Below are 72089 nucleotides of genomic sequence, written 5' to 3' on the forward strand. Positions count from 1 at the left end.
AAAGAGATTCAATGGTAGTAGTAACATTTGCTCTAGAATTTACCCTTCCTTTGTTATTTCTCTTGTGAAATTTTATGTACTTTTCTATATTCTCTGTATCCCCCAGTTTTTTTTCTTTTTAACACATATCGATAGCTGAAGGGTACAAGAGAATGTTTGGTCATAGCATTTCATTTGTTTGCTTAAATTACAAATAATGGAAGACAGCAGATTTTTGGTTATCAAAAGGAAGCACTGGCATCAATTAAAATAGAATCTGAGCATATGTCACATCATATTGTAAACTTTATCTATTTATCCAGCACTAGCCCATGGGCTGTTATGCTGTGTTAGAAAATATGATTATTTTTAACATTTATCCTCAGCCTATGGTTATTGGTTGATTCTCAACAGTATTGTAAATGAACTGAATCTTTCTTTTTTATTTTCTAAATAAAAGCCTATTTAAGGGAGTCAGGCGGTAGAGCAGTGGGTTAAGCGCACATGGTGCAAAGCACAAGGACCAGTGTAAGGATCCCATGGGAGCCCTAGGTTCCCCACCTGCAGGGGAGATGCTTCACAGGTTGTGAAGCAGGTCTTCAGGTGTCTGTCTTTCTCTCCCCCTCTCTGTCTTCCCCTCCTCTCTCCATTTCTCTCTGTCCTATCCAACAACGATGACATAAATAACAACAATAATAACTACAACAACAATAAATACAAGGGCAACAAAAGGGAAAATAAATAAATATAAAAAGGAGTTTTAAAAAAGCCTATTTAAAAACGCAAGACTAGTTTGCTTATGTGAAGTATAGAATGAAAACAGAAAACAGAATGGAACTTTAATCCTAGGAAGTTCCTTATCTTGTATTTTTCTTTCATTTATATTTATAGAGTAATAGATATTTTTGTAACTACAAAGTTTAAAAAAAATACTGAAAATTTTTTAATAATTAATTTTACTCACCACAGTTCATCAGTAAAATCAGCTATGGAGAATTATGTCACATTAGTATAGTTGGAAGTAACAGTGCTTTGAGATATCAACTACATGTCATATTAGAGCAGAGGCAGACAGATAAAGTATTTATTGAATAAGCTGTCACTATTGACAATCTGAGAGGGAGGAAGGCATTCAAGAAATGTCATTTTAATTTTCAAAGAAATCTTTTTTTGACCTTTATTACTAGTATTTCAGAAATGAGGTTTTTAAATAAATCACTTATTGAGAAGGTATTAGTTTGAACCATAAGAAATTGCTTACATAGATTTAAAAGATACTGGCAAGTCCATATCTCATCAAATCATCTTCATCCTTTCCTCTTCTTGTTGATGTTTGTTTAGAGGTCAGTGGGAGTTGCAGAAAGCAATTCAATGTGCCTCCAGGTCCACCTATAGCACACATGAATATAGGAAGTCAAGATATGTCTTAGGCAAAAGAAATCCTTCTTTTATTTTGTGTATTTTTGTTTTTCCCCTGAGCCTGAAATCTGATATGCCACTGGATCTAAGTTGTTGTCTGGGAAGATGATGTCATGGTTGGAAAAAAATTAAAAAAAAAAAAAACTAGTATAGCCACAGGTCCTTTGGAATATAACTAAAATAGGCCTACTAGCTATCTACAAAATGAAGGACCCCCACCCCAACTCTTCATCTGCACTATTCCAGCCTTAGGTGCATGATTGGTCAACAATTTGTTTGGCTTTATATGTTCACTCTCTTTTCAGCTACCAGGTTCCAGACGCTAGCATGTTGCCGACCAGATTTCCCTAGACAGACAACCCCACCAATGTGTCCTAGAGCTCCTCTTCCCCAGAGCCCTTTCCCACTAGAGAAAGAGATAGAGAGGCTGGGAGTATGGATCAACCTGTTAATGCTCACGTTCAGCAGGGAAGCAATTACAGAAGCCAGACCTTCCATCTTCAGCATCCACAATGAACGTGGGTCCAAACTCCCAGAAGGTTAAAGAATAGGAAAGCTACCAGGGGAGGAGATGGGATACAGAGTTCTGGTGGTGGGAATTGTGTGACATTGTACCCCTCTTAACCTATAGTTTATTCAATGTTTCCTTTTTATAAATAAGAAATAAAAAAGAATAAGAAAGCTAACAGGGGATGGGATGGGATACAGAGTTCTGGTGGTAAAAATTATGTGAAGTTGTACCCCTCTTATCCTATGTTTATTCAATGTTTCCTTTTTATAAATAAAAAATTAGAAATGAATAAAATATATATCTGTCTAAGTGTGAGAGTGGTGTATCGAGGTCTCCCATTATTATTGTGTTACTATTGAGGTATTTTTGTAGTTCTTTCAGTAGGCGTTTTATCTATTTATAAGGTCCCTCATTGGGTGCATAGATGTTAATAATTGTTATATCTTTTTGGTTGATTGATCCTCTAATCATTATTTAATGGTCTTTCCTATCTTTTATTACTTTATTTAATTTAAAGTCTATGGTGTTGGAGATGAGAATGGCTGTTCCTGCCTTTTTTGTAGTCCATTAGCCTGTATGTTAGTTTTATATCCTTTCCCTTTAAGTCTGTATTTCTTTTGTTGGGTAAGGTGGATTTCTTGCAAGCAGCATATGGCTGGGTTGAACTTTTTTACCCATCCTCCCACTCTGTGCCTTTTAATGGGTAAGTTTATGCCATTGCCACTTATTGATCTTATGGATTTAATGTGCCATTACTCAATATTTTTCTGTTTTTTCTGATATATGGCAAGTATTATGGTGATGTTCTTATATATAAGAGGTCTTTTAGAACCTCTTTCAGGGCAGGCTTGGTGATAGTTGCCTCCTTTGTTTTCTGTCTGAGAAGGTTTTGATCCCTCCATCTAGTTTGAATAAAAGTCTAGCAGGATATTATCCTTGGTTGAAACCCTTTTTCATTCAGGGCTCAACAGATATCTTGCCATCCTCTTCTTGCTTTTAGAGTTGGGGTAGGGAAGTCTGATGATAGTCTTATAGGTTTTACCCTGTGTGTGACTTTTTGTTTTTCTCTGGCAGCCTTTAGGATCATTTCTTTTTCCTTAGTTCTTTTCATTGTAACTATGATATGTCTTGGTGTCTTCAGGTCTGGGTTGATTCTGTTTGGGACTCTCTGTGCCTCTTGAATCTTAATGTCCTTTCTATTGTTTAGGTCTGGGAAGTTTTCTTCTATTATTAACTACAGAATGGTTACTTCCCCTTCCTCTCTTTCTTCCTCTTATGGGTCAATTATGTGAGTACTACTTCTTTTGAGATCATCCCATATGTCTCTGTTGTTGTTTCCAGTGTCTTTCAATCTCTTTTTTTAGCTCTTTTACCTCTTTATTAGTTTTCTCTAGCTCATCCTCTGTCCGGTAATTCTATTTTCTGCTTCTGTTAATCTGCTTTCCCTTCCCTCAGCTTCTTTCTTCAGTTCAGTTATAATATTAGCTTGTTCTGCCAATTGGCCTATTAGCTCAGCTATTTCATCTTTCAGTTCTCTAATTACCTCAAGGTAGCTAGTATTTTCCTTTAGGGTCTCATCTGTTGTTTCCCTAATTCTGATAGCCCTTTCCTCCATAGTTGCCTTCATTTCTATGATTATTAGGTTTATTATTACTTGCATACTTTTGTTATCTATGGTTACTTCTGAGTGATTTGGAGTTTCTTCCTGGTTCCTGTCGTGATTAATTGTTGTAGCAATTTTATTTGCTCTTTATTTTAGCCATTTTTTATTATGTGGTTTTTATTTTAATGTTCTGTCATTCTTCAGTTGTTGTGTTTTGAGTACAAGCCACACTATACTAAAGCCCTTTCACAAATGCAGTCAGAATCCTCAGAAATTACAATATCAACATAGCACCACCAGTCCAAGAAAAAAATAGCAACCAAAACCAAAAGAAAAAGAAAGAGAAAGTAAAAAATGGAGAGCAAGAATAGACAATTATGCAAAGCTAATTGCACTGTAAACTCTAGGGATAGCAAGAGGAGAAATGGAAGTAGAAAGGATATATATGCACACACAGAGAGAGTCGACTCTTAGTCAGAATTCTTCCACAAAAGAATTCCCAAAGGAGTATCAGTGAATTCAGAAAACAAAAGAACAAAGAAAATAAAAAGAAGAAAAGGAGCAGTGAAAGAGTTATTTATTTATTTATTTTAATTAGCTAGGAGGACATAAAAAGGAAAGGGGAGGGAAGAGGGAGAGAAATAAGTTCCTCTCACAATGTTTAGGTCACCCAGTCACCTATCAATTGAGAAAAAACATCAGTTAATTTTGGTCAACCTGAGGATGGAGTAGGGAAAAGGGACCCGTGTATATAGTAATATGAATAATAAAATAGAGTAAAAAAGCAAACATCCTTTTGCTTGGACTCACCCTTTTGCTTGGACTGCTCCAGATTGGCTGCAGGTAGCCTGAGCAAAGACAGCCAATTATAAGAAGTACCCCCCCAAAAAAAAGAAAAAGAAACTGCAAGTAGATTTTCTCAGACAGGTTTGAGGCTCTGATGGTCAAGTATTTTGTCACTCAAATAGAGCTCCAGCCACCTAAAATAAAGAGGGAAAAAAAGAAAGAAAGAAAGAAAAAGGCTGGAATGACACCCCTTCTTCTTCTTCTAGCGTTTGCCCTTCTTCCGTAGCCAGTCAACAGCATCAGGTTGATCCTGATGTAAAGTTTCGAGACCTCCTTTGAATCTGGAGAGGTGGCAGTCGTTGACTATGTGGGTCATAGTTTGTCTGTAGCCACGGGGCGGTTCGGGTCGTCTCTGGCTCCCCAGCGATGGAACATAGCAGCGCACCAGCCATGGCCTGTTCGATAGCGATTGAGGAGAGCTCAATCATAACGTGCTAGGTCAAAGCCGGGTTGACGCTTGCAGGGGTCTCTGATGAGGTGTTTGTTCTTTACCTCAGCTGACTGCCAGCTCTGTTTCCAAGAGACTGGAACAGAGAAGTTCAGTGTAGGTGTAGGGGACCAGATTGGGTGACGAGACATCAAGCGTTGGACAGGGTGGGCGAAGATATCCACGTATATTGGCAGGTCCGGTCGAGTGTAGACGTGGGAAATGAACTTAGATGATGCCGCATCCCGACGAATATCTGGCGGGGCGATGTTGCTAAGAACTGGCAGCCATGGAACTGGGGTGGAACGGATGGTTCCAGAAATTATCCTCATGGAGGAATATAATTTGGAATCGACCAAGTGGACATGGGGGCTACGGAACCATACTGGGGCACAGTATTCTGCAGTGGAATAGCATAATGCCAGAGAGGATGATCGTAGTGTGGAAGCGCTCGCGCCCCATGAGGAGCTGGCCAGTCTAGCAATGATGTTATTCCTCGCGCCCACCTTTGCTGCAGTTTTTATGAGATGTTTGTGAAATGACAGAGTGCGATCGAGAGTAACGCCAAGATAGACTGGCTGGGCTTCATGCCGGATTCTAGTATCGCCAAGCTGCACATTAAGCGAGGCCGAGGCATGGTGTAGATGGAAAACAGATGATACCGTTTTTGCAGTGCAAGGGATTAGTCGCCATTTTTTACAGTAATCAGATATCAGAGACATGTTTTTCGTGAGTGTTTCCTCGAGCATGTCGAACTTGGATGCCTGAGTTGCACAGCAGATGTCATCGGCGTAGATGAACTTCCTTGAAGAAGTTTCTGGGAGGTCATTGACACCCCTGATGAGCCAGGAATCTTGGTAAAGAAAATAGCTCAGCAGGAAGCCTGCTAGGAGAGGCTTCCCAGCCCCTGTGTGCTATTTCTGGAGTGTGGGGGAGGGGTGAGTTCAGAAATAATCAAGTGAAAAACATTTTCCTTTGTCATTTTGGCCTCTGCCAGCCCAAGAGTGAGTTAAAGGACTCTATTTTGGTGTTACCCTAACCACCCCTATTCACCCTCCTATATACAGCCCAGTATCCTACCCTATCCAGATAATTCCAGGTTGTAAGCTGCTTCTGTTTGGATCTCACAGCAACTGTTGTTTCCAAGTTGCCATTTTGGCTCTGCCTCCCAATTGGTATTTATGCATGGTGTTATTTGGTGGTCCAATTCCATTCATTTTAATATTTCAGTCCAACTTTCCCGTCATTTGTAGATGTGACATCCTATTTTTCACTTTTCATTTCATTTTCATTTTTTCACTTGGGATTTTTTTGTCAAAAATTTACTGTCCATGGTAGTAAGGGGTTATTTCTGGGTTTCAGGTCTATTCCACTGATCTGTGTGTCTATGTTCTAATATCAGACAGTTTTGATTACAGTAGTTCTGTAGTATAGTTTGAAGTCAGGAAATGGGATATATCCAGACTTTTTTTTTCTAAAGATAAAGATTACTTTGGCAATTCTAAGGACTTTTTGGTAGCTTTTGTTCTATTCCTCTAAAGATATGTGGTGATACTTTGACCAGGATAGTATTAAATCTGTATATAGTTCTAGGATAGTTATTTTGTTAGGGTTAATTTTTAATATCCAAGCATGACATATGTTACAAATTTCTTTGTATCTTTTTTTCTACTTCCTTAAAAATGACTCATAATGCATGGAGCCAAGATTGACACTTGGAGAAAATACCTGGTGTGAGCAATGCAATACCCAAACCTATGGACATCTACTTTTTTTTATAAAGGGACCCAAACTATTAAATGGAGGAAGGAGGCTCTCTTCAATAAATGGTGCTAGGAAAACTGGTTTGGAACATGCAGAAGAATGCAATTGAACCACTTTATCTCACTGGAAGAAAAGTCAATTCCAAATGGGTCAAGAACCTGGATGTTAGACCAGAAACTATCAAATACTTAGAGGGAAACACTGAATGAACACTTTCGTATCTAAATGTCAAGGACATCTTTGATTATACAAACACAACTGAAAGGAAAACTAAAAAAAAAAAAAAAAATGGTGGAAATACATCAAATTGAAAGGCTTCTGCACAGTAAAATAAACCATCACCCAAACAAAGAGACCCCTCATAGAATCAGAGAAGCTGGTCACACACCATACATAAGATAAGAGTTTAATAACCAAAATGCACAAAGAACTCAGCAAACATAGGTACAATAAAAGCAAATGACCCCATCCAAAAATGGGCAGAGGATATGAACAGAATATGACTACAGAAGAGATACAAAAGGCTAATAAACACATGAAAAATGGCTTCAGGTAACTGTCAGAGAAATGCAAATAAAGACAACATTGAGATACCACCTCACCCCTGTGAGAATTTCATACATTAAAAAATGACAGCATTAAAAAAAATTCTGGAGAGGTTGTGGGGACAAAGGAAACCTCCTACACTGCTTGTGGGAATGTAAATTGGTCCAAACTCTGTGAAAAGCAGTCTGAAGAACTCTCACAAAGCTAGAAATAGACCTCTTATATCTGTATCTTATAAAGTAATGCCACCAGTTGCTTCTGTTCTCCCTAGTATAAAATTTTGGGAGACAACATTTCAAAGAACAAGTCATTATTAGAAATGCATTAACAACTGAGCAAAATGTTAAAATTCAATCTTATTACCAATTTGAAGTCTTAGGTGCATAGATTGAAGGGACATTTATTCAGCCTATAGTCTATGCATCAAAAATTAGGAATGTCAATTGGTCTAACCTCTGTGAAAAGCAGTCCAGAGAACCCTCACAAGGTTAGAAATAGACCTCCCATATGGTCCAATAATTCTCCTAGCGATATATCCTAAGGACTCCATAACACCCAACCAAACAGATACGTGTACATCTATGTTTATAGCAGCACAATTTGTGATAGCTAAAACCTGGGATCAAGCCAGGTACCCAGCAAAAGATGAATGGCTGAGAAAACTGTGGTATATATACACAATGGAATACTACACAGCTATGAAGAACAATGAACCCACCTTTTCTGACTCAAGTTGGATGGAGCTAAAAGGAATTATGTTAAGTGAGCTAAGTCAGAAAGATAAAGATGAGTAGGGGATGATCCCACTCACAAACAGAATTTGAGAAAGAACAGAAATAGAACCTCAAAGCAGAATCTGAGTTTGGAGTAGGGCACCAAAATAAAAATATCTGGGTAGAGGGTGAGTGTCGAGCTGCACCGCAGAGAAGAGAGAGAGGAGATCTGGAGCAAAGAGGGAACACAAATCTTTATTTTGGGGTCAGATGGGTGGTTCAGGCCACGTGGAGTCAGCCAAAAATGGCCGTCCCAGCTACCTCACCACCGAGCAAGAAAGAGAGAGAGTGCAGAAGTGGGAGGGATTTATAGGGCAACAACCAGGAGTGACGTGTCAGGACAGGACTGGTTGAAAAGGGCACTGCGAGAATATCACAGGAAGTGGCAAGACCTGAGGGCAAAGACTGCATCTGTATAATTCCCCAACAGGTGAGGGTAGATGTTCAGCTTCACTGGGGGGGGGGGTGGCACAGACCTTTGGTGGTTGTGTTAATATACAATCCTTTTAACTTACAATCTAACAAATAACTAATATGAGAGGGGAAAAATTGATTGAATGTCTCAACAATTTTGATGCACAGACAATAGGCTGAGTATATGTTCCTTTAATCTAAGCACTTAAAACTTCAAATTGGTAATCAGATTGAATTTTAACAGTGGTCTCAAATTGTTAATACATTTCTAATATTAAAATGTTCTTTGAAATATTAAATCTCAGGGGCCAGGTGGTGGCACACTTGGTTGAGTGCATGTATTACAATGCTCAAGGATGCAGGTTTGAGCCCCTGGTCCCCACCTGCAGGGGGAAAGCTTTTTAAGTGGTGAAGCAGTGCTACAAGTCTCTCTCTCTCTCTCTCTCTCTCTCTCTCTCCCTCTCAATCACCCCCTTCCCTCTTGATTTCTGGCTGTCTTTATCCAATAAATAAAGATTTTTTAAAAAAATTTTAAAAAGAGAAACATTAAATCTCCTAAAACTCTGACTAGGGAGAACAGAATCAACAGGTGGCATTACCTTATAAGACACAGCTATATATAAATAGCAAAAAAGGACATAAATTATGGTGAGGTCTTGTATGCTACAGAAAATCATAACAATGGGATTTTCAAAGTTAACCCATTTACCAAATAATTTGATTATAGCTATAACTGCATATTGCCTTCTTAATCCTTTAGATAGCAGGAATCTTCCCCTTTATATTTAAAGCCCATATGTCTCCTAGGACTGGGACCTCTAGGGTATGGCTTACTTTCCTGCAGGCTTCTCTCAATTCATAGCAACTGATACTGTATCTGCTGATCCCAGTCTAAGCAAAGCAACCAGTACCACCTTGGCATGTTTCACTTCGGCCCATGTCCTCCAATGTCAGGTGTGGAATATCAGTCCTTCAGCTTCATTACTCTGGTGAGACATTTCCTTAATTCCATTTTGAGTGGTACACTTCTTAACGGAATCTCAAAACTTAGATATAGACCAGGGCCCATGAGATAGGGCTTATGTACACATGTATCCATAAATTAAAGCAAAATATATACCTTAAATAAAAAGTTCACAAAAGTTTTCAGAGAGTCAATAAATGAAGCAAACAAGTAGAATAACCCCAAAGACACCATAAAGTACCTAATGAAGTTGTTTCTACTTACACATAGTTTCTACTGAATCCCTCTCACCTACTTCCTTATTGTACTTCTCTCAATCACTTTAAAGCAAACCTTGTCAGGCAAAGTAAGGACTACAAATCTGAAGAAGGGCAAGAGACTGGCAAACTTTTAATCATGACTCTTTAGTCACTACCAAGCCACCCTACCACCTGGGGCCCTAGTCAGGCAGTTCTGGGATTCCCACACAGACATGAAAAAGAAAGGTCTGGAGTTGTCTTTCACTCTCCCTCAGTATATCTTCCTCCCTTTCAATTTCTCTCTGTCTTACATAAAACGAAAAAAAAAAAAAATGGCCACCAGGAGCAATGGGTTCATAGTGCTGGCACCAAGCCCCAGTGTTAACACTGGAGGCAAAATTAATTAATTAATTAAAAGTAAACCTATGTTATTGCAGTTAAAAAAAGACAACCTGATCAAGATTTTCTACACAATCTTAACTACCTTAACCGCCATGTAATAATGACTAAGAAACTGAATCTATTCAAAAGTGAATCTACTTCAAGTAGAAACATAGTTCCAAACAAGAGGATGCAAGTAGTTCAGTTTGGCAAATGAAACTCAGATGCATGAATATAACTTTATTTTAGCTTATATAGTCAGAATTTATTTGATAATTTTAACTTCATGCTAATTCATAAAATGATGAGAAAATGAGTCAGGTCTTGATTTTTTAGCAGTAATTTTTCTGACAAAATTGTATGATCAAATAAAATGAAATCCTTCACTTTGCGTTTAACTTTCATATCATGATTAGGAGGAAGGTAATTTTTGTAAAAATATTTGAGAGATTCATCATTTTCCCCAAAGGTTTCTCCTAATCCTTTGATATTCAAATATTTCTCTTTTGAAGTTTCTAATCATCTTTCTTGTTGATTTTCTTTTTCTCAATTGTTAATTGGTCTAACTCATTCTGAGTTCTCATTTGCCAGTGGCTCCAAATGTGATTCCAGGGAAATTTAGCAACACTTTCATCAACTTCATGAAACTGTGCTTCTTTCACGAGACTGAAATTTCTTCTTGCAAGTGATAAGCACTGTATTCTCATGAATTGGGTACGGAAAATATTTATAAAGTCAGAAACACTTAGACAACAAAAAAGATTAGTTTGATAAGGTGTGGAAGCAACAGGGCACACACCCTAGTAGAGTACACTTTTTACAACACTTAGTTTTCCAAAATTACTATTTTTTTCAGTGATGTTAACCATTTATATGACAATTTAACTATGTTATCCTTACAAGGCTTGCAGAATGGACTTGCTTGGTAAAGGTGAAATGTGCTCCAGAAGACTATGAAACTGGAATAGGGTGTTCTTGATTAACGTTCCAAAGAAAGTCTGAGCAGTGACTTTCAAAGTTGGTCTATCGCAGAAAGCTATCATCTAGAATTCATATCAAATTGATGGGGTTTACAGTCAACAATGTTTGTATACCATTCCCATATTTGGGAGCTACTCTCTTCCCTGGTCCAGCTTTCTGGTCTTTTTTCCAGCCATAATATCATCTCCCCAGACAATAACTTTGATGCACCTGCATATCAGATTTCAGGCTCAGGGGCAAAAAGAAAAAAAAATACTAGTATAACCACAGGCCCTTTGAAATATAATTAAAACATGCCTACTATCTATCTACAAAACAGAGGCCCACCCCCAACTCTTCAACTGCACTATTCCAGCCTTTAGGTTCATGATTAGTCAACAATTTGTTTGGATTTATGTTAACTTTCTTTTCAGCCACCGGGTTCTAGATGCTAGCATAATGCCAACCAGACTTCTCTGGGTAGACAACCCCATCAATGTGTCCTGGAGCTCCGCTTCCCCAGAGCCCCACCCCACTAGGGAAAGAGATAGGCTGGGAGTATGGATCGGCCTGTCAATGCCCATGTTCAGTAGAGAAGAAATTACAGAAGCCAGACCTTCTACCTTCTGCATCCCACAATGACCTTGGGCCCATACTCCTAGAGGGTTAAAGAATAGGAAAGCTATCAGGGGAGGGAATGGGATACGAAGTTCTGGTGGTGGGAATTGTGTGGAGTTGTACCCCTCTTTTCCTATGCTGTTGTCATGTTGGGAAATTGTGCAGATGTGGTCAAGCTTGGCAGGACCCACAAATCACCCTATTTCCACGCTAGTATGGACTGTTCCTTTATCCACATACCAATCTTCTGCTTTCTCTTATAAATGATTAAAGATCTCCCTCCTAGTCCCCACAGGGTATTTGCTAATTCCTGCCAACTGAATGCCTGGCAATGGTTGCTAGGGAAGCCTCTACCATTTCCAGCCCCTCACACTTATGGTATTATAAAAGCCACTTCTGTTTCTACTTTCTGTCTCCTCTGTGTCCCGACCTAGAGGAGGTCAGGCGTGCAGACTTGGAGGGGGGACGATGGCCATTGTGGCAGGCTCCACATGGCTTAACCGCTGCACTCACGCCCAACTCTGGGGCTCCCACATGAATAAAGATTTGTATTGCTACCACCACTAGCTTGATTCCTGAGTAATCTATCTCCCGTGTTGCTGAGTGAGTAGCAGCCCAGGCTGAGTCCGGTCGAGTTCTCTCCAACCCAGAGAACATGCACCCGGGGAAGAAGCACCCCTACTATATCCCAGCATTGTAAATTTTTTCTTTCTATAAATAACATAAAATGAAAATAAAAATAGATTCAAGAAAAAACTAGATGAAGTTTATATATTAATTTTCCATCTTTTGTAAAGTGATGTTTTATGTAAAAAATAGCAAACTAAGAAAACAAAACTAAAACTTAAAACTAAAACCTGCAATATGATTTCTACTATTTTCAATCCCCTCAGTCCAATTACAAGGGGTCATGTGTAAGGAATTATATTTTAAAAATTAAAAAGTGAAAAGAGGCCAGGGAGTTGCATAAAAGGTTAAATACACATAGTCTAAAGCAAAAGGACTGACACAAGGATCCCAGTTCAAACCTCCAGTTCCCCACATACACAGGGGTCATTTCCCAAGTGGTGCAACAGGTCTGCAGATGTCTGTCTTTCCCCCTCTCTATCTTCACCTCCTCTCTCAATTTCTCTCTGTCCTATCCAACAGCAATAGCAAAAAATAAAAATGGAAAAAAAATGGCTGCTAGGAGCAGTGGATTCTTGGTGGATGCACTGAGCCACAGAGCAACCCTGGAGGAGAAAAAAAAAAAAAAGGAATTACAGGGTAATATGGAATGTCCATGTGTATCCTTGTGAGGGTTCTCCAGACTGCTCTCCACAGAGGTTGGACCAATTTACATTCCCACCAGTAGTGCAGAAGTGTTCATTGTCCCCAAGTCCTCTCCATCATTTGCTGCTGCTGTCCTTTTTGATGTTTGCCATCCTCACAGGGGTAAGGTGGTATCTCAATGTTGTCTTTATTTGAATTTCTCCTTTTGGATCTCTTCTGTAGTGAATGTTCTATTCATATCCTCTGCCCATTTATGGATGGGGTCATTTGCTTTTTTTGTTATTGAATTTGCTAAGCTCTTTGTATATTTTGGTGATTAGTCTCTTGTCTGATGTATGACATGTGGATATCTTCTCCCATTCTGTGAGGGCTCTCATTTTTGTGTGTGATAGTTTATTTGATGGTGCAGAAGCTTTTCAATTTTACCATAAGACCCAAGATTCCTCCCCTAGAGATATACCCCAAGGACTCCATAACACCCAACCAAAAAGATCTGTGTACACATATGTTCTAGCAGCACAATTCATAATAGCTAAAACCTGGAAGCAACCCAGGTGCCCAACAACAGATGAGTGGCTGAGAAAGTTGTGGTATATATACACAATGGAATACTACACAGCTATTAAGAACAATGAATCCACCTTCTCTGACTCATCTTGGATGGAGCTAGAAAGAATTATGTTAATTGAGCTAAGTCAGAAAGGTAAAGATGAGCATGGGATGATCCCATTAATAAACACAAGTTGAGAAAGAACAGAAAGGGAGACTAAAAGCAGGATTTGACTGAATTTGGAGTAGAGCACCAAAATAAAACCCTGGGTTGAGGGTAAAGATAGATGTTAGGTTTCATTGGGCTGGGGGTGGGGGGAGGATGGGATGGGACACAGTCCTTTGGTGGTGGGAACGGTGTTTATATACACTCCTGTTAATTTGTATTCATATAAATAGTTATTTAATTAATATGAGAGGGGGAAAATTGATTGAATTCTCAAACGTTTTAATGCACAGACCGTAGGCTGAGTCTCTGATATGTTGACTCTCTTAAAAGCTTAGATCAGGGAGAACAGAAGCAACTGGTGGCACAGCTATATACAAATAATGCCAAAGGATATAAATTATGGTAGTGTTGTGTATGATACAGCAAATCCTAACAAAGAGCTATTTCAGAGTTAACCCAATTGCCAAATAATGTGGTTATAGCAATAACTATCTTTTGTCTTCTTAAACCCTAAGACAGCAGGAATCTCATACTTCCTCTATACAGCCTAGATTTCTCCCAGTCTTGGAACCTCTAGAGTAGGGCTCAATTTCCTGCATGCTTCTCTCAATTCATAACAAACTATGTTGCATTTTCCAATTCCAACCTAATCAAGGCAATGAGTACCACCTCAGCATGCTTCACTGCAGACTGTGTCCAGAGACATCAGGTATGGAATGTCAACCCTTCAGCCTCATTACTCAGGTGAGACATTTCCTTTCATAGTATTCTCTAATTCCATTCCTGGTGGTTCACTTCCTATCAAAGTCCCATAACCTAGATATAGACCAGCTCCCTTGAGGTAGAACATCTGTTCACATGTATCCGTAAACTAGGACAAAATATATACCTTCAGGTTGGATCCACCTGCCTATCAGATTTCAGGATCTGGGGGAAAAAAAACTAGTATAGCCACAGGCCCTTTGGAATAGAACTAAAACATGCCTAGTAGCTATCTACAAAATGGAGACCCTCCCAATTCTTCACCTGCACTATTCCAGCCTTTAGGTTCTTTATTAGTCAACAATTTATTTGTATTTATATGTTAACTCTCTTTTCAACCACCAGGTTCCAGATGCTAAGATGATGCTAAACCAGACTTCCCTAGAAAAACAAGCCCAAAAATGTGCCCTGGGGCTCGACTTCCCCAGAGTCCCACCCCACTAGAAAAAGAGAGAGGCAGGCTGGGAGTATGGATCTGTCAATGCCCATGTTCAGTGGGCAAGCAAATACAGAAGCCAAACCTTCCACCTTCTGGACCCCACAATGGTCTTGGGTCTGTACTCCCAGAGAGCTAAACAATAGGAAATCTATCAGGGAAGAGATGGGATATGGAGTTCTGATGGTGGGAAATGTGTGGAGCTGAATAAGAGCAAGAGCCTGGCATACTTTAATGATGACTCTTTAGTGACTATCAAAACACAACAATTGTAGAACAATAGATCACAACAAACCACATAAAAAATGGTTAAATCAAGAGAAAATAAAATTGCTACCACAATGAATCAGGATAGGAGCCAGGAAGAAACTCCAAATCACTCAGAAGTAACCATAGATAACAAAAGTATGCAAGCAATAATAATCACAGAAATGAAGACAACTATGGAGGAAAGGGCTATCAGAAATAGGGAAACAACAGATGAGACCCTAAAGGAAACTACTAGCTACCACAAAGTAACTAGAGAACTGAAAGCTGAAATAGCTGAGCTAAAAGGCCAATTATGAGAACAAGCTAATACCATAACTGAACTGAAAAAGGAAGCTGAGGGAAGGAAAAGCAGATTAGCAGAAGCAGAAAATAGAATTAGCTAGAGAGAGAATGAGCTAAAGAAAACAAAAAATGAGGTAAAAGAGATTAAAAAAAAGATTTAGTGACAATAAAAGCAACAACAGAGACATATGAGATGATCTCAAAAAAAAGTAACATCCATATGGCCTACCAGAGGAAGAAAGAAGGAAAAGTAAACATCTTAGAGGAAATGATAGAAGAAAACTTCCCAGACCTAAACAACAGAAAGGACATTAAGGCCTTAAATTATTCTTTACCCAAACATCTGTATAGAGTAATAGAATGAGTGGTTTTAATAACCTACAGCAGTGTTGAGACGCTATGATATTATTACATCATATTAATTGCTACTTTATAGCACATACATCCTGGAGTGTGCCAAGAATCGATCTGGAGGATAATAAGTATTTCAAAGACTATATCAAAACAAAAATGGATGAATCATTGATTTTAATATCACATTTTATGAAATGTCACCATAAATTATAAACTTTAAAACATTTTTCTGTGTCTTGATTTTATTTTGAGTCACACTTTCCTAGGATTTTATTGCTTATTCTCTTTAGGTTTTGGGGGGGTTCAGTAGTAGTGCACCTGGTTGAGTACATGTTACAATGTGCAAGGACCTGAGTTCAAGCCTCCAATCTTTATATGAAAGGAGAAGGCTTTGAGAGTAGTAAAGTATGGCTGCAGATGTCTCTCTGTCTCTCTCCCTTTCTAACACCCCCTTCCCTCTAGATTTCTGGCTGTCTCTATGCAATAAATAAATAAATAAATAAATAAATAAATAAATACTCTTACAAGGACAGAGGTTCTGGGGTGTTCATCAAGTTCTCAGAGATGATGAACTGCCATCAGTTCAGTACCATTTCTCACATACAGAACACAATGGAACATTTTGGATTCAGATATAATATTCCTTGTAGCTCGGAATACTAACCATCCTCTATGGAAATTATTAATTATCAGGCTATGTTTTTCAGGGGAGATCATGTCTTCTCTTCATTCATCAAAGTCTTGAAACAGTTTTATCTGCACAGCCAAATGGTTCATCAACTGTATGCAGATCATTTAGTCAATCAATCCATTCAGAGGACAGGTCAAACAATCTTCCTAGCATAAAACCATTACTTAACCAGTTCTTTGACCCAGAGTAGAGCATTCTTTTCTTGGATCTTCAGTCTCTCTATTGATCAGCATAAATAGCACAAACTACCCATGATAAGTGAGATCATCCCATATTCATCTTTTTATTTCTGGATTATTTTACTTAACATGATTCATTTAAGTTCCATCCAAGATGAGGTGAAGAGTGTTTTCCAGACACTTATGATGGTGAGGTGAGAAATGTTACCATGTGCCAAAAACTATACTGCAAACCACTAACCCCTCAATATGGGAGGAAAAGGAGTGAGGAAAGGTAAGTAGAGGAAAGGAGATGAGAGGGCAGGGGAGGGGAGAGGAGGAGAGAGGAAGGGAGTGGAGGGAAAGGAAAGGAAAGGAAAGGAAAGGAAAGGAAAGGAAAGGAAGGGAAGGGAAGGGAAGGGAAGGGAAGGGAAGGGAAGGGAAGGGAAGGGAAGGGAAGGGAAGGGAAGGGAAGGGAAGGGAAGGGAAGGGAAGGGAAGGGAAGGGAAGGGAAGGGAAGGGAAGGGAAGGGAAGGGAAGAGAAGGGTGGTGCTAACTGATCATATCCAATTTTAACTGCTCTGGTTTGTGAATAGAAACTCAGAGCTAAGATATTTCAAGCACTTGGCACTGCCCTTGAAGTGAATGTCCTATTCCTTTCCTTTGCTTACTTTAAAATAACTTAACATCTGCTGGCACCTCTGAAATAAGCTAGACCTTCAATTTCATAGTAACCCCTGCAGGCTAATATTTTGGCTGTTTAATTTCTCTGAATAAATAGCAGAGGTGAGCAACTGCATAAGAGCAGCATCCCAAGTAGGATGAAGTATGGTATATATATATAAACAATAAGCTAGGGCTGTCTGTGCCATAACCAGCCAGTGCTGACATATTGAAAGGTTAGTCATAATGCAATAGAGAAGTGTAGCAAGTGGAGAAAACTCATGTCCTAGACGTTTTTTTTTTCTTCCTATGGTTAAGCAGCTTAGATAAACCAGTTTAGTCTAAACAAAACGCAAAGGCTAACTTCCTTGATTTTTCAAGACTCTTCATAACCTAGTTTTATTACACTCACCAGTCTTTCCCTCTCCTGCTTCTGAATGTACTTCCCTCTTTTTGAGGAAAGTTCCCTGCCTTCACACATCTTCAGAAACTGTTTTCCCTAAGTCTAATACCTAAAGCACTTCCCCCCCAACTTGGTAAATTCCCTCTTCATCCTTCATGATTCAGAATAATTTAGCCTGAGCTTTGGAGACTCAGAAATCTGGGTTTGGATTCTTATATTCTAATAGGTGTGTGGCTTAGGTAAACTACCTCTGAGTTTTTGATTGAGTACAATCATAATTATTATGTTATATAATTGCTGTGATTAGAACACTAAATAGAGTTTTTCAGGTTATTAGTAACATGCTTATCACATAGTGACACTTGGTTATTTTTGCTAGTATTAATTGCATTTTTACTGGATTGAGAAAAATATCTCATTCCTAATTCATTTTAATTATTATTCAATAATAACATTTTCATTATTTCAAACCAGGGATTTGCAAACTTTTTAAGAAGTATAAAGTAGTAAGTAATCTAGACTTTCTGGGGTAAAATATCTTTGTTAACTCTGCTATCATAGTTAATCAGTCATACATAATAAGAAAAATATTGGCATAGGGAATTTTAATCTGTGATATCAATTTTTTGTTTGTTTGTTTGCATCCAGGGTTATTGCTGGGGCTTGGTGCCTACACTACGAATCCACTGCTCCTGGAGGCTGTGTTTCCCATTTTGTTGCCCTTGTGCTTGTTGTAGTTGTTATTGTTGTTGTAGCTGTTGTTGTTGTTGGATAGGACAGAGAGAAATGGAGAGAGGAAGGGAAGACGGAGAGGAGGAAAGACTGACACCTGCAGACCTGCTTCACAGCTTCCGAAGCGACCTCCTGCAGGTGGGGAGCCGGGGGCTTGAACTGGAATCCTTAAGCCGGCCCTTGTGCTTTGCACCATGTGCGCTTAACCTACAATGCTACCACCTGACTCCTGGTATCAAACTGCTTTTAAACTGTACTACCCAACATCTAGCTTCGGAGTCTTCAAGTCTTCAAGCTATGGCCCATGGGTCATATCTAGTCTTCTGATGGTTTTAAAAATAAAAAGTTTAAAAAATATTTAAAGTTTAAATTATAGAAATTAAAGCCATTCCCATTGAATTATATATTGTGGAAATACTGACTTTCTGTTTGTTGTTGTTGTTGTTGTTGTTTTTAGGGAATACCCTCTCACCTAGTTAAGTTCAGTGTTTGGTACCTTTTTGTAGAATAAATGAAGATTGATCAAAAATTGCCTAAATCAACAAACTGGCCTTAGGACCTTGCAAACTTGAATGAAAACATATGGAAGGAAATAGGGATCATAAATCTGGTATGATTTTAAAGAGAACTAGCAACAGTGGTCAAGGAGTAGAATTATGGACCTTTATATGAGGAGTAGGATTTTTTTTTTTTTTTTGGTAACAGTTTTCTATATATTTCAGAGGCTTGCAAAATCTAGAGGGGGGAAATTGAGAGTCAGCTCTGAGAACAATATGCAAATATCAGGTGCACTACTAGGGTTGTACTAGATTGCAATTCAAAACCTTGTGAGTGACAATGGCACTTTATGGGGAAATAGATTGAACTGTTTGGATCCCCTCAAAGTGGATTGTCACAATAGCATATGCAATGTCCTGAAATACCTTTTTTTTTTTTAATTTGTCCGTCAGCATCTTCCTGACCTATGATTCAAGATAATCAGCTTAATGGTGTGCTTATTTTTGTAATGACTATACATAAATTTTTAAAAACACATTAAAGCATTTCACAGTTGAGCAAGGCTCTGACTGATGAGGCATGAAATTCTTGTTCAACCATTTGGACAGCATTTTTTTCTACCTTGAATATCTTTTTTTAACGTTCATTTTACTAGACAGAGGTAACATGATCGTTAATTTTAAAGAGATTTCATTTTATTTAAACATACTATCTTTAGTCTCCAAAATTGCCATGATACTAAAGGTATCAATAAAAGGAGTCATTATTTTTTTCTTTTTAATTTATTTTTAATTGGGGGGCAATAGTTTACAGTTTTATTGATCACATATGGGTAAGAATTATTTTTTATTTGCAAGATTAGTGGTTTACAATAAATACAGTTATTAGTACATGTGTAGAATTTCTCAGTTTTCTACAAAACACTCTCACCCCTCACCCAGCCTAGGTCCTCCTTCTCCATCATGTATCAGGACTTAAACCCCCAACCCCACACCCAAGTCCTTTGCTTTGGTGCTAGTCCTGCTTTTTGATTCCCCTTTCTGCTCTTATTTCTCAACTTTTATCCTTGAGTGAGATCATCCTTCTTCCTTCTATTTCTGCCTTATCTTACTTAACATGACTTTTTTCAAGTTCTATCCAAGTTGAGGTAAAGAAGGTGACTAAATCATTCTTAATAGCTAAGTAGTATTCCATTGTGTATATATACCACAAATTTTTTAGCTACTCATCTGTTGTTGGACACCTAGATTGCTTCCAAGTTTGGAGTATTACAAATGGTGCTCCTAGAACATAGTATATACATGGATATTTTTTAATGAATGTGCTTGGTTCCTGGAGATATATTTCCAGGAAAGAAATTTCCAGGTCATATGGCAGGTCCGTTTTTAAACTTCTGAGAATTCTCCAGACTATTCTCCACACGTGTTAGATTAATTTAAATACTATATCAGAAGAAAAAAATCCATAAATTTAACTCATTTACTATAACACTAAAACAATAAAATATCTGGGAATAAACCTAACAAAGGAAGTTAAAGTTTGTATATTGAAAATTATGAGTTACTATCCAAGGAAATAGATACAGATGCAAATAAATAGGAAGAAAGCTCATCTTCATGGATTGGAAGAATTAACATCATCAAAATGACTACTCTAATCAGAGCCATATACAAATTTAATGCAATCTCCATCAAGGTTCTATCATTTTAAGAGAATAATAAAAAAAAAGCTACAAAAGTTTATATGTAACAAGAAAATACATAGAGTTGCCAAAGAAATCGAGGGGAAAAAATGAACTGGAGGTATCATATACTGTAATCTCAAATTTTATTATAGGTCCACTGTAATCAAAACTGTCTGGTACTAGAACAAAAATAGACACAGTGACCAGTAGAACAGAACTGAGAGCACATATAGTCCCATACACCTATGGACATTTAATTTTTAACAAGGAGGCTCAAACTATTAAATAGAAAAAGGAGAGTCTCCTTAACAAACAGTACTCGGAAAATTGAATGGAAACATCCAGAAGAATGAAATTGAACCACTACATTTCACTACACAAAAGTAAACTCTAACTGGATCAAGGACTTGGATGTTAGGTCAGAAAGTGTCAAGTACTTAGAAGAAAATACTGGTGAAATTATTCCATATAAACTTTATAGGCATCTTCAATGATTCTAATCTAGTTTCAAGGAAAACTAAAACAAAAATAAATCAATGGGATTACATCAAATTGAAAATTGTTTGCATAGAAAAAGAAACCACCACCCAAACAAAGACACCCCATTGATAATGGGAAATCTTTACATGCCATACATAAGACAAAGGCTAAACCAAAATATATAAGTAGCTCACCAAACTCTACAACAACAACAAAAAATGACACTATTCAAAATGGGAAGAGGATATTAACAAAGAATTCACCAAAGAAGAGATCCAAAAGGCCAAAAGAAACACACACACACACACACACACACACACACACTGCTCCAGACCATTGATTATCAGAGAAATGAAAACAAACAAACAAAAAATGAGATACCATGATCTTTTTCCTTGTCCAAAAATGATGCATAAACATCCTGGTGATATAAGTCCATGAAATACTGTTTAGGAAGCTAATCAGGTTATTAAAGACCATACTACTACGACCCTAAGTGATTCTAACAAGGCGGTGATGATCAGCACCTCCACGTTTTATTTTTATTTATTTATTTTTTTTACTGATCAGTTGCCTAGAAATGAAAACAAAAGGTTTATTAATTCAATTCACTCTGATATAAATATAAAATATAAATGAAAGATCTGGTCCCAAACTGGGATATCTACTGGCTTTGCAGATGGAAAAGGGAGAGGAGAGGGGAGGGGAGGGGAGGAGAGAAGGGAGGGGAGGCCAAATAAAAATATGTATTTGAGTTTGTTATTTTAACTGCCATATCCTTATAAGAATTTATAACTAAGAAAATAATATCTAAGTCAAGCCATTATGTGGCAAGTGGTTTAAGTATTCTCCTATTCAATCTTTAGAGAAGCCTGTGCTTTCACTTCTATTTAACAGATGGTGGGATTGAGAGCAAGAGAAAAGAAAGCCTTATGAATTCTTTATGGAAGTGGGCCCAGATCTTAATGCTTTTTTTTTGCCCCACCCCACCCCAAGGACTACCTCGTTCTTTAACTCAGATTCTCATATAAATCATAGCCTCCACAACCTTCAACTAATAAAGCCATTTCTTTCTGAGAGAAATAATTATTCATTTTCCCCCATAATTATAAAATCTTAGTTTAGGAAAATACCATATGGAGTTTGTCCAGTCTGATCTGAGAAAAATATGCACTGATGTTGGGTTTCTGTATAACTTGGTTTACTTTCTACCTTAATATCTTGCATTATATCTATCTTTTCGTGAAATCAGTATCTTAGGTTAAAAAGAAGTCACCAAAGATGTAGTGTCACCTTATAATATCATGGTCACCATAGGAACAGCTGTGACTTAGCAACATATTACCTATAGCTAGTCATCATGGCAATGAGTTAACAAAGTATGGCAGATTCATATGCTGATATGCACAGGAAGGGAATTTGTAGGAAAAAGGGACCAGGTGTGCTATTTTTCTTGCCAACATTCCTTAGACCTGAGATGAGGTGGGAGTGAGCATATGACTAACCCTTAAGGAATAAAAATAAATGTTTTTGATCATATAGCCAATAAAGCGAAGGCAGTAGAAGAAAAGTAGGATCTCAATATTCTATGTCTAAATGTCACTGTCTTGAAAGTTATAACCTTGAGTTTCACAGCATATCAGAAATAACATGGAATTAAATAGTTCTAGGTGGAAATGTTAATTGTAGAATTATATATTTTTTCATACCTCTAAAATTTTCCCTATAGGTCTACAATAGAGATGAGACACAGGTCTCCTGAACATTCTGAAAGAATCAAGAACATTGAAGGGTAATGTATGTTATCTGACATGAGAGGCCATCCTTAGTTTACTGGGTTTGTTTGTTTATTTAAATAAGTGTTTACATTTTTTACTTACAAGTATGATAGTCTGTGTGGGTACCTCGAGGACCACTGTATTATCTTCAATGCTTTTCTACAATTTTGATCTGTGTCACAATTGTTTAATTTCTTTTTTTTTTAATTTTTTATTTAAGAAAGGATTAACGAACAAAACCATAAGGTAGGAGGGGTACAACTCCACACAATTCCCACCACCCAATCTCCTTAACCCACCCCCTCCCATGATAGCTTTCCCATTCTCTAGCCCTCTGGGAGCATGGACCCAGGGTCATTGAGGGTTGCAGAAGGTAGAAGGTCTGGCTTCTGTAATTGCTTCCCCGCTGAACATGGGCGTTGACTGGTCGGTCCATACTCCCAGTCTGCCTCTCTCTTTCCCTAGTAAGGTGTGTCTCTGGGGAAGCTGAGCTCCAGGACATATTGGTGGGGTCTTCAATCCAGGGAAGCCTGGCCAGCATCCTGGTGGCATCTGGAACCTGGTGATTGAAAAGAGAGTTAACATACGAAGCCAAACAAATTGTTGAGCAATCATGGATCCCAAGATTGGAATAGTGGAGAGGAAGTGTTAGGGAGGTACTCACTGCAAACTCTAGTGTACTTCTGCTTTCAGGTATATATTTTGCATATATTTTTGTATATATTTTCAGGTATATATTTTGCAGTAGTTTATGGATACGTGTGAACATAAGCTCTCTCTCACAGAAACTGGTGTATATCTAGGTTATGGGACTTTGTTAGAAGGTGAACCACCTGAGATGAAATTAGAAGGAAAGGTCTCACCGAGTAATGAAGCTGAAGGGTTGTCATTCCACACGTGAAGTCTCTGGACACAGTCTGAGGTGAAGCATGTTGAGGTGGCAATCGTTGCGTTGGTTAGGTTATGATCGGCGGATGCAATATTATTTGGTATGGATTGGGAGACGCACACGGGAAAGTGGGCCCTATTCAAGGGTTCCAGGACTGGGGGAAGTAGGGGCTCTATAGTGGAGATGTGAGGTTCCTGCTGTCTTAGGGTTTAAAAAGACAATCGATAGTTAATGTTATCATCACATTATTTGTTAATTGGGTTAACTTTGAAAAGTCCTTTTGTTATGGTTTGCTGTACAGTATCCAGTATCTTGTATATAGCTGTGCTATTGGATGCTTCTACAATTTTTTAATTTCTAAACAGAACCTTTATTTTACTTTGTGCTCTTGATCAAACCCCATCTATTTCTTGGATTCATGAAACTGTATAAGAAATAGTATCTGTGCTTTTAGTGGTCTTTGCTGTATACATCACAGTTTGATATTATTTAGTTGTTCCACATACCTTTCTTTATTATTATTATTTATGAAAAGGAAAAATTTACAAAACCATAGGATAAGAGGGGTACAACTCCATACAATTCCCACCACCAGAACTCCATATCTCAAACCCTCCCTTGATAGCTTTCCTATTCCTTAACACTCTGGGAGTATGGACCCAAGGTCATTGTGGGAAGCAGAAGGTGGAAGATCTGGCTTCTATAATTGCTTCTCCACTGAACATGGGCATTGACAGGTCGATCCATAGTCCCAGCCTGTCTCTCTTTTGCCTAGTAGGGTGGGACTCTGTGGAATCAGAGTTCCAGGACATATTGGTGGGGTTGTCTGTCCAGAGAAGTCTGGTTGGCATCATGCTAGCATCTGGAACCAGGTGGCTGAAAAGAGAGTTAACATAGAAAGCCAAATAAATTGTTGACTAATCATGAATCTAAAGGCTGGAATAGTGCACATGAAGAGTTGGGGGGGGGGGGTTTCCTCTGTTTTGTAGATAGCTAGTAGGCATATTTTAGTTAGATCCCAAAGGACATGTGGTTATACTAGTTTTTGTTGTTTTTTTCCCCCTGAGCCTGAAATCTGAAATGCAGATGAATCCTAGTTATTGTCTGGGGAGATGATGTCATTGCTGGAAAAAGGACCAAAAGTAAGGACTGCAAAAGCAGAATAAGGGCAAAAGACTGGCATACTTTAATGATTACTCTTTAGTCATTATCAGGCCACCCCATCAGCTGGAGCCCTATTCGGAGAGTCCTGAGATTCCCAAACAGAAAAGATAGGCCTAGGCCTCAAATAAATCCCTCTCTCCATTGTTATTGGTCATCGCTATCACGAACAACACAGTAGACCCCTCTGTGGAACCCCATAGGACCTTACCCTCAACATGGATCAACAATGGTTGAGAATGTTCTATCCTCTGAAGGGAGGCTGGACAACATACTCTACACTACACCTGAGGAAGATGGGTCGCTATTGGGAGCTTGGAATGTTCATACTCATGACCACAGAAAATGAGTTCAGATCTACAGGGTTACAGAGGTCACATAGGCTCCTAAGCTGAATATAGGCCCCAGATCACATCAAATTGATGGAGTTTACAGTCAACAATATCTATACACCTTTCCCATATTTGGGAGCTACTCTTTTCCATATACCTTTTTATACACTATGATGTATCTATCATTATAGCTACATCATTAAAATTGAATTTCTTTTCTTCTTTGTTCATGAATGTCTTTCTAATTAGACTTCAGGTAAATTTTCCTGTGTCTTATTGTAGCACTAGTTTCTAAGCCTTTAAGTAGAGAAAATGTTCAATATATGTATTTGGTGAGCAAACAGACATCATTATTTGAGACAAATCTTCAAAATGACTGATGTATATCATTGAATACCTCTGAAATTCCACTCACTAATATAACCAAATATGCTCTTCTGACTCTGTCTACATCATGCCTTTTTTGTCTTTAAGTCTCAGCTAAAGCTGTTTTACCTTTTCTTTTCTTTTCTCTCTAAACACACACACATAATTTTTTTTAATCTTTGTCTTTTGAAATGTCCTTCCTTCTCTTCTAGGCTAAGTCTTCTTTTCCGTATTCCCTGCTCTTTATATCTTCCCATGGGACTCTCCTGCCAGCATCATTTCATGTGAGTTACATTCATTTGCAAAACCTTTCACTACATGAACATGTTCTACTTAATTAGTAAAAGTTCATTTTTTTCTGTTCCCGACAGATCATCGTATATCTCCAAGTCCAGGGAGTCATTAACTATGAAATTAATCAGAAAAAAGCATGAAATCAGCATCAAGACATTGAAGTTACAGCTGGTTTTATTTTCCTCAAAATTAAGTTTTGCAGATGCAAAACTTTTGTGTTGACATAATAGCAAAATAAAACATCTGACTTCTAGTTATCCACATTCTAGCCCCAATCTCACGTGTTAAGAAGCTATAATGTGGCAAGGAGAACATTGCTTATATTGTTTGTCTATCATTACATCTACCTGTGAGTTTCAGTTACTACATATATGAAAAAAAGACAGTGAACATTTCTTATAATGCTAAACCATACAAAGATAATAAAATCATGGGCATCTACCTGTCTGAAAACATTATAAGCTATATTTTCATGATTGCTTCAATATAGGTGTATAATAATTACAGAATGGATATAATATAGTGTGATATTGTCTAATCATTTTTTTCTCTTCTCTTCTGTATCTTCACATCAACTTTTTTCCATGGCATATTTTGCATAAGAAACATTTACTAAGTACCACATGCTAGTAGTTTACACATATTATCTCTCATACTTCACTAAACAACTCCTTCCAAATTAGGTATCATCTCCATTACACAATAAAGAAAAAAAGAGTTTCTTTTTCTTTTTCTTTCTTTCTTTTTTTTTTTTTTTTTTGACACCTGCAGACCTGCTTCACTGCTTGTGAAGCGACTTCCCTGCAGGTGGGGAGTCAGGGGCTGGAACCGGATCCTTACACCGGTCTTTGTGCTTTGCACCACATGTGCACTTAAATGCCAGACTCCCAAGAAGTTTCTTATAGTTTTTCATGAGCCAGGATCCAAGATCAAGATCAATGGACTCTGAAGCTAGAACTCATTTCCTTCCATCCCACTGATTCTCAACAGTCTTTCTGCAGGAACTGTGGAAATCTGTAAAGCTATACTTTGATGCCTCAGTATGAGGAATGGGAAAATCTGAGGCAAGGTTGAATTTACAAGCAGTCACTTATATGTTTGATTACTATCTTGGTCTTTCAAGGGCAACACAGCATGCAATACAGTAAGAGACTAGAGTCTGGAAACTAGTTAACTGTAGTGAACCTGTACAAAACCTTTCATCAGGAGAAATTTGAGGACTGCATTATAATTTATTAAACTTTATAGTATCTTACTTCTTTAAGGTCAGGACTGTACCAATTGGGTTACTTCTGAGACTCCTGTCAGCATGAGGAAGCTGCCATTACAAGAGGTTTCTCCTCCTCCTGCACCTCCTCCTTCTTTTTTTCTTCTTTTTGATAGAGACAAGGAAATTGAGAGGGAAGTGTAAATAAGAACAAAGAGAGATGCATACAGCACTGCTTTACCAGTAGTGAATCTTGCTCCCTTCTGGTGAGATGGCTTGAATCCAGGTACTTGAATCAACTCTGTAATGTGTACACTCAACCAGATGTGCCACTGTTCAGCCCCTAAAACAGTGTTGAAAAGAGAAAGACTGAGGTGATAATGATTCTCATAAAGAACACAAAAAATAAGAATCACTTGTCAGGATTGCCTCTAAAGCAAATGGCAGAAGTTCAGTATCTAAGTAAATTTATATAATCATTAAGTAAACATGCCAAACATGCACCATCTGTGAAAACAATAGATATCCCAGTTTGGGACCAAATCTTTCTTTTCTTTTCTTTTCTTTTTTATTTTAATCAGAGTGAATTGAGTCATTAAATATTTTGTTTTTGTTCTCCAGGCAACTGACCAGTAAAATAAAGGGGATGATGATCACTGTTGTTAAAGTTCAGAGGCTCCAGCAGGCCAGGCTAGCTTCACAGCGGAAGACAGAGACAGAAACTCGAGGACACACAGCTGGGCTGATAAGCTGCAGTTTAGTCTTTATTCACGAATGGACAAATCACCACACCATGTGCTTCTTCATCATTCTTTCTCCGCTGCTGCTGCTGGGACTCTGGACGTCCTTAGCATACAGGGTGGGGAGAAAGAGGGGTGCAAAACTAGCAAGGGCCAAACCAATTCTCTCAGAGTTGGGGGGAAGGGGACAAACCAATATGAAACATAGCAACAATTCCCCCTTCTATTTTTAACTAAATGACCACAGTATCAGGGGTGTGGGGTGAACAGAAACCTATATCGTACAGGCATTTTCAAAAAAGAAACTGGCACAAACATGGAGAAACATGTAAGCGAGTAATAAGAACCAGTGTGCTGCCAAGGGAAGGCCTGAGGGGCCATTTTTTGCCTCTGGGCAAAACTTTATCAGCTTAAAAAAAAACATTTCCTGCCTCTGGGGGGCGTACTTGCCTCAACGGGCATTTTTTAGCATGGGAGGAGGGTGAGGCCTAGAGTCCCAAGGCATGGCTGCAGTCAGTCTTTGAGAAACCCAGCAGCATAAGGGGAAGCTGCTAGTTTTGTGCAAAGTGTCCGAGGTGTACCAGTGAGTCCAATAGAAGTTCAAAGCAGATGTCCACCGAAGAATTGCCAGGGGGTGAATTGTTGTAAGTCTGTCTTGATGGGGAATGTCAGCCATCAGAATTCTGCTTTTCTGTAGAGAACTTGACAGCTGCAATTCACTTACTTATGAAACAAAACTTGTAGTAGGTTAGAAGTTTACCACAATTGATAACTCTATTACAATTAGAAGTCTTTTTTAGAATGATTTTAAGATTGTTTAAAGTTTAAACAATAGAATGTGAAAAGGTAGACATAAGAATCAAGGAAAGAAAACCTCAGGCATGAGAATCATTAGCATAGCCATTGTGTAATACACCATTTCTAATAGAGAAGGTAATCGAGAGTTTTACATATCAACAAGTCTATTTAACCTTTTGTTACACCCATTCAAGATGGAGACACACCCTAGGTGTGCGCAGGTTTTGTTTAGACCAACTTGGTTAAAATATATTGATTTTTAACTAATTTTTTACCTCAGAATTTAATTGTAATTTAATTTTATCTTTATGAGAATTACATTGAAAACCTTTTTCATCTAACTTTGTCTGGTAAGAATATAATCTTAAAGTTACATTGTGAACCTTAAAGTTAATGTTACCAAACTTTAAACACACACATACACATGGTCTTTAATACACAAGGAGAGAAACCTTTGTTACGAAGACATGTCATTTTAAACATGAATTTAGATCTATACTGTCTTAGCCGTTCGGGGAGTGCGTTGTCCAGCGGTGGCCTCTTGGGCAACTTCACTTCTAGGAATTTCAGGTTGCGATCTCTGGATGAATCTCTGTGTATTCTAGCTTGTCTGCCTTCAGACACAAGCTGGAGATCTTGGGCAGGGGGCCCAGTTTTGGCAGGGAGGCTGCGGTTTCCAGGTGGTCCGGGATCTGTCCAGACTTCATAGCATGAGGGCGGGCGGGCCAGCTGTGCAGAAGGCGTGGGCCAAGGTGCCCCAGGGTGGCAGCCAGGATAGTCCACCGTGGCCCTGCACCATGGCCCTGCCATGTCTGCTTCCCTGCTCCCAGAGGCCAAGCATCATGGAGGGAGCCAGCGCCCAACGCCCCGCGCCACACGGCGGAAAGCCGGCTCATGCAGGCTGGCGTTGGGCGGAAACCAAAGAGTGGTCCAAAGATAAATGTTCCAGAAATAGCAAAACAGTCTAGTGAAGAAAGGGCAGAGGCCCTTGGAGATCTCTTCACAAGCAGAAGAGAAGGCCATAGTACATAGGTAGCCAAATTGTCTTCACTTATCTGAGAGATGCGCAGGTCAGGTCCACGTGGGCGCCATTTGTTGTTAAAGTTTGGGGGCTCCAGCAGGCCGGGCTAGCGTTGCAGTGGTAGACAGAGACAGAGACAGAGACTCGGGGACACAAGGCTGGGCTGAGAAGCTGCAGTTTAATCTTTATTCATGAACGGACAAATCGCCACACCATCATTTTCTCCACTGCTGCTGCTGGGACTCTGGACATCCTTAGCATATGGGGCGGGGAGAAAGAGGGGTGCGAAACTAGCAAGGGCCAAACCAATTCTCTCAGAGTTGGGGGGAAGGGGAACAAACCAATATGAAACATAGCAACACACTGCCTTACATGGAATCACTTAGGCTCATGGTAAGATGGTCCTTAATAATGTGGTTAACTTTGTTAACAGTATTTCATAAACTTATAGATGTCTTGCCTAGATGTTTCAGAATCATTTGGGGCCTAAAAGAAGGATCATAGTGTTTTGCAATTTTGTCAAAGAAAGAGGATTCTTAGTGAGTCTCATTTAATGGGTCTGAGGTGGAACTCTAAAATGAAAGGTTTTTAAACACTTCTCAGATCATTTAGGTGCAGCCAGATTTGGGATTTCCACAAAGTCAACAGTCATTCTGAATTTTGCACTTCCCAGGTTATAGTGACAATTCCTGTTCCTAAACCATTTAAGCACTCTTCATATCTTCCTCCCATCTCAATTACTGACCCAGTTTTTTTCTTGAAGATAGACATTCTCTGTTAGTTTTCAATAATAACTGAAAATATGATCATAGTAAAGTAAACTATAGGCAATCTGTTTACAGTTATATTCGAGAATAGATTCACAGTAAATTTTCCTTCTATAATAGCCTATCTTTTTAAACACTTAACTATATCCCAATAACTGTTCATTATTTCTACAGGTATAACAATTCAATATCAGTTAACTTGGCCATTAGAATAACCCATTATGTAATTCATATGGTTATAGGGGAAGGCGGGGGAGGGGGGCAGACAGGAAGGCTGATGCTTGCTTCTCCTAATTCCCAAAGTCCTCACACATTTTTCTCAACAAAGAATTGAAACAAGAGCATGATTACTCAGGTAAATTAAACTTCTGTTAGGAAGCATGTTAGGGTGTGTGTGTGTGTGAGAGAGAGAAAGGACTTATAGTCTAGATGGTCATAAGGTGGTCACTGGAAAAAGAAAGCTAATGCCCTCAGTTTCTTTTTTTATAAACTCAAAACTCTGCCTACACCTTCCAAGTCACACCTATAACCACTCCTATCTCTGGGTGGCACCTAGTCCCACCAGCACAACTCTAACCACTCCCACTTCTGGGTGGTGCCTTTTGGTAACTTCTCAGTCAACAATATTATTATTTTTTTTCTTTTAGTATTAACAAAAGCACTGCTCAGCTCATGGTGGTGTTGAACCTGGGAGCTTAGAGGCTCAGCCATGAAAGTCTTTCTCATTATTACTAAGCCATCTCCTTGGATTCATTATTATGCTTGTTCTCTAGGAAATGACACAGAGAGGTTAAGTAATGAATGGATCCAGAGGTATATAGCACACTAGAACTAGCATTTGAAGTCATATGGTATAACTCTAGGATCTTCCTCATAAAATTCTGATTATAGCTTCTCAAGTATTGCAACAAAATGAAATTGGATTCTAACAACACACTGTCAAGCACTTAACCATACTGAAACCTTTGAGACTGGTATAATCCACAAAAGCCTTATCCTGAACATCATGGTTATGACTTTAAAAGACAACATACTTTTCTTATGAATTTGGGAGAAATTATAATGATAGTACAGTTAAGTACAAAGTTGATTTTAATAGTCTGAGCATTCAGAGTTTGTTTGCTTGTTTGATTTTGAAGAGTTAGATTTCATAAAAGAGAAGTGAGCTAACCAGTGCATATGTGCTCAAATGACTGAATGATGATCAATTCACAGAGTGTTATAAGTGGATTTTTTTCTACAGCAGATAATTATGAAATTCCCTCAAACATGATAAAAGACATGAGCTTATAAGTTTTGAGTAAGTGAGCCCCCAAAAGGATAAAAAAAAAAAAAATTTAAAAAACTAGGTGTGGGAGGTGGGCAGTGGTACACCTGGTTGAATGCACATATTACAATGCACAAAGACCAGGGTTCAAGTCCCCATTCCCCACCTGTTAGGGGGAAACTTCATGAGTGGTAAAGCAGGTCTACAAAGGTGTTACTCTCTTCCTCACTATCTCCCCCTTCCCCTATCAATTTTTCTCTATCCTATCAAATAAAATAAAAGGGGGGAGGAAAAAAGGAAAAATTGGCCACTGGTAATGGTGGATTTGTCTTGCTATATCCCAGCCCCAGTGATAACTATGGCGACAATTAAAATAATAATAAACGCTATAGTCTAACAGTCAACGTAAAAAGTAAATATAGAAAGAACTAAAAGGAAATGACACATTTGACACAATAAACCAAGATATAAATGATAACTGAATTCTCATAGAAATCCATGAAAAAAAGAACATAATTTAATGACATCTTCCTAGATCTATAGAATGGCATTAGGGAAGGGGGGCTCACACTCAATCTGACAGTCAAAGTCCTACAAAATAATTATTCAAAAAAGGCAAAACTATGACGATTCTAGATGACTAAAAATTGAAATTTGTCTACAAAGACAAAAATTCCAGAAAATGATAAAAGTTTATCATGATAAAGGTCTGCACGTCTGCAGAATGGAAATTACATGTACCAGGATCTGTCGTTTGTTTAATAGCCAACATAAAAGAAAAATAAAAGGCATAGTTTAATATAGCTAAATACGGAAGTGGGTGATGGTGCACCTGATAGAGCAGCACATGTTACAGTGAAAAGACCCAGGTTAAACCTCCTGGTACCTAAATGAAGGGGAGAAAGTAAAGATTAGTGAAACAGCTTCAGGTGTCTGTCTCTCCCCCCATCTCTCTCTCCCCTCTGAATTTCTCTCTATATCTAGTGAGAGAGAAAGAGAGGGAGAGAGAAGAAAGAAAAAGAGGCCAGAAAAATGGAAACAGTTAAATATATTTTAAGTTCAAAGCTTTAAATGCTACATATATATATCGCAGAGATGAAACATCTGACATAAAATAACGGATGATAAATAGAATTGTTTTGTAATTTAATTTTACATTACTAGAAGTAGTAACATTAACTCTAAGTAAACCATGATAAGTTAGGAATGCATATTAAAATTCCTAAGTCAATCATTTTTGTTTAATTTAAGAGATATAGCTGAAAAACCTATATAGCAATTAAAAGTAAGAGCTAGAAATTGGTTATATATTCACAAACTCTTATCACAGATGAGAAATTGTGCCCTTGTGCTAACAACTGTACTGTAAGTCATCAATCCAAACCCCCAATATATTAATGTGAAAGAAAAAAATATTTGTATAGCCCAAAGGAAGACAGGACAAATAGCAGATTAATAAGAATGTTATAGACCTAAGTTCAATGACATAAGTGATAATGCTAAATTTAAATGAATTCAACATTACAATTAAAAAGTAGATTTTTTTACAGCTTGGGAGGTTGGTTGTACATTATTAGGTAGAAGACCCAACGTTCTAGGGAGTCGGGCTGTAGCGCATCAAGTTAAGTGCAGGTGGTGCAAAGCACAAGGACCGGCATAAGGATTCCGCTTTGAACCCCGGCTCCCCACCTGCAGGGGAGTCGCTTCACAGGCGGTGAAGCAGGTCTGCAGGTGTCTATCTTTCTCTCCTCCTCTCTGTCTTCCCCTCCTCCCTCCATTTCTCTCTGTCCTATCCAACAATGACAACAACAATAATAACTACAACAATAAAACAACAAGGGCAACAAAAGGGAATAAATAAATAAAATAAATATTAAAAAAAATTAAAAAAAAAAAAGAAGACCCAACGTTCAAGCATGAGGTTTAAGTTCATATCCTGGTATCTCATATGGCAGAATAATGTTCTGGTTCTATCATTTCTCTCCTCTCCTACTCAAATTAATAGATAAGCAAATAAATTATTATCAAATAACTTGAATTTTGTCAATAGTAGCTTACCTATAAAATATTAAGAAGAGAGGAGTTCCTGGAAGATGGTGGACTGAGAGGCTGCTAGTGGCTGAGCTCTGACTACATCTCCTGGAAACGGTAGGATTTTCTGCCTTTAGAAGGCCAGCCAATAAGGGGTCCTAGCGGTGACACCAAGGAGGTGACTATAACTTAATTTGGGTTAAGAATTAGAGTAGGAAAAAAGGGGGGAAATTTTTTTTCTTCCTATTAATTTCTAAGCATACCTACTTCCCGCCCCCCCCATAACCAGTCCTTTTTCTTTACCAAATTACTGTCCCACCAGGGAGTATGATTAATTCTAAGTCTATACCCTTATGAAACTTCTGGCCTTTTTTCTTTCTAAGTAGCCAACCCCCCCCACCTCACCCCACATAGCTAATTAAATAATTAAAAATAAATACATAAAAAACCTTTCCTTTCACTGCTCTTTTAAGACTGTTCTTTTTCTTATCTTTTTCTTTTTTCTCTCACTCTCTTTCTTAATTTTTTTTTCTTTTTCTCATTATTGTCATCCTTTCTTCCTTAATCCTACAGCTTCCAAAGTCACAGCCCCCAACCCCCACACCAACAAACAGTGTGCTTTTTTGAATTCACTGATACACATTTGGGAATTTCCTTTCACTGCTCTTTAATTACAGCTCTTTTTCTAATCTTTTCCCTTTTATCTCTCTTGCCTCTTATTTATTTTTTTATCTTGTCATACACTTCTTCCTTCTTCTTTGCCTTTCTGAATTTGTGAATTATTTTGGGGAAGAAATCTGACTCAGAGTGGACTCTCTATGTGTGTATCTCTGCTCTAGTTCCCTTTCCCCTCTTGTTACCCCTAGAATATACAGTGGATAGTAGATTTGCATAGCTGTCTATTCTTGCTATCCTTTCTTTCTTTTCTCTTTCTCTTCACTGGGATTTGGTTACTAATTATTCACGGACTGGAGCAATTGTTTGGTTAACTGGTAACGATTAAACTGCTTAAATACTTGCTTCAGTTGCTACTGTAATTCCTGAGGTTGGTGAGTGCAATTGTCATAAAGGTATTTAGTACAGTGTTACTTGAACTCAAGACACAACAACTGAGGAACAACAGAGCATAAAAAAAGAAACACATAAATCAAAAAAATGGGTAGATCAAAAACAAATAAAACTGCTACTCAAATGAATGAACACAGGAGCCAAGAAGAAACTATAAATCAGCCAGAAGTAACCATAGATAAGAAAAGTATGCAAGCAATAATAAACTTATTAATCACAGAAATGAAAACAACATTGGAGGAAAGGAATGGCAGTATTAGGGAAATAATAGTTGAGACCCCCAAGGAAAATACTGATTATCTTGAGGCAATTAGAGAACTGAAAGCTAAAATAGCTGTAATGAAGAAAGAAGCTGAGGGAAGGGAAAGCAGACTAACAGAAGCAGAAAACAGAATTAGTCAGACAGAGGATGAGTTAGAGAAAATGAAGAAAGAGGTGAAAGAGCTTAAAAAGAGGTTGAGAGACACTGAAAACAAACAACAGAAACATATGGGATGATCTCAAAAGAAGTAACATTCGTATAATTGGCCTGCCAGAGGAAGAAAGAGAGGAAGGGGAAGCAAACATTCTAGAGGAAATAATAGAAGAAAATTTCCCAGACCTGAATAACAGAAAGGACATCAAGATTCAAGAGGCCCAGAGAGTACCAAACAGAATCAACCCAGACCTGAAGACACCAAGACACATCATAGTCACAATGAGAAGAAGTAAGGATAAAGAAAGGATCCTAAAGGCTGCAAGAGAGAAACAAAAAGTCACATACAAGGGAAAACCCATAAGATTATCTGCAGACTTCTCCACTCAAACTCTAAAAGCCAGAAGGGAATGGCAAGATATCTATGGAGCCCTGAATGAAAAATGGTTTCAACCAAGGATAATATATCCTGCTAGACTTTCATTCAAATTAGATGGAGGGATCAAAAAATTCTTAGAAAAACAATTGTTAAAGGAGGCAACCATCACCAAGCCGGCCCTGAAAGAGGTTCTAAAAGACCTCTTATAAACAAGAACATCACTATAATACTTGCAATATATCGGTGCAAACAAATTTTATTTTGAACAATGGCACTACAATACATTAAATCCATAATATCAATAAATGTCAATGACTTAAACTCACCCATCAAAAGGCACAAGGTGGGGGGATGGATCAGAAAAAATAACCCAACCATATGCTGCTTGCAAGAATCCCATCTGTCACAACAAGATAAACACAGACTTAAAGTGAAAGGATGGAAAACTACCATACAGGCTAAGGGACAACAAAACAGGGCAGGAACAGCCATTCTCATCTCAGACACGATAGATTTTAAATTAAATAAAGTAATAAAAGATAGGCAAGGACATTACATAATGATTAGAGGATCAATCAGCCAAGAAGACTTAACAATTATTAACATCTGTGCACACAATGAGGGAAAATCTAAATACATCAAGCACCTATTGAAAGAATTTCAAAAATACATCAATAGTAATACAATAATAGTGGGAGACTTCAATACCCCACTCTCACAATTAGACAATTCAACAAACCAGAGAACCAATAAAGATACAAGAGAATTGAATGAAGAGATTGACAAACTAGACCTCTTGGACATTTTCAGACTCCTCCACCCCAAATAACTGGAATACACCTTCTTTTCAAATCCACATAACACATACTCAAGGATAGACCACATGTTAGGCCACAAAGACAGCATCAATAAATCCAAGAACATTGAAATCATCCCAAGTATCTTCTCAGACCACAGTGGACTAAAACTAACATTTAACAACAAACAGAAAATTTTTAAAAGTCACAGAATTTGGAAACTAAACAACATACTCCTTAAGAACCACTGGGTCAGAGACTCACTCAAGCAGGAAATTCAAATGTTCCTGGAAACAAATGAAAATGAAGACACAACCTATCAAAATATTTGGGACACAGCTAAAGCAGTACTGAGAGGGAAACTTATAGCCATACAATCACATATTAAACACCAAGAAGAAGCTCAAATGAACGACCTTACTGCACACCTCAAGGACTTAGAGGAAGGGGAACAAAGGAACCCTAAAGCAACCAGAAGGACAGAAATCACTAAAGTTAGAGCAGAAATAAACAACATCGAAAATAAGAGAACCATACAAAAGATCAATGAAGCCAAATGTTGGTTCTTTGAAAGATTAAACAAAATTGACAACCCCCTAGCCAGACTCACCAAACAAAAAAGAGAGAAGACTCAAATTAATAGAATTAGTAAACGATGGAAGAGATATCACAACTGATACCACAGAAATCCAGAGAATCCTTCAAAACTTCTATGAAGAAGTATACGCCACCAAGCTAGAGAATCTGGAAGAAATGGAACAATTTCTAGAAGCATATGCCCTTCCAAAACTGAACCAAGAAGAACTACAAAATCTAAATGCACCAATCACAGACAAAGAAATTGAAACCATTATTAAGAATCTCCCCAACAACAAAAGTCCTGGACCAGATGGCTTCACAAACGAATTCTACAAAACTTTCAGGAAACAGTTAGTACCCATACTTCTGAAGCTTTTCCATAAGACTGAAGAAACAGGAATACTCCCTTCCACCTTCTATGAAACCAATATCACCCTGATACCAAAAGCTGATAGGGACAGAACAAAAAAGGAAAACTAAAGACCAATATCTCTGATGAACATAGATGCCAAAATATTAAACAAGATTTTGGCCAACCGGATACAGCAACATATCAAAAGATTGTTCATCATGACCAAGTGGGATTCATCCCAGGAATGCAAGGTTGGTTCAACATCCGTAAGTCAATCTATGTCATTCACCGCATCAATAAAAGCAAAGCCAAAAACCACATGATTATCTCAATAGATGCAGAGACAAAATCCAACACCCATTCATGCTCAAAACTCTACAAAAAATGGGAATAGATGGGAAATTCCTCAAGATAGTGGAGTCTATATATAGCAGACCTACAGCCAACATCATACTCAATGGACAGAAGTTGAAAGCATTCCCCCTCAGATCGGGGACTAGACAGGGCTGTCCACTGTCACCGTTACTCTTAACATAGTATTCGAAGTTCTTACCATAGCAATCAGGCAAGAGAAAGAAATCAAAGAAATACATTGGAAGGGAAAAAGTCAAGCTCTCACTATTTGCAGATAATATGATAGTATACATAGAAAGACCTAAAGAATCCAGCAGAAAATTACTGGAAGTTATTAGGCAATATAGCAAGGTATCAGGCTACAAAATCAATATACAAAAATCAGTGGCATTTCTTTATACAAACATTAAATCTGAAGAAGAAGATATCCAGAAATCACTCCCATTTACTGTTTCAGCAAAATCAATCAAATACCTAGGAATAAAGTTGACCAAAGAAGTGAAAGACTTGTATGCTGAAAACTATGAGTCACTACTCAAGGAAATAGAAACTGATACCAAGAAATGGAAAGATATCCCATGCTCATAGATTGGAAGAATAAATATCATCAAAATGAATATTCTCCCCAGAGCCATATACAAATTTAATGCAATACCCATCAAAGTTCCACCAAGCTTCTTTAAGAGAATAGAACAAACATTACAGTCATTTATCTGGAACCTGAAAACACCTAGAATTGCCAAAACCATCTTGAGGAAAAGAAACAGAAATGGAGGCATCACACTCCCAGACCTCAAACTAAATTATAAAGCCATCATCATCAAAACAGCATGGTACTGGAACAAAAATAGGCACACAGACCAGTGGAACAGAATTGAAAGCCCAGAAATAAATCCCCACACCTATGGACATCTAATCATTGATAAGGGGGCCAAAAGCATTAAATGGAAGAAGGGGGCTTCCTTCAATAAATGGTGCTGGGAAAACTGGGTTGTAACATGCAGAAGAATGAAATTGAACCACTTTATCTCACCAGAAACAAAAATCAACTCCAAATGGATCAAAGACCTTGATATCAGACCAGAAACAATCAAATACTTAGAGGAAAACATTGGTATAACACTTTCCCACCTACACCTCAAGGATGAATCAGACCCAATTGCAAGGAAGACTAAAGCAGAAACAAACCAATGGGACTACATCAAATTGAAAATCTTCTGCACATCCAAAGAAACTATTAAACTAACAGAGAGACCCCTCACAGAATGGGAGAAGATCTTCACATGCCAGACATCAGACAAGAAACTAATCACCAAAATATATAAAGAGCTCAGCACACTTAGCACCAATAAAGCAAATGACCCCATCCAAAAATGGGCAGAGGATATGAACAAAACATTCACCTCAGAGGAGATCCAAAAGGCTAACAAACATATGAAAAACTGCTCTAGGTCACTGATTGTCAGAGAAATGCAAATTAAGACAACACTAAGATACCACCTCACTCCTGTAAGAATGGCATACATCAAAAAGGACAGCAGCAACAAATGCTGGAGAGGTTGTGGGGACAGAGGAAGCCTTTTCCATTGCTGGTGGGAATGTAAATTGGTACAGCCTCTGTGGAGAGCAGTCTGGAAAACTCTCAGAAGGCTAGACATGGACCTTCTATATGATCCAGTAATTCCTCTCCTGGGGCTATACCCCAAGGACTCCATAGCACCCAACCAAAAAGAGGTGTGTACTCCTATGTTCATAGCAGCACAATTCATAATAGCTAAAACCTGGAAGCAACCCAGGTGCCCAACACCAGATGAGTGGCTGAGAAAGCTGTGGTATATATACACAATGGAATACTATGCAGCTATCAAGAGCAATGAAGCCACCTTCTCTGACCCATCTTGGACAGAGCTAGAAGGAATTATGTTAAGTGAGCTTAGGCAGAAAGATAAAGATGAGTATGGGATGATCCCCCTCATCAACAGAAGTTGACTAAGAAGATCTGAAAGGGAAACTTAAAGCAGGACCTGACCAAATTGTAAGTAGGGAACCAAAGTAAAAGCCCTGTGGTGAGGGGTAGACATGCAGCTTCCAGGACTGGGGCGGGTGGGAGTGGGTGGGAGGGATGCGTCACAGTCTTTTGGTGGTGGGAATAGTGTTTATGTACACTCCTAGTAAAATGTAGACATATAAATCACCAGTTAATTAATATGAGAGGGGGAAAATCGATTGTATGTCTCAAAGTTTTTCAAAACACAAACTGAATCTTTTAAATTTATAGGCTGTGTATTTGATATGCGGACTCTCTCAAAAGCCTAGACCAAGTAGATTAGAAGCATCCAATAGCACAGCTATATACAAGATACTGGGTACTGTACAGCAAACCATAACAAAAGGACTTTTCAAAGTTAACCCAATTAACAAATAATGTGATGATAACATTAACTATCGATTGTCTTTTTGAACCCTAAGACAGCAGGAACCTCACATCTCCAGTATAAAGCCCCTACTTCCCCCAGTCCTGGAACCTTTGGATAGGGCCCACTTTCCCGTATGCCTCTCCCAATCCATATCAAATAACATTGCATCCACCGACCACAACCTAACCAATGCAACGATTGCCACCTCAACATTCTTCACCTCAGACTTTGTCCAGAGACTTCACGTGTGGAATGACAACCCTTCAGCTTCATTACTCGGGTGAGACCTTTTCTTTTATAGTACACTCTAATTTCATCTCAGGTGGTTCACTTTCTAAAAAATCCCATAACCTAGATATACACCAGTTTCTGTGACAGAGAGCGTATGTTCACACGTATCCATAAACTACTGCAAAATATATACCTGAAAGCAGAAGTACACTAGAGTTTGCAGTGAGTACCTCCCTAACACTTCCTCTCCGCAATTCGAAGCTTTGGGTCCATGAGTGCTCAACAATTTGTTTGGCTTTGTATGTTAACTCTCTTTTCAATCACCAGGTTCCAGATGGCATCAGGATGCTAGCCAGGCTTCCCTGGATTGAAGACCCCACCAATGTGTCCTGGAGCTCAGCTTCCCCAGAGACACACCCTACTAGGGAAAGAGAGAGGCAGGCTGGGAGCATGGACTGACCAGTCAACGCCCATGTTCAGCGGGGAAGCAATTACAGAAGCCAGACCTTCTACCTTCTACAACCCTCAATGACCCTGGGTCCATGCTCCCAGAGGGATAGAGAATGGGAAAGCTATCGGGGGAGGGGGTGGGATATGGAGATTGGGTGGTGGGAATTGTGTGGAGTTGTACCCGTCTTACCCTAATGTTTTGTTAATTAATCCTTTCTTAAATAAAAAAAATTTAAAAATATATATTAAGAAGAAAATATGTGCATTTGTCTAATTTTTGATGATTAACATTGATCATTCAATTATGTTACTATTAGTTTCATCTTTCCTTTAAAGTTCCACCTTGTAAACATAATTTATGTGACTCATTCTGATTGAGTAATTATCCTTTTTCTTTTTAAACTTACCAACTATGAAGTAATTCATTGGTGATCCTTGAAACAATTTTTACTAAGGAAGACTCCAGCTGAAAGCAAGGAGGTATAATCAGAGATATAGAACAGCAGTTGATCCTAGGAAGGATCAATTCAGTAGATGTTTTAACTACCAACTATATGTAATTTTATTAAATATAATATAAATATATATATCACATATTCCAAATAATAGAACTTCAAAATACATGAAGAAAAAGTGAAGAAATGGTAAAAAAAAAAAAAAAGGTATTCTTGGTTATAATCAAAGGCTTAAACACTCTTCTTCAGTAATTGGCAAGTAACTAAAAAAAAATCAGTTAAACTATAGCTCTTAATAACACCATTAACATTGTTACAATTACACTACACATGTAACTATAGAACATACATAATGTTCTAGTATACATAGAATATTCCCCAAGATAAAATATATGCTGACCCAATTCTGTAGTCTCATTATTGTTTTGAAGCTAATTCATTACAGATTTGATCCTGTGATGAAAAGAAATGGTAATAGAAATCAATAACTTTAAGATATCTATAACAGTTCTAAACATCTGTGAGTTACAATGCTGATGGAGTGTCATTCTAGTGACTGAATAGAGTGATTCTCAGCAACCTGAAGAGAAAGAAAACCAAATCATCCCTAGGACTTGCTAACCTGTGTAGTTCCAGTGGCTATCTCCTTCATTATTGGGAGGAGTATGTACTAACCCCTTTCTTCCCAGATGCCAGTTTTAAAACAAGTTCAGATTATTCTGTCTTCAGGGGACTATAGAAATGAAGTAACAGCAGTAGCAGAATTACCTTGCAGTACATCTCTGCATAAATGCCACTGGATCTTTATTAGAATGGGAACAGAATGCTTCAGAGCAGCTGACCTCAGGAGGCTATTTCTGCCAGTAGACTGTGAAGTAAAATTGCCGCTATATCAAGATATATATTTATATATTTCATTTTCTTTTGTTTTCTCTCTTACATTCTTATGAAGACTATTATTTATGTAAACTGTATTTGCATGCATGTACACATATATGCAAAGGCATGCATTTTAAAATAAAGTGTATTTAATGTTCAAAGCAAAGTGTTTCTTTTTCATTATATGTTTAGAATAGTCCACTGTCTCTTTTTCCAGGGAAATAAATCAGATATTTAAAAAGATTAGGAAACGAAAGGGGGGAAAGTCACACTTGTTTTTCAGGTGATGAACTTCACACTTTAGAAAGGGAACCTGAGAATGTAACTGTGCAAGTCAGGAATCAGCATACTAGTCAAAAATGGATGTTAAGAAAAGAAAAAAATAGGAGGGGGCATTACAAATGAAGAAAAGCAACTCAGTGAAGTGACTCAAAAGGTCAGGCAGCTAAGATTCCCTGCAAGGTGAGAGCCAGAAATCAGATGATGCAGCCCACACAGACCCACATGAAGGACCAGAATAATTGATGGTATAAGAGCCAGGATCTTAAACTGCCACAGACGTAAAGCCCAACTGTCTCTGTGCAAATTTCACAAAGCTCGGTGATGGTGGGAGGGCTCAGGGGCTGCAGGGTGATGCAGTAGCACCAAGAACAAGTTTATATGGACAGAAGCCCCGATTCCCACTCATTACATCTTGATAATAAGCAAGGGAGAATGACCACATGATAACTAAATCCCTAGCTCTGTAGGAATATGTGTAACAATCACTAATGGTAGAATGTAGTTCTCTCTAGTGAAAACCAGAATTGAAGTTGATGCTTAGTTCTAAAGTTTAAGTAGACATTCCTTACATCTAACCTAAACTATCAAAATCAAACCTGCCAGGAGGAGAAACTGTTAGTTCTCAATAGGGACACTGGATTAGTTTAAGTTTTTTGCTACTTGAAAAGGTAAAAGGACATGCAAGAAAGATGTTAATATATGCCTCCTTTTTGAAGGCACAATGAACTTGTCTGCAACTAGTTAGTGACTCATACACATAGAGGTCTTCTCACTGCATCCTCAGGTAGGTATAATTCATCCACATCATAAGACTTATACCATAGTTACTTTGTTAAGAAAAGCCAAATCTCAAAATATAATCCCACTTGAAGGTGCTGGGGTTGGGATTTTAACACATGAACTTTGAAGAAGAAAAATTTTATCCATAAGACAGGAGGTGTGTTGAACAAAAAAGCAACAACAATAACAACATCAATGAATCAGAAGAAAAATAAATCCCTCCTTTTAAGATGTTTCCAAACTGGTGCTCTTGAGGTTTAGATGAGAAATCGTTCCGCCAATATTTTCCTCTAAGTACTTGATAGTTTCCGGTCTAACATCTAGGTTCTTGATCCATCTGGAGTTGACTTTTGTTTCTGGTGAGATAAAGTGTTTCAATTTCATTCTACTGCACATTTCAACCAAGTTTCCCAGCACCATTTATTGAAGAGACCCTCCTTTCTTCTATTAGGATTTTTATCTTACTATCTAATAATGAACTTCCAATATAAAATGGTACAATTTTAGTAGAACAATAGCATAATAAGAGGAATGAGAAACCAGAACCATTAGCTATTATTATTGTCATTCAGCTAAATAATTCTAATACATACCTGTGTGTGTGATTTTTTTTTAACCTTCAGGGTTGTCACTGGAGCTCAGTGCCAGCACTAAGAATCCACTGCTCCTGGGGGCCATATTTTTCCATTATTTTTAATAGGATAGGACAGAGAAAAATTGAGAGGGAAGGGAAAGATAGAGGAGAAGGAGACAAATAATAAGCACTTGCAGACTACTTTACAGCTTGAAAAGCAAACCCCCTTCAGGTGGGGAGCCAGGGGCTAGAATGGGATCCTTGTGGGAGTCCTTGTTCTTTATACTATGTGTGCTTAGCCCAGTGAGCTACTGCTCAACCACCAATAATGCCATTACATGGAATTTGTTCATTCCATGTAAGGATTAGGTAGGACCTTAGAATTTTAAGAATTTGAGAGAAAACATGATGAGATTTAGACAGAGCTCTCAGCCTCTAACACAATAATAAACTTTTTGTTACCCACATTTTATTATGGATAAGGTACTTATCTGTCACTACATAATGGTCATGTCACTACTTTATAGAAAACTCTCAAAGGTTTCTTCCCATTCTCCTTAGAAGATATTACGTAATCTACCATTTCTTGCTTATTATATAACTTCATCTCCATCTAACATTCTTTATTTTTTTCACTATAATCAGTTTGGTGTATTTATCTTCTTTCTATTTCATAAACACACCAAACTTATTCTACTTCAGATAGTCTTCATCAGATGTTGCCTCCTCCCTATACCCCAAGCTATGACTGGTTCTTCCTGATTATTCACTTTCTTACTATTAATTGATGACATCTTCCTCATCTTGGCTTGTTTTCTTATTCTATCCTATAGCTGCCTGAAATTTTCATCTTTATATATGTTTTTTTCCTCAATTATTTTCTCTCACATAATTAAAATGCAAGCCCTATGCAAATCAAAGATTTTAAGACAAGGGTGTCCTCCAATCACCTGAAATTTCATTAACTACATGGCATGTGATCAGTACATATTTGATGTTTAAATCCTGCAAGTAACCTATGCTCCATTACTCTGTATCATGCTCAATAAGTGAACTAACACACACATAAAGAAGTAAAGCAGCAGACTGTATGATATCACAATAATGTAGGCTAGAAGTCCAAAATTAAAATACATCAGCGAGGTAGTTTCTTCTGAGGCTATTTTTTGAGAAAGAGAGACAGAGGCAAAGGGAGAATGAAAAACATCAATTTCACTGAATCTTTTCATTTTCAAAATGAAAAAAGATTGGGACCATTCCTACCATTGGCCATCTAGGTACTCTTCTTTGAACTTGATCCAACTGTCAATGCATTTTCTAAACTGTGGTATTTGGGATCCTTCAACATATACAGACTAGACTAGAATAAGATAAATGATTCCTGTATCCTACCCTCCGTGCTGTGCTTCAAACCATGTTCTGGGCTCTTTTTTGGTGTCATCCTTGCATAATTAAGCAACTCATCTTTCTCAGTTCTTTTGGAAGTAGTTGCCATATTTTCTGTTATTAGTTATTACTAATCCAAACAAACACTCTAGTTTTTCAAAACTCCGGGAGGAGGTATTTTTATAAAGGGCATCTTAATTATACATAAGCAAGGAGAATCACAGAGGGTTCATTAACATAATAAACAGAAATCTCTTTCCAGCATCCCACTAACTAGGTGATATAAAAACAGCCATTATTTGCTGCTCAGAAACAGGCTTTCTTTTCCAAGGCATTCTGATGTTTCTCAGTCTAGGGACTTTGTGCTCTGTTCTAGCTTACACCTCGGGGTAAAGACAGAGCTTTAAAGAGAAATGGGTTCTTAGTCTTTGCCTTGAAGTCTATATATAGAAATGAAACCAGGAATAATCCTAGTAAAGAACAATATCATAGAATATTAAGGAAAGTAGAAATTTGAGAAGAGCATTATCATAGCACTAAAGACAGGAAAACTAATCTTGGCTCTACCTCTTATTGACTATGTGACCCTGGACCAGAGTACAACTTCTCTGAGATTAAGTCTTCCTCTGCCAAATTGTCTTATTCGCTCATAAAATAAATTTGTATCTATTACCCCCTAGCACAGTTCCTGGCACATTCTAAGAAACACTAAAACCTAGTTCATTGTACCTCCCAAAACAGTCTTTAGGCCTGTGTCAGGTTTGCCCCCACCCCATCCCCTTGTTCACTTTATCCTAACTTGGAAACTTGACTTAACTCACTTCTTCCTGGATCATTGGGCCTAGATCTAGAAGCCTGCAGGTTCTGAGCAGTAACTGCCTGCCAGTTGGCAGGGAAGGACAGTACACTGGAGTGGAGATTGAACTGTTGCCATTGAAGATGGCAACAGATGCTTCCTGGTTGAGGCTGAATTGGCTAAATAAGGGCTCTGTGATTTGAGACCGAATTCCAATTATTTCCAATTAGGAGATTTCAATGACAGCTGTTCATAATCCAACTGCTCCTTGTTACTGTTGACATGGCCTCATTTGATGGAAAGCTTGAACCTGGACTGTGACAGCAATCTCAATAGATAGCAGTCTTGAATTACTGATATTTATCTCTCTCTCTGCCCATCTGTGGACATATATCTCTTAGCTTAATAGTCCCAGAAGGAGGCAATGGCAATAGAAGAACTGAGTTCAACTCTCACCCCCACCTCTTACTAACTGACCTTTGGCATCTTCAATTCTGTTTTATTAATGTGGATGAAAATAAAAACTTGATTCATGTTGTGATGACGAAAGTGTTAACTCCAAGTGTGAAAGGCCTGGCTGCCCTTTCACAGTGAATTCAACATTCTTAGAGCCAGAGAGAGAGGAAAACCTGGAGTTAAGTTAGATCTGGGTGATGCAAATATCCCATAAGGTTCAAGCGAGTTATTTAAACTCTCATAGTGTCATTTTTTACTTTCAAATGGAATTAAAATAAATAATGGGATGCTTGGCCCAAATTACAAAGTGTAGTATACACATGTGCAATTATTATTATGTTCTTAGGACTTTTTGTTTGGCACTGGTTGAGTCAGCTGAATACTTTAAGCAAGAACAATCTGTTTACTTTCCTTTTGGCAAAGAACACCTAAGATAGGGCAGCTCCTAGAAACTGGGACAAGAGAGAAAACTTAACTCCCCCCTACACATACACATTCACCTACACACAACTCCCCCACAGACTCCTATAAGTCCAGCTTCCAAAATACCACAGCAGAACTTGGGAAGTGGCCTCATTTCCTAAACATTTTCTCGCTCCTCACTCCCAGTGCTCACTGCTCATTGCCCAGATATAGTTAAGATCTAAATTAAGGACAAGTCCCTGGCTCCAGCCAAACTTGTCACACTGTGTTGAGGCCTCAACTTGGATCCTAGATGACTAGCTCTGCCATTTCTATAACCTCCCCTTATTACCCAAGTCAATCAGTCTCCACATTGTATTATTTTTTTTGTGTTAAAAATCTCCGAAATCCACCAACTTCTCTTCAAGCCTTTTGACACTATCTAGTCCAGAATATTACCCCTTCCTTCTTCCTGCCCCCACCAGGACAAGAGCCTGTTTCTAGCTTCCTTGTCTCTACTTCATATCTCATTTACTACATTCTTCACTCTACATGAGGGGCATTTTTTAAATGAAAAACACACACACACATATATCATGCCTTCATTGAAACTCCTCAAGGTCTCTCCTCTTCCAAACAGCATTAAACATAAATTAGAAATAAAAGAATATCTTTATTCAGTCTGCAAGAGTCTGCACAGACTGTATGTGTCTGCCTGCTTAAACTCTGCAATATCTCCCTTTGCCCTCTGAGTGTCAAACATACTGACCTTTTGGTGCCTGAGAAACATGTTCTCTCCACTTGAGTCTATTTCTGGAATGTCTCAAGCAAACCCATCTGCCCATACTTACTTTGCCCCACTTCCAGCTGATTAGCTCTCTATTCCTTTTCAAGGTACCAATTTGCAGTACCATCTTCCAAAAGCATATTTCTGTTTCTCAGATTGGAGTAGACACCACACTATAAATGCTCGGGCACTTTGATATTTCCTGCATGACAGCTATTCAGCTTGCAATTAGTTATGTATTTCTGTGATAATCATGTATCAATAAATTCTGAGCTCTGAAAGTAGAAATTCCTACATCTGTTAACCACATAGTCGTAGCTTATCATATAGTGTATGTCAAGAATTATTTTGTTTGCTTGTTTCATTTATTGGTCGTTCCTGGCTAATCACAAGCCCAGAATAATCATTTCTCAGTAACAGAACACTACAGGGGCCAAGTAATGACACATCCTGTTGAATGCACATATTAGCATGCATAAAGACCTGGGTTCAAGCCCCAGGTACCTACCTGCATAGGAGAAATTTCATGGATATTTAAGTAATGTTGTAGATGTCTCTCTTTCTCTACCTCCCTTTCCCCTATTTCTTTCTATCCCATTATCAATTTGATTTTATTGATCATTTATAATTTATTATAATGTAAATATTTTAAAATGTAATAATAATAGGAAAATAAACTCAGTCTCTTGATAATCAGACTTCTGATAGAATTGTTCTGAGGATAGAATGTTATCTATCAGTGTTTGATTCACTGCAAATACTTACACTTACTGGTCCTAATTGTTATTATTTGAGAGAATTTATTTAAATCATACATATATTCTGCCTTAGGCACTGGATCTGGAACTTAATCCCCCCAAAAAGATATGCAACATTAGTGAATGTGCAAAATCATTACAGATTATTTTAGACCTTAGTTTTAAAAGGTCATCAGTGGCTTTGTCAACTCAAGTAACTGTCCTTGATTATCCATAGATAGTATTTACATGAACATAGGGCATACTCATATTTGTTATAATTATCTTTCTAAATTTTGTAAATTTCCTGAAAAATAACTTCTTTATTTTTTTTTGAAAAATAACTTTAATTGATACTCTCTGCCCATTTCCCATTCCATTTGAAATAATAGGGAATGTTTATTCTACTTTAGTTAGCATAAATTCTAGTTGGGAAGCTTGGGGTTAACCTGGTTTTCATGTCAATCAGTTGCAGAAGCATATGGAATGAAATAAAATATAAACTTCAAAGAAATTTCCCTGACTTTGGAGATCCTGTGTTCAATATAACATCTTCATGTAACAATGTGACTTGGACTTTGTTAGTTAATGGCTAAAGTTTAATTTACTTACTGGAAAAGTGGAATAGAAGGTAGAGAGAGTGATAGTAAGATATTTTCCATGAGATTTATTGAGATTATGAATGAATATTATCTACCTCTAATTTAACTCACTCATAAACATTATTATTAGGAAAATATCATTACCTACATTCTAAAGTGAAAATCTAAATTATTTTACATTCATCTATTTAGATATGACTTGCTGAGCTCCAAAGTTGCCTCTACGAGAAATTATCCTTGATTATTTCAGTATACTCCAAGCATTTCCCCCTTTGAACACTTCTTTATATCTCCTATTTTCCATTAATAATGCTCAGACATTTCACAGGACAAAAGTTAACATAGGGTGGGGGTATAGCATAATGGTTATGCAGAGACTTTCATGCCTGAGGCTCTAAAGTCCCAGGTTCAGTCCATAAGCCAGAGCTGAGCAGTGCTCTGGTAAAAAAAAAAAAAAAAAAAAAAAAGTTAACATAGGCGTGCTTGATTTTTATTTTATTTGTTTGTTTATTTAGTTATTTATTTATTTTACCAGAGCACTGCTCAGCTCTGGCTAATAACGGTACAGAAGATTGAACCTGGGACCTACAATTTTCATGCATAAAAGTTATTTTTTGGGGAGTTGGGCGATAGTGCAGCGGGTTAAGCACAGGTGGTGCGAAACGCAAGAACAGGCATCAGGATCCTGGTTGGAGCCAGGCTCCCCACCTGCAGGGGAGTTGCTTCACAGGCAGTGAAGCAGGTCTGCAGGTGTCTCTATTTCTCTCCCCCTCTCTGTCTTCCCCTCCTCTCTCCATTTCTCTCTGTCCTATCTAACAATGATGACATCGATAACAACAATAACTACAATAATAAAAAAGGGCAACAAAAGAGAAAATGAATAAATAAAATTTTTTTTAAATTAAGTTATTTTTCTGCTTCTTCTATTGCTTCTTCTTCACCTCTTCCTCTTCTTTCTCCTTCTCCTTTTTTTTCCCTCCAGGTTATAGCTGGGACTCTGTGCCAGCACTAAGAATTCACTGCTTCTGGCAGCCATTTTCTTTCCATTTAATTGGATAAGGCAGAGAGAAATTGAGAGAGGAGGGGAAGATAGAGAGAAAGACTTATTTCACTAGTCATAAAGCATCCTCCTTGCAGCTAGGGAGCCAGGGGCTCTAACCCAGATCCTTGTGTGGGCTTGTGCTTAGTACTTTGTGCTCTTACTGGGTGCACCACCACTTGACCCCCCCCATAAGAGTGCTTTTTAAATTTTTTTTATTTATAAAAAGGAAACATTGACGAAACCATAAGATAAAAGGGGTCCCATAAGTGTGTTTTTTTTCATAACCATTATGCTATCTCCACCACCCCAGTTTTGTGTTTCAGATCTCACTTGCCAGAAGATAATTAGACAAGAGTTATTCAAAATTCCTGTGTTCTTTCTAGATAACTGAATTTAAATCCCCGATTCTTTTATGATTTTCTGAGTGAAGATTCAAAATTAAGTTACTAGAAGGCAAATGCCACTACATTGTCAAGGGTTAACAAAATATGTCTAGTAAATAATAAGTGAAAGAACTCCAGTGTATTCACATGGTTTAGGTTCAATACAAATTGAATACTGGTGGTGGTTCCATAGAAGCATTGTCAAATATTCTTTGATGGTATTTTTGAACAATAAGTAGGTAAGACATGCGTGCTGATTGCTTTATCCCTTGGGTCCCCTATAGCCTCAAGGATGAAAATCAAGGATTGTTCAGTTGATAGACCTGGAGTCCCAACCCAACACTCACTTTTGTCAATTATTCTTAAAACATTTAAAGACTTAAATTTTTTGCTTACTTAGTTAGGAAAGGGAATAATTTAATTTCCCCTATAATGTTATAATGAAAATTAATTAAACCAGAGGAATTTTAAGAACATTACTAATGTGTTCATTACAGGGCGTATTTGCAGATATTCTAGGAAAAAAAAAGTCTGACATGATTAATTGTGTTTTGCATTAAAGAAACAAAAGTAAACAGATTTATTTAAGCTAGAACTATGGAAGACATCTATATCTCACTTGGAATTATGAACCTCAAGAAACACCTCAATGTCACACAAAAATATTGATAAGGGAATATATGGTTGACAGAGGTCTTGATGAAATGTTAGAGGTCATTCCATTTTTACCACCAAATCTTAGTAACGTGATTTTTTTGTTTACTTTTCTATCCTGTTGCCTTTTCAAGAATGTTATTAAAATCACATATGATTTAGCTTTTCCAGTATGACTTCTTTCTTTCATCTATAATATGCATTTAAAACTTGTTTTTGTCTATTTTATGACAATAAACCATTTTGTTAGTCACTGAAAAACATCTGATATATGCAATTGACATAAATTATTTACTCAAAATTTTTATTGGTTACATCGTTCTACCTATGAATAAAATATGAACACAATTTTAAACATTCCTGAACCATTAAAATAAAAGCTGGGGTTCCATTCAAGTATAAAAATGAAGAGATGAAGAGATGAAGAGAGGGAGAGAGGATGTATTTAAATAGAATGTATTTGCTCTTTTAAATAAAACGTTCTCAGGGAAGGGCTATAGTAAAATAAATTGTAGCCATCAATACACAATTCCTATATATTCCTGTATTTTGATTATTATTTGACATTTCTATTTTCCAGATACAGAATGTGATCTTCTATCCATCTCTGAACTAGTCAATGCTAATTACAGTCTAATGGATACAACGCTCTCACTTAATATACTCTATCCTAGATCTTAAGATGAAAATACTTTTACATTACTCACGTGGATTAAAAATACAAAATGAATAATTGAATATCCCACTGTCAGAAAAAAAATGCAAGTGAATTAGCAATAGCATGATATGCAGTACAAAGACATGACCCCTCTTTTGGGGTAGAAAATAAGATAGCACAAAAATGAAAAGAATCTTTATTATTATTTGTTTTTAATCTCTGGGGCTCCACCACTTGGCCTAATGTTTTTCAGATTGAAAGAGAGAGATGTCATAACACTAAAACTCTCCCCAGTGCCTTGGGAGTAAGTGGCTCAAAGCCAAGTCAAAAGGATAGCAAGATAGACACTCCCCAGTGAGCTATCTCACTGGCTTGATGCAAAATTCTTTAGTTGAAATTAGTTAAATGATTGTGTAAATGGCATAACCATGACAAACTTTCATAAACTCACAGTCTTCATTTCCATTGCCTTTCTGCTTGTGTTTCAATGAATCAATCAAAATGTGTAGGAAATTCTGGCAATAATTAAAGACCCATCTAAGTATAGAGTCTTAAAGCCTAACTTAAACTTCCAAGCATTTGAGAATTTATTAACCTTGGTCATGAGATCAGTCCTATAAGATGTTTGATTATATTCTTTTGAGTATCCTTTAATTAAATACAACAAAAATAACTGTTTTCATATACCACATATTATCCAGCCCATAAAAATTATACATATGCATTAGTTTAAATGCCACAGGAAATAATTTCACACTCTTTTCTCAATCCACTATTAAGCTTTTTTTTTTGTTTGTTTCATCTTCTCTGAAGACATTTATACTTCAGAGTGGCCTTGACATGTTTCTTCTTTCTTCTCTTCCTTCTTTTGGGCTCTCACTTTACCTTTCACACCTCTAATGCCATGTCGTTCTATCACCTGTGTTCCTATTGGCTAGTCTCTCTCTGGCATAAGGGCAGCTTCTTTGCTCTTCTTTTCCCCTGATCTTTGTCTGATTTTTGTCAGTTCCTACCACTTCTTAGTCCTTCTGAACCCATTTTTTCTTGAACTCAACTTCTCACCTTAGTCCGTGCTATGGCATTGCATTCTTAAATATTATTTCCCCCAATTGGGAGTAGTATGACCTTTTGTTTGCAGAAATCATATCCATATTCATTAGTTGCTAAGCATATTTTATAAATCAGAATTCATTGTGAAATACATTAACCCCTCCTGCTGTTTCAGCTTGCCTGGGAGAAGAAGCCACAGTCTCTTGCAATTTTATTCCAAGAAATAAAAACAGTGTTTGGCAGAAGAAAACACACTGCAGTTCTTGCTAAAGGAAAAATACCAATCAATCAGTCTTGCTAGCCTATTGGGGTTTCTGCCTTCCAAATAGTCACTCTGAGTGCAGGTAAATGATGATGATGATGATGTAATAGCAGATCTAAATACATGTTTTTTGTTTCTCTTTAAATATGGAGGTTTTCCTCTCTTTCCCTAATATCTTGACTTCTAGACTGACTGTCAAGCATCCAACTCTGTAGTGCAAAAGTCAAGAAGGCTATGAAACGAACAATAAATTTGTGACTTTTGTAGTCAAAGAAAACAAAACTAGTGTGTGTTGAATATAGTTTTCAGTAAAGCATTAGGTTAGGTGGTTGGGCCAATTTGAGATATATTTACTCACAGATCAACATATAAATAAATATGCATATGTATATAACTTATGTCAGGCTTTTGAAGCAAAATGATTTAGATCATGTCACAACATAAAACTTTCTATATGAGGAGCCAGGCAGTAGCGCAGCGGGTTAAGCGCAAGTGGCTCAAAGTCCAAAAACCAGCATAAGGATCCCTGTTAGGGATCCCCACCTACAGGGGAGTCGCTTCACAGGTGGTGAAGCAGGTTTGCTGGTGTCTTTCTCTCTCCCCTCTCTCTTCCCCACATATCTCCATTTCTCTCTGTCTATCCAACAAGGACATAAATTACAACCACAATAATAACTACAACAACAATGAAAAACAACAAGGGCAACAAAAGGAAAAATAACCAAATATAAAAAAAATTCTATATGGTTGTGGGAAACAGAAATCTGTAATCAGGATGCCAGCATGCAGTATTTCTTAGCATCTTCTTAGCATACAGACAGCTGCCTTCTAGCGTGGAGAACAAATAATAGCTTTCTTTCCTTAATAAGGACCCCAAAGTTGTCACAATGACCCCTCAATAGTAGTCTTACTAAATACTAAACACCTCCCAAAGGCCATTCCTCCTATAACTTCACACTGGAAGTAAGGCTTTATCCATATAAATTTTTAGAAGCAAAAACAAATATTGAGTACACAACAATACATGAAATCAATTCTTACAGATAAATGCAATTAAGGTTATGACAGAGCTCAATATTAAATGGTAAGTAGTATGAATTTAAATTCCCAGTCTCTGTCTCTAATCTCAGATAGTTTTCAAAATTAACCAATCCACACCCTGAGAAAAAAGTTTTTAAAGAAGAGAGAAAGAAAAAGACAAGTAAAAACCCAAAGCAGGAGGGATTCCGAAAGATGGCAGAATGAGAAGCTGCTAGTGGCTTGAGCTCCTACCACATCTACTGGAAACGGTAGGATTTTTTTTGCCTTTAGTAGGCCAGTCAATAAGGGGTCCTAGCGGTGACACCAAAGAGGTGACTATAACTCAATTTTGGGTAGAAAATAGAGTAAAAAGAAAGGGAAAAGGATTTTTTTCTTTTAAATTATTATTCCTGAAGCACACACACACACCCACCCCCCACCCCCCCCACCCCTGCATAACCAGTTCCTGGGGACCAGAGATCTGCTCATAGCAGGCTCCCCTGCTGACTTTCTTTTTCTACCAAGATTCTTATCCCACCAGGGGGTGCCATTCATTCCAATTTTATTCCCTTCTGAAACCTTAGGCCTGTTTTCTTTCTAAGTATCCAATCAGCTGCCTCTGCTCAAGGGGCCAGAGGCAATCTGAAGCCATCCAAGCTGAAGACAGAATAGGGTTTTTTACTGTGTTCTATTTATTATCAATACAAGATAAATGGGTACCCCTTTCCCCCTCCTTCAGGTTGACCAGAATTAACTCTTAGTGTATTTTACATTGCTATGGGACTGGGTGTCTTATTCATTGCTAAAATAACTTACTTCACTTTTCCTACCGCCCCTACCCATTCTCTCCCTCCCCCCCCCCGCATAGCTAATTAAATAATAATAAATAAATAAACAAATAAATAACTCTTTCCTTTCACTGCTCTTTTATTACTGTTCTTTTTCTTATCTTTTTCTTTTATCTCTCTCTCTTTTTTTCTTCTTTTTCTCATTCTTGTCATACTTCCTCCTTCAGCTTTCTGAATTCACTGATACACATTTGGGATTTATTTTGTGGAAGAAATCTGACTCAGAGTGGACTCTCTCTGCATGTATCTCTGCTCTACGTCCCTTTCTCCTTTAGCTACCCCTAGAATATACAGTAAATAGTAGATTTGCATAACTGTCTATTCCTGCTATTCTTGTCTGGTCCTGAGGGTTTTGTTTTTCTTCTTCTTAACTATCAGCTGCCTCTGCTCAGGAAGCTTGAGGCAATCTGGGACAGGTTTTTTTACTCTGCTCTATTATATTATTAATATTATATAAAGGTGTATATCTTCCCCCCCTCCTTTAGGTTGACCAGAATTAACTCTTAGGGTATCTTTCATTGCTAGGGGACTGGAATCTTATCCATTGTGAGAGGAATTTGTTTTACTACTCCTATCTCCTCTACAGACGCTCCCCTTCTCCCTTCTCCCTCCTCCTAGCTACTTAAAAAAATAAAATAAAATAAAAAATAAATTAATCAATTAAAAAACTCTCCTTTCACTGCTCTTTTATTACAGCTCTTTTTCTTATCTTTTTTCTTTGCTCTCTCTTGTTTCACTTTTTTTTATCTTGTCTTCCATTTCTTCCTTCTACTTTGTCTTTCTGAATTCACTGATATTCATTTCTGAATTATTTAGGGGAAGAAATCTGACTCAGAGTGGACTATCTATGTGTGTATCTCTACACTACTTCCCTTTCTCCTCTTGCTGCCCCAAGAATATACAGTGGATAGTAGATTTGCATAATTGTCTATTCTTGCTATCCCTTCTTTCCTTTCTCTTTCTTCTTCACTTGGACTTGGTTGCTATTTTTTCACAGACTGGAGACACTGTTTGGCTAACTGGTAGTGATTAAACTGCTTCAATCCTTGCTTCAGTTGCTATTATAATTCCTGAGGCTGGTGAGTGCATTTGTCATAAAGGTATTTAATACAGTGTTGCTTGTACTCAAGACACATCAACTGAGGAACAACAGAACATAAAAATAAGAAACACATAATTGCAAAAAATGGGTAGATCAAAAACAAATAAAACTGCTACTCTAATGAATGAAGACAAGAGTCCAGAAGAAACTACAAATCAGCCAGAAGTAACCATAGATAAGAAAAGTATGCAAGCAATAATAAACTAATTAATCACAGAAATTAAAACAACATTGGAGGAAAGGAATGGCAGTTTAAGGAACAACAGTTGAGACCCCCAAGGAAAATACTGATTGTCTCGAGGCAAATAGAGAACGGAAAGCTGAAATAGCTTAACTGAAGAAAGCAGCTGAGGGAAGGGAAAGCAGACTAACAGAAGCAGAAAACAGAATTAGTCAGATGGAGGATGAGCTAGAGAAAACTAAGAAAGAGATGAAAGAGCTCAAAAAGAGATTGAAAGACACTGAACACAACAACAGAGACATATGGGATGATCTCAAAAGAAGTAACATTTCTATAATTGGCCTGCCACAGGAAGAAAGAGAGTGCCGGGACAGCCTGAGGTTACTTCTTCCCGAGCTAGTGCTCTCTGGCTTGGAGAGAACTCAACTGGAGCCGATCTAGGCTGCTGCGTGGGAGAGGGATCAGGAACTCGTGCCGCACTAACTTCCACAGGAGATACACTCTGGAACTCTCGGAGCCGGAAAGCAATTTCCAGGTGTCTTTAATCAGAAGAGCAGCTGTTTTTATACTCTCCAAGTAGGGTGGAAACAGGATGTGATATAGAGAGGGTGGAGAGAAAAGTGACTGGTGAAAATCAGAGTGTGACAAGGAGGGGGCGGAACAGGCAAGAATCCTATCACTGAACCACCAATGCCCTGGAGTGCTTTATGTAAAAGTGATTTATGTAAATAGACCAAAGCTTTGGATCAGTAAATCCCTATATAGGCATATGGTTAAGCAGAAGCCAGGGGGAGGTGGCATACTACCCAACATCTCCCCCTTTCTTTTTAACTATTTGCCATAGTATCAGGAGTGCGGGGCACTTTGTGAGGCAGGAAGACTGATAAGAGGCACACCTTTTTTGGGGTTCTACTGTCCCTCCTTGCTCAACCTCTCCGTGGAGAGAGAGACTAACAGGATTGACACACCCCTCGGGCTCAAGCCCTTCCAAGCTCAACCAAATCCTCACAATTCCCCAACATCTTCCTCTTACTTAATGGCCATATATAACTGGGTCAATGTCTGTAAAAGGCTTCATCTCTGTCAGGGGAATAGCAGTGTAGGGGTGAATGGAAACCTGTTGGGAAGAAAGCAGAATGATAGTGTGTAAGTGTCTTCAAAAAGAACTAGCACAAGACAGGGAGGGATAAGTAAGAGTAGCAAGAGACAGAGTGAGCCTGATGGGTGGAGGAGTGGGGGCCTGATAAGCCGAGGGGCTAGAGGGGTGATCTGGCATTGCAAAATCCCGAGTCAGCTGGCGGTAAGTTCTATGAACTGCTACAGTCATTCTTCAAGAAGTCCATCAGTATAAAAGGAGTGTCCAGCAAGTTCTATAGAAGCATCAGTCCAATGTCAAAGGCCAGGAAATAAATGCCACACGTCTATCTTGATGGAGGAGGACGGCCACTGGAACTTTTCTTCTCTGTAGAGAGTGACCTGGAACCGCCAAAACATGGTGGGCGAAACAGAAGCAGGAAGAGCAGACACCGATGGTTGAGAGAAAGGCAGTAGGAAAGTCTTGTCCTTTGGAGTCTGTGAATCAGATTCTCCAGATCGTGTCAGGTCACATCATGGGTTTCAGGGGATGGCTGTAATTGTGGGTGATGTCAGAGGTCAGGGGTACAAGATGGATTTCTGGGGATTCTATATGAGCAAATGCTTCTTTATGCGAAGGCTTGTCATAGCTGTAGTCAATTACTTATGAAAAAACTTTGTAACAAATTAGAAGTTTACTACAATTGATAACTCAATGATTATAATTGGTTTAGGTATCTTTATAATTTCGTGTAAAGGTCATCTTACGTGACCTCATGTAGCAGTCTTTAGATAGCAAAGTTTTCATACCGAATTTAAGTCACATATATTGATTCTTAACTATTTTTACATTGGGTTTTTAAGCAAACTCAGGTTACTAGAGTTAACACATTTTAGTGACAATTTTTTTTTTGGTACATTTACAATATCGGATTGATGCCAAATTTGTTGTGGATTAATTTCCACAAGATAGCTTACAGGACATTTTTGGGGGCCCTCCAAAAATGTCCTGTATAGAGAATTTGTATTTTAACTTAGGAGATGATGAATTGTCACATTGAATATTTAGAGTTTTACCTTAAACACTCAGTTTTAAATGAATTGATTTTACCTCTTCTCATAAAAATGTAGCTTCGAAGTTACAATTTAACTGTTAAGTTAATGTTTACCAAACTTGAAACACGCATATTAAACATATAGTTTATAACACACAGGAGGAGAAAAACTTGTAAATAAGATATATCATTTCAAATGTGAATTTAGATCTACTGTCATAGTTGAACCATCTTTACTCACACAGTTTAAGACTAAACATTTCATATTGATATCAAGACTTAAAAAAGAAATCAAAAGGGGGAATGAACAATTTTTGGACTGTTTCTGGACGTCTCCAGAAACCATGGCTGCGTCCAGCCATTTTATATAAAGTCAGTTAACTTTCAGAGTACTCTGAGCACAACGGGTCATACAAAAATTTTGGTCACTCAACTCACTCAATTTTTTTTTTCACTCACAAAACACAACTGGCCAGTCATAGCATAAGACATTCATTCGGGGGTGGGGGGGAAGAGTTCTGTGAATCAGATTTTTTTTTTGATTCTGCCATGCTGTATTATGGATCCTGGGGTGCATCCTGTAGCCAGTCTTCTTGCAGCCAGTCTTCTTGCAGTGTTTCTTGTTCTTCAGGGATATCAGCGCCATCATGTGGGTATTGCCGAACATGGCGGGCAGGAACCCAAACAGGCTTGGAGTAATTTTGTGGAAAAATACATGCGAAACCCCTCCCCATAGTCAACAGGGGGTCAGGTCCTTTCCAAATTTTATCAAGTGGGTCTTTCCATTTGACTTTAATAGCTGGGAGGGTGGGTGGTGTTTGCCAATGAAGAATTATAGGAGGTTGGTCTGAGTTTTTGTAAATATTAAAGAGATTTAATGTAGTTAAGGCTTTGCCAGCTGGATATTAGGGGGGTACATTTGCCCTTTTTCTTTATTTAATTGAGCCTTAAGAGTTTGATGGGCCCTCTCAACAATGCCTTGTCCCTGTGGATTATACAGAATGCCTGTAGTATGAGTAATGTTCCAGAGGGAACAAAAATCTTCAAATTGTTTGCTGGTAAAAGCAGGTCCATTATCCGTTTTAAGTTGAAGATGTAAGCCCATTACAACAAAACAGGAGAGCATATGGCTTATAAGCTTTTTTGAGTTTTCTCCAGTCTGAGCTGTAGCCCACATAAACTTAGAGAAGGTATCAATTGAGACGAACACATATTTTTGTTTGCCAAAGTTAGGTATGTGGGTAACATCAATTTGCCAAAGAGCGCTGGCTTTTAAACCTCGAGGATTAACCCCCCGAGTCTGAATAGCAGGTGTTTTGATTAGACCTGCACAGGAGGAACATGTAGCAAGAATACGTTTTAACTGTGGCAGAGGAATATCAGGAAATCGAGCTCGAAGACCTTTAAGATTAACATGGGTTAGGGAATGAAAGTCAGCAGGATTAGAGACAGAGGCTAGGAGAATTCCTGTGGAGGCAAGGCGGTCAGCTGCAGCATTCCCTTCAGACAGGGGACCAGGAAGAGGGCTGTGGGTTGAACGTAGGTGCTGAACATACAGTGGATGGGTTCGAGAACAGAGCATAGAGGCAATTTGAATTAAAAGAGGAGAAAGTGGGTTGTCATCAATTCTTACATAAGATCGAGCAAGCCATGGAAGTAAGTTAACAGTATACACACTGTCAGAAAAAAAGTTGAAGGATTCTGGTACAGCTTTTAATGCAAGGAAAACAGCATAAAGTTCTTTGTACTGAGGGGAATTATCAGGAAGTTCAGTAAAGAGAGGTTTGGGGTATTGCTGGTCTGGATAATATATAAGGGCAGCAGCTCCCTTTTTTCCACCATCAGTGAACACTGTAGGAGCAGATGGGATGGGATCTCGAGAGAGAAAAGTTTAGGTACTAGTAGAGGCAACAGAGGTAAAGAAGCTATCAAATTATTAGAGGGAAAATGATTATCTAATTGTCCTGGAAAACCCATTAAACTTATGGCAAAATGAGAATGGTGGCGTATGAGCCATTCTGTATCAGTGAGAGAAAAGGGAAGAATGATTGAATCTGGTTCCCTTCCTAAGACCTGAACCGATCTGTTTCTTCCTTGGCGAACCATAAATGCTAAGGCATCAATCTCAGTAAGGAGTCTTGGAGCTCCACCTACTGGCATATGAAGCCATTCGAGAACGCCATGTTTCTGCCACAATGCCCCCACTACCGTGGGGGTGGAGTTAAAGATTAGAAGATTTACTGGAGAGGAGGGCGAGAACCGAACGAGGTGCATGTCCTGGAGAGCCTGGTTAACTTTTTCCAGAGCCAAGGATGCTTCGGGGGTTAACATACGCTTTGAGGAGGGCTGTTTGTTTCCTTTTAACAGATCGAACAGTGGTTGCAGGCACCTCGTAGGCAGATAAAGATACTGCCTAAGCCAATTCAAATTTCCAAGAAAACTTTGTAAAGAAGCAAGAGTGAGATTAGAAGGAAAAGTAACACAAGGTTTTAAAGGACGAATCTGCATTAGGGAAATCTCTGAGCCTAAGAAAGATATTGGAGGGATTAGCTGTATCTTCTCAGGAGCTACATTAAGTCCACTTCTCTTTAAGGCAGGGATTAGAAAATCACGTAGGGCGGAGAGATCTGTATCTAATTCTCCCCATATTAACACGTCATCCATATAATGAAAAACCTTAAGGCCCTTATGAATATATGGGAAAAGGGCAGATTTAAAAACCTCTTGACAAATAGTAGGACTATTAGCCCTGGGGCAGTACCACCCATTCAAATCTATCAGCAGGGCTGGCATTATTAATAGAAGGAACAGAGAAAGCAAAACGTTTACAATCTTGTGGGTGTAAGGGAATAGAGAAAAAACAATCCTGTATATCAATAACTATGATTGGAATTCCTGTGGGAATTGCGGAAGCAAGAGGCAAACCCCTTTGGGGGGAGCCCCAAACCTGCATGGTTTTATTAACTGCACAAAGATCTTGGAGGAGGCGCCATTTTCCTGAGCACTTTTTAATCACAAAGACTGGAGTATTCCATGGGCTCCGAGAATGACGAATGTGTCCCAAAGATAACTGCTCTTGGATGAGTTTTTAAAAAATTTCTAGCTTCTCCCTAGGCAAAGGCCACTGTTCCACCCAGACAGGCTCATTAGAAAGCCAATCTAAGCAGGGAGATCTGTTACGAACAGTGGCAGTTAGTATTGGGGGTGCTGGTTGGGTCTAGCAGTCTCACAGGAGTGAGTGTGGTGTCCTGCAGAGGTGTCTGAGGATATCACTACATCTAAAGATTCCAGCAAGTCTCTTCCCAATAAATTGGTGCTTATATCAGCTATTAAAGGCTGAAAGCGTCCGGTAGTCCCTTCTGGATCTTCCCACACAAGGGAATCTCGTGTGCGGAATGCCTGAGTCAATCCTCCAACACCATGTAAGCGTGGTCCTGGGAGGAGTTCCCAACTCTGGGGAACCTCTGCTTGTCTTAATATTGTCTTATCTGCTCCCGTGTCAATCAAACACTTAAAAGGAATATTACCAATCTTTACTGTCATAGTTGGGTGACCCCTTTCTAAAACAGGGGTGGTCCATAAAATCTCAGGCTCCGAATTCGAGCTGTTCTCTTGCTCCAGCCGGTTATTTCTATGCTGGAAGTTCCCACATACCGCGGGTTCCTCCTTCTGCTCACCCTCTGTTATTGTTACTTGGCATGGTGGGTATAGAGACGGATTGGGTCCCAAGCTGGGCTTCTGTTTGTGGAAGAAGGGCACAGCACCAAGCGGGAGACCTGCTTCCTTCCCTCTTGGGGGCGGGGCTAAGGGAAGCCCCATACCTAGTTTAAATCCCTGTTTACATTTGGCAGAGGTGTGCCGTTCCTATGGAACCTTGACCAACAATCTCTCCTCCAGTGAAATCCTTTCTGGCATCTGGGACAAGGCATTCGTGGTCTCTGATTCCCTGTCTGGAGGCGGGGTTGCCCTGACTGGAGGTGGGGTCGCCCTGACTGGAGGCGGGGCCACGGTCTATTTTCTAGACATTGGTTACGCCAATGCCCTTGGCGACCGCACTGAAAGCAAGCCCCTTTTTGCTTATGTAAGGTAGCTGCATAGGCCTGTAACATAGGTCCTTGAAAAGAGCTTGATCTGAGATCCTGTGTAGCTAGAATCCAAGTATCTGGGTGTTCGTTTTTAAGAGTGATACAGGCCTGTCGAAAATGCGGAAGCATTCCATCCCAGACTATGGATCGCAGAAGGAGAAAACGAGCATCAGGATTATAAATCTTCCTTTCCAAACTCGACTGGACCCTGGCAATGAATTTAGCGAGGGATTCATCAGGTTCTTGTTGCAGGGAGAGAATGGGGGCTGAGGCTGCTCCCATGGGTGGTGTTAATCGCTCCCATGCTTTTAATGCACACAGGCGTACTTGATCAAAATACCCCGGTGGAAACTTGGCTTCTGCCTGTTGAATCCCTGTTTCTAATTGGCCTGTTCCAAACAATGCATCAAAATTACCCTCTGGCTGATTTTGAATATTTTTCCGCGATTGTTGTAAACATTCGTCGTGAAAGAATGCCTCCCGTTGCAGGAAGAGGGGGCCTGGGAGCGTAGCACGAGTCACATCTCTCCAATCTTGGGGGGTATTAAGGTTCTGAAGCAGGCCTTGTAAAATAGACCTGGTCCATGGGGCATGAACACCGTCATCTTTGATAGCCTGGCGTAGTTCCTTCAGGTCTGTGGCGGAATATGGATACCAGGTCTGAGGTTTTTGTCTATTGGGGGCAACATTGACCAGAAATGTGTGGACTTGCTCTGATAAGTGTGTAGCGGTAGGAGGAGTCACAGAAGTGGAAGCTTCTGGACAAGTGACCAAAGAAGTGGTTTTGGAGGCTACAGGAGAATTCGGACATGTGTCTATCAAAACAGGGGTGGGCAAAGAAGCAGCCGTGGAGGCAGCAGGAGGTTCCGGACACGTGTCTGCCAAAATGGGGGTGGCCGAAGAAGTGGCTGTGGAGTCCAAAGGAGAATTCGGACACGTGTCTTCCAAAATAGGGGCCTCAGGGCAAGATGCCAAAATAGGGGCCTCAGGGTAAGATGCAGAGGAATTAGGGTGGGTCAAGATCACGACAGGCCTTTGCTTCTTCTTGTTTTTAAGGTGCTGGTTAAGTTCTATGATTACTTCCTTTATCTCTTGGACCTCAGCCTCTAGGTCCTTAAGCCTTTTGAGAGGTTGCCCTATATATCCCTTAAAAGCTGCTATGATGATCAACAGGATATAAGGTGAAGCCCCGAGAAAAATGTCCCAGATATATAAAAATTGTATACTGGAAAAAGAATGCAGAATTTGGAAAAGATTTTCCATGGTGGAGAGATCTCAGGAAAACAATAAGAAAAAAAAAGAAAAAAAGTCACAGTGCCTTAACACAATATTGCAGATACCCAAAAGGTGTGTACTTATCTAAGATGTCTTCTTGTAAATCTGCTGCTTACGGGTCCCTGTTCCGGGCGCCAGATGCTGGGATAGCCTGAGGGTACTTCTTCCTGAGCTAGTGCTCTCTGGCTTGGAGAGAACTCAACTGGAGCCGATCTAGGCTGCTGCGTGGGAGAGGGATCAGGAACTCGTGCTGCACTAACTTCCGCAGGAGATACACTCTGGAACTCTCGGAGCCGGAAAGCAATTTCCAGGTGTCTTTAATCAGAGAGCAGCTGTTTTTATACTCTCCAAGTAGGGTGGAAACAGGATGTGATATAGAGAGGGTGGAGAGAAAAGTGACTGGTGAAAATCAGAGTGTGACAAGGAGGGGGCGGAACAGGCGAGAATCCTATCACTGAACCACCAATGTCCTGGAGTGCTTTATGTAAAAGTGATTTATGTAAATAGACCAAAGCTTTGGATCAGTAAATCCCTATATAGGCATATGGTTAAGCAGAAGCCAGGGGGAGGTGGCATACTACCCAACAAGAGAGGAAGGGGAAGTAAACATTCTAGAGGAAATAATAGAAGAAAAATTCCCAGACCTAAACAACAGAAAGGACATTAGGATTCAAGAGACCAAGAGAGTTCCAAACAGAATCAAACAAGACCTGAAGATGCCAAGACACATCATATTTAAAATGGAAAGAAGTAATGATAAAGAATGGATGCTAAGGCTGCAAGAGAAAAACAAAAAGTCATATACAGGGGAAAACCCATAAGACTATCAGCAGAATTCTCCACTCAAACACTAAAAGCCAGAAGAAAATGGCAAGATATCTATTAATCCTGAATGAAAAAGGGTTTCAACCAAGGATAACACATCCTGCTAGACTTTCTTTCAAACTAGATGGACGGATCAAAACCTTCATAGACAAACAACAGTTAAAGGAGGCGATCATCACCAAACCAGCCCTGAAAGAGGTTCTAAAAGGCCTCTTATAAACAAGAACATCACTATAATACTTGCAATATATCAGAGCAAACAAAAATTTGTTGAACAATGGAACTACAATGCATTAAATCCATAATATCAATATATGTCAATGGCTTAAACTCACCTATCAAAAGGCACAGAGTGGGAGGATGGATCAGAAAACATAACCCAACCATATTCTGCTTGCAAGAATCCCATCTGACACAACAACATAAACACAGACTTAAAGTGAAAGGATGGAAAACTATCATACAGGCTAACAGACCACAAAAAAAGGCAGGAACAACCATTCTTAACTCAGACACAATAGATTTCAAGTTAAATAAAGTAATAAAAGATAGGCAAGAACATTACATAATTACTAGAGGATCAATCAGCCAAGAAGACTTAACAATTATTAACATCTATGTACCCAATGAGGGACCATCTAAATACATCAAGCAACTACTGAAAGAGTTTCAAAAATACATCAATAGTAATACAATAGTAGTGGGAGACTTTAATACCCCACTATCACATTTAGAAAGATCAACAAAGCAGAGAACCAATAAAGATACAAGAGAATTGAATGAAGAGATTGACAGACTAGACCTCTTGGACATTTTCAGAGTCCTTCACCCCCCAAAACTGGAATACACCTTCTTCTCAAATCCACATAACACATACTCAAGGATAGACCACATATTAGGCCACAAAGACAGCATCAATATATTCAAGAGCATGGAAATCATCCCAAGTATCTTCTCAGACCACAGTGAAGTAAAACTAACATTTAACAACAAACAGAGAATTATTAAAAGTCAGAGAATTTGGAAACTAAACAACATACTCCTTAAGAACCACAGGGTCAGAGAGTAACTCAAGCAGAAAATTCAAATGTTCCTAGAAACAAATGAAAATGAAGACAAAACCTATCAAAATATTTGGGACACAGCTAAAGCAGTACACATATACAATACAATACGATACAATCATATATTAAACAACAAGAAAAAGCTCAAATGAACGACCTTATTGCACACCTCAAGGACTTAGAGGAAGAGGAACAAAGGAACCCTAAAGCAACCAGAAGAACAGAAATCACTAAGATTAGAGGGAAAATAAATAACATCAAAAATAAGAGAACCATACAGAAGATCAATGAAGCCAAATGTTGGTTCTTTGAAAGATTAAACAAAAATGTGCCCTGGAGTTCCACTTAACCAGACCTTAAACTATATTATAAAGCTATCATCATCAAAACAGCATGGTACTGGAACAAAAATAAGCACACAGACCAGTGGAACAGAATTGAAAGCCCAGAAATAAATCCCCACACCTATGGACATCTAATCTTTGATAAGGGGGCCCAAAGCATTAAATGGAAAAAGAAGGCTATCTTCAATAAATGGTGCTGGAAAAACTGGGTTGTAACATGCAGAAGAATGAAATTGAACCACTTGATCTCACCAGAAAGAAAAATCAATTCCAAATGGATCAAAGACCTAGATGTCAGACCAGAAACAATCAAATACTTAGAGGAAAGCATTGGTAAAACACTTTCCTACCTACACCTCAAGGACATCTTTGATAAATCAAACCCAATTGCAAGGAAGACTAAAGCAGGAACAAACCCATGGGACTACATCAAATTGAAAAGCTTCTGCACAGCCAAAGAAACTATCACACTAACAAAGAGACCCCTCAAAGAATGGGAGAAGATCTTCACATGCCATACATCAGACAAGAAACTAATCACCAAAATATATGAAGAGCTCAGCAAACTTAGCACCAAAAAAGCAAATGACCCCATTCAAATATGGACAGAGGATATGAACAAAACATTCACCTCAGAGGAGATCCAAAAGGCTAACAAACATATGAAAAAATGCTCTAGGTCACTAATTGTCAGAGAAATGCAAATTAAGACAACACTAAGATACCACCTCACTCCTGTAAGAATGGCATACATCAAAAAGGACAATAGCAACAAAAGCTGGAGAGGTTGTGGGGACAGAGGAACCCTTTTACATTGCTGGTGGGAATGTAAGTTGGTACAGCCTCTGTGGAGAGCAGTCTGGAAAACTCTCAGAAGGCTAGACATGGACCTTCTATATGATCCAGTAATTCCTCTCCTGGGGTTATACCCCAAGGACTCCATAACACCCAACCAAAAAGAGGTATGTACTCCTATGTTCATAGCAGCATAATTCATAATAGCTAAAACCTGGAAGCAACCCAGGTGCCCAACAACAGATGAGTGGCTGAGAAAGCTGTGGTATATATACACAATGGAATACTATGCAGCTATCAAGAACAATGAACACACCCTCTCTGACCCATCTTGGACAGAGCTAGAAGTAATTATGTTAAGTGAGCTTAGGCAGAAAGATAAAGATGAGTATGGGATGATCTCACTCATCAACAGAAGTTAACGAAGAAGATCTGAAACAGAAACTAAAAGTAGGATTTGACTAAATTGAAAGTAGGGCACCAAAGTAAAAACCCTGTGGTGAGGGGTAGACATGCAGTTTCCTGGGCCGGTGGTGGGTGGTGATGTGTGGGTGGGATGGAACACATTCTTTTGGTGGTGGGAATGGTGTTTATGTACACTCCTAGTAAAGTGTAGTCATATAAATAACTAGTTAATTAATATGAGAGGGGGAAAATTAATTGTAGTTCTTGAAGTTTTTAAAACACAGACTGAGTCTTTTTAATATATAGGCTGTATATTTGATATGCGGACTCTCTCAAAAACCTAGATCAAATAGATCAGAAGCAACCAATGGCACAGCTATATACAAGATACTGGGTTCTGTACAGCAAACCCTAACAAAAGGACTTTTCAAAGTTAACCCAGTTACCAAATAATGTGATGATAACATTAACTATCGATTGTCTTTTTGATAGAGATTCCTAAGACAGCAGGAACCTCTCATCTCCACTATACAGCCTATATTTCTCCCAGTCCTGGAACCTTAGGATAGGGCCCACTTTCCCGCATGCCTCTCCCAATCCGTATCAAATAATATTGCATCTGCCAATCGCAACCTAGTCAATGCAATGATTGCCACCTCAACATGCTTCAGCTCAGACTGCGTCCAGAGACTTCACGTGTGGAATGACAACCCTTCAGCTTCATTACTTGGGTGAGACCTTTCCTTTCATAGTATTCTCTAATTCCATCCCAGGTGGTTCACTTTCTAACAAAGTCCCAAAACCTAGATATACACCAGGTTCTGTGAGAGAGAGCATATGTTCACACATATCCATAAACTAGTGCAAAATATATACCTGAAAGCAGAAGTACACTTGAGTTAGCAGTGAGTACCCCCCCCCCCAACACTTCCTCTCCACTATTCCAACCTTTGGGTCCTTGATTGCTCAACAACTTGTTTGGCTTTTTATATTAACTCTCTTTTCTGCCACCAGGTTCCAGATGCCATCAGGATGCCGGCCAGGCTGCCCTGGACTGAACACCCCACCAATGTGCCCTGGAGTTCCGCTTAACCAGAGACCCACCCTACTAGGGAAAGAGAGAGGCAGACTGGGAGTATGGACCAACCAGTCAAAGTTCATGTTTAGCGGGGAAGTATTATAGAAGCCAGACCTTGCACTTTCTGCAACCCACAATGACCCTGGGTCCATGCTCCTAGAGGGATAGAGAATGGGAAAGCTATCAGGGGAGGGAATGGGATATGGAGATTGGGTGGTGGGAACTGTGTGGAGTTGTATCCCTCCTACCCTACGGTTTTATTAATTTATCCTTTCTTAAATAAAAAATAAATTTAAAAAACCCCAAAGCAATAAAGTCCTTCATGCTTAATGAGAACTCTAATAGGGTCCAGGGGTTCATTCACATCCTCTCAAGGTATGATGGTGGTTTCAGACTATGGGAAATACATCATGAATCAAATTCCCAAATAAAATTATTATAACAACTATTGCCTTCTTAAATTCTAGTGCAGAAGGAACCTTCCCCATTCTCTATAAAAACCCATATTTATCCCAATTCTGTAACCTATGGGGTATGGCTCATTTTCCTTCATGCTTGTCTAGATCCACATCATTTGTTACTGCATCTGCTGATCTCAACCAAGTCAATGCAACCAATTCCACCTCAACATGTTTTACTTTGAATTAAGTCCAAAGATAACAGGCATGAAATGTCCTGAAATGAGTGAAGTGTAGAATGTTCCTAGCTATGACCACAGAATGCGAGTTCAGACCTACAGGGATGCAGAGGTTACACAGGCTCCTGCATTGAATATGGGCCCACTCAACTCCATTACTCTGGTGAAATTTTTCCTAGTTCATAGGTCACCTAAATTCCATTTCAGGTGGTGCACTTCTAACAAAGCCACAGGACCTAGATATAGACCAGGACCCATGAGATAGACCACATATGCACATGTATCCATAAGTTAGGGGAAAATATATACCTTAAATTGAAAGTGCACAGTAGTTTTCACTGACTTAGTAAGTGCATCAAGCAAGTAGAAAGATCTAAAAAAGACACCACAAAGTACTTAATCAAATAGTTCTTATTTGGACCTGGATACTCTCCTCACCTACTTCTTATTTCACTTTGCTCAATCACTCTAAACCTAACTCTATTTGATTAATTAAGGACTACAAAAAATGGATAAGGGCAAGAAACCAGAATATTTTAATGATGACTGTTTTGGTTACTACTTGTCCACCTCCATCATCCAGGGCCCTATTTAGGGAATGCTGGTATTTCAACATAGACACAATGGGCCTAGACTTCCAGCAGATCCCTCCCTACAATGTCTCTGGTCAACCCTACCAGAAAGAGCATTGTGGAGCCTCCTGTAGGACTATACAAACCTTGTGCTCAATGTGGAACAACAATAGTAGGGACTGCCCCACTCTCCAAAGAGAGGCTGGGTGCATACTCTGCCACTCAAGAAAGATGGATCCTGAAATTAATGAAGCCTAGAGTGTTCAGAGCTATGACCACAGAATGTGAGCTCAGACCTACATGAATGCAGAAGTTACAGAGTCTCCTGTGCTGAATTTGGCCCCAGATCAGATTGATGGGGTTTATAGTTAATGGTATTTATATAGTTTTCCCGTATTTGGGATCTACTCTCCTCCCTGATCCAGCTATCTGGTCCTATTTCCAATTCTGACATCATTCTCCCAGACAAAGTCTTTAGCCCACCTGCATGTTACTTGTGAGGCTCAGGCAAAAATTCATAAAGTCATGGGCCCCTTGGAATATACCTAAGATAGACTTCCCAGCTTTTTTCAAAATGGAGACCCCAAATCTCATCTGCTCTATTCTTACCTTTAAATTCCTGATTATTAAACAAATTGTTCTGCTCTATATCTTAATTATTTTTCAGCCAGCAAGTTGCTGCTGTTACATGATGCCAACTTGAGTTCCCTGGCCAGATGACCTCACCAATGTGTCCTGGAACCCCACCTATAGGGAAATATAAAAACAAGCTGGAAGTATAGCTTGACCTGCCAACACCTATGTCCAGTGGAAAAGCAGTTACAGAAACCAGATCTTCCACCTTCTGCACCCCATAATGATCCTGGGTTCATGCTTCCAGAGGGATAAAGAATAAGAAGGATTCCAGTGGAGGAAATGGGATATGGAACTCTGGTGGTGGGAATTGTGTGGTCTAGTAATCCTCTTATTCTACAGTCTTGTCGATCATTATCAAATCAATTAAAAAAGACATGAAAAAATAATATCCTCTGTTGCTGAGGACTTATTCTGATGCAGTCTCCGCCCCCAGGTTTTTCTATGCTCCGCTAAATCCTAGAGTGCCCCCTTTCAACCAATCCTGGCCCTACACGTCACCCCTGGTTGTCGCCCAATAAAAAGCCCCCTCACCCCTCCCTTCTCTCTCTCTGGGCTCTCGGCTCTCCCTCTCTGAGGTCTCGCTCCCTGCTCTCCCCCAGTGGTTGGCCATTGCTGGCTGGCTCCACGTGGTCTGAACCAAACCTCCCCCCCCCCATCCTATAATAAAGATCTGTGTACCCCTTTGCTCTGGACGTCCGCTCTCTTCTCCGCGGTGCAGCCCGACACCAGACCACTTCAACAACAATCCTCATCTGGTTTTCAGAACTCTGCCACCACTAAATAAATTTTTCCTTTCTCTTTATAGAATAAAATAAAATAAAGATTCTAGGATGTGTGGACCCACTGGTGGTGCATTAAATTAAGAGCACATCTTGCCATGCTCAAAGACCAGGCTTTGAGCCCCCACTCCCCACTTGCAGTGGAGAGTGGGGGCTTGTGAAGCAGCTCTGTGTGTATCTGTATTTCTATCTTTGTCTCTTTCTCCCCTCCCCTCTCAATTTGTCTGTCCTGACAAACAAAAACAAGAAATAAAAAATAAAACAAAACAAATAACCTCCAGGAGGGAGTGGTGGATTCATAGTGCTGGCACTTAACTCAAGTGACAATCCTCGTGGAAAAAAAAAAAAAGAAAAAGAGACTCTAAGAGGTAACAGGTGTGGTGTTTGTCCTGAATAGCTAAAACATCCACTTATACAGTGGTCATATGTACTGGATACACTAGTAATCACTTAGGTTAATCTTTGGCAACCCAACCATTTTAATGTGCTACAAAGAAATGAATGAGAATTTTTTTTTATACTCTATGGGTGATAGCAACAAGTAGCTTTTCCTGTCCCACTTTTTTTTCTCTATTAAATATACTTAGAAAACAACAAAATAAGAGAGTAGAGAAGAAGAGGTAGACAGGGAAATACCAAAGAATGTTCTACTGTTCATGGAGTATCCTCATGTACTGTCTGTAGTTAGTGCTCACATATGATTTTGAGGATCAAAGTTCATGCCAAAGTCATATGTCAAGGCATGCTATCTTACAGACCTACAAGCCATTTTTATTTTTATATGTTTATTTTTGCAAGAGCACTGTTCATCTCTGGTTTATGGTGGTGTGGGGGACTGAACCTAGAACTTTAGAGTGTCAGGTATGAGTCTCTTTGCATAACCATTATGCTATCTACCCCAGCTCATTTGAATATAATAAAAATGAAGGTTCAAGATATTAACTCAATTCAACCAGTAGGAGGGTGAACAAGGGGTCCTAAGTATGACACCAAGGAGCAGTCCTATAGCTCACTTTTGGGTTAGAAAATGGAGAAAAAAGAAAGGAAATCTTTTGAGTATTTCTGAAGCTCACCCCTCCCCTCAACCCCAGTACCAGACCCTTCGGGGCTGGACAGGTGCTCCTAGCAAACTTCCCACTAAGATATTTTCTTTACCAAGATTCATGGCTCACTAGGAGTGTCATTGCAATCCTTTTCCTTTTTCATTTCCTTCTATTTTTTTTTTCTTTAAGAGGCTGGAGCTCTATTTGAGTGACAAAATAACTGACCAGTCAGAGCCTCCACCCTACCTGGTAAATACTACCTGGAGGTTTTTTTTTTTCTTCAGGCTGCCTGAGCCAATCCAGAACCATCCAAGCTGCAGACTGACTGTTAGGGTTTTTTACTCTATTCTATTTTGTTATTACTACTATATATATGCAGGTCCCTTTTCCTCCCTCCTTCTGCAGGTTGACCAAAATTAACTGTTATTATTTTTTCCATTGCTAGCTGACTGGGTGTCCTATCCATTGTGAGAGAAATTTGTTTCACTCTCTCTCTTCCCTCCACTCTCCTCTCCTTTTTCCCTCCTTCTAGCTAATCCAGCAACA

This window comes from Erinaceus europaeus, chromosome 10 (assembly GCF_950295315.1).
Source record: "Erinaceus europaeus chromosome 10, mEriEur2.1, whole genome shotgun sequence".
Taxonomy (NCBI): Eukaryota; Metazoa; Chordata; class Mammalia; order Eulipotyphla; family Erinaceidae; genus Erinaceus; species Erinaceus europaeus.